The sequence below is a fragment of the Lacerta agilis genome, chromosome 12 (genome assembly GCF_009819535.1).
Source record: "Lacerta agilis isolate rLacAgi1 chromosome 12, rLacAgi1.pri, whole genome shotgun sequence".
In the NCBI taxonomy this organism is placed as follows: domain Eukaryota; kingdom Metazoa; phylum Chordata; class Lepidosauria; order Squamata; family Lacertidae; genus Lacerta; species Lacerta agilis.
Genome location: NC_046323.1, coordinates 37462607 through 37534695, shown reverse-complemented (window position 1 = coordinate 37534695; position 72089 = coordinate 37462607). Strand labels below are relative to the sequence as shown.

General features: G+C 42.5%; 1 protein-coding gene across 1 annotated transcript; it reads right to left on the bottom strand.

Moving 5' to 3' along the window:
* Nucleotides 1–47319: 47319 nt before the first annotated feature.
* RAB18 (RAB18, member RAS oncogene family) lies at nucleotides 47320–59030 on the bottom strand. Its single transcript, XM_033165144.1, has 7 exons — nucleotides 58873–59030; nucleotides 55834–55889; nucleotides 53389–53450; nucleotides 51567–51639; nucleotides 49663–49781; nucleotides 49515–49581; nucleotides 47320–48522 (listed from the first exon to the last, which is right to left on the bottom strand). Exons 1-7 carry the CDS (start codon nucleotides 58938–58940, stop codon nucleotides 48350–48352), a joined length of 618 nt encoding a protein of 205 aa, XP_033021035.1. The 5' UTR covers nucleotides 58941–59030; the 3' UTR covers nucleotides 47320–48349.
* Between the last annotated feature and the right edge of the window lie 13059 nt (nucleotides 59031–72089).

Here is a 72089-nt window from a genome sequence, read left to right as displayed (position 1 = left end):
AGAAGAAAGAGGACTAGAGACTCAGGGTGCTTCTAAAGTGGCCTATATTTGGACCTGATTTTTCTGTGTATGTGTTTGGGACGTTGGTGTTCCTCCATTCCCATCTTTTTTCTCCAGCCTAGGATAGTCATTGCTATTCACATGTCATCCACACCAGTAGGGGGAGCTAGACAGGATTGTTCCTTCCCTCCTTTGCCGGCTCTCCACTGCCTTTTTCTGTTCTAGGCACATGTGCAAGTATTTCTGTGCAACAGGTCCCCTCTTCCTAAAGTGACCTTTGCTTGAGGCAATCAAATGTTTGACTAACTATTGTCGGATTCTGGCAACTGCAGATAGCATCCAAACAGGTGTTCCCAAGGCAGTCTTCATCTTTCTTCTTGAAAATTATTGGTTGTGCAGAGACAGTCAAGTTCTTCAGAGATCAGATCAGTAGTTTATTAAGATTTTTCAGTACCTGTAACAGCAATGAATGAGGAAAATTATACAACTATAATTGATTAAATTAATTGTATATTGCCTTTCTTTTCAAATAATTGCCTCCCCCCCCCCCTTTAAAATCAAACAAAAGCTAGTGGATCTGAAAAACAAATGCCATCCCTTTGGGTGGTACAAAACTACTGGGAAGAAACGAAGCTTAGAATAATTCAATTATGTCCTTGTTGATGCAGCGCTCGGCCTCTATAGAATTATTGGAAATCCAGACTTCTGTTTTGAATCAGATATATAGGAAGATAAAGATAGATAAAAGGAAGGGAAGAGGTGGGAAGGATAATTCTCCAAAGATGACTGAAACTAACTTGCTCTCTTTCTACACCATGTAATATTTTCCTCTCAATATTCAGAGATCATGTAAAAAATAAAATAAAATAAAACCTTTTCACACACTCATTCTGAGATATTGATTAGTATCTTCTCCATCCTTTCCTCATTCAACACCTTTCTCGCCTGTGGTTTTGCAAACTTATGACATCTTGGGGAAACTGAAAAGCTTTGTCACAGCTTTCACAAGCAGGCTTGTTAATTAAGGAGATGAGTACTACAATTTCTCATGGGATAAGTTCCTTGGAGAATTTGATGGAGAAAGCTACCTCCATAGCTGGGAAGCGAGGCACTTTAAGTGAAGGCAAATAAAGGGGAACTTGGTGGAGGCATTACTGAAATCAAGAGTTATTCCCGGGCTGCATATTATCCAGTAATAAAAAGCAGAACTTGGTGCTGCTACAAAGTCCAGCTCTCTGTCTCCATGTCTGAGTACCAAGAGTTCCATTCATTGCCACCCAAATCCAGACCATTACGCTATATCTAAAGGCTAACAGCACACATGCGGTTTGTTAACTTCACTCTTCTTGGATGCAGTTGCGCATGGCGTTGACTTGCCTATAGCTTTAATGGGAATCAATGGCTCTTGGGGCCTTGTTGCAAGCAGACCCATAAAGCCGCTGCTTTTGCTTCTGAAGAAAATGTCTGGTCCAGCTTGACTGGCTCTTCTTCCAAGAAAGCAGGCAAAAATGCTATTTAAAATCTGGTTGAGATTATGCATTTTCTGCTTTAGGGGTTTGCTAAGCTCATTATAGAAGCAGAATGAAATTCCACAGCACATTTAACATTTTTATTGTTATGATTTTCTGTGCTTTGCTGAGCTAATAGAAAGTGACTTAGGCTGCAGATGATCCAAGAGGTGAAGAAGCACAAGAATTCTGCAAGCCTGAATGGCATCACAATACGGTGACTACCAGTTTGGCTACTTGGTTGCTTGGGTTACTCCAAGGAAGGATTAAGAGGATTTCAGAGTCCAAGTTATTTAAAAACACACAGACTGAAGTGAGATCATTTTGCTACATATTTAAGGTGGAATATTTGAAAAGCTGTCAAAGTGGACTGGACAAATCGCCGATTGCGTTTTGTAAGGCGTCTGCCCCTAGATACTTGCTCAAAGAAGCCACTCAACTTTTCTTCTCCTTCAGTCATCCACTTATCACTAATGATCTCCCAAATGTTTTCATTCCCGTCTCTATTCTCCTGAGCTGAAGGTAGCATTGGAATTTCGGATTATAAAACCACCTTGAAATGTGTAAGAAGCTGAGAACCAATTCAAATGAAACAAATTATTGCTTTGCATCCCAAACCCACCAATAACAGATTGGTCCTGCTAACCACAAGATGGGGGGGGGGGAGAGAAAAAGGAGCATGTGGTGCCAGTTATATAGAAGGTTCCATGGATATAGATAGCCCATTCGGTCCACACACCAAATTGGTAAATGATAAATGATGTCAGGTGTGGAGCCTGTAATGATATAACTGAGCTGAAATCAAGGTCTAGTAGAAGAACCACCAAATATCTGAATGGTGATGCCTGCTGCTGTGGTTATTGGAGCTTGCAAAAGTACAGGGCTTTGCAAGCATGGAGAACCAGCTGTTTGTTGGTGCCTATAAAGCACTGGACCTTGGTCTGTGCAATTTGATTGCAAAGCATGCGGGCAAAATAAAATGGGTCACCTGACCTCATTAAGATGTCAGTTGGTTGACAGGTGGGAGGCTGCACCTACTTGCAAAACTTGGCCTGCGGAGGGTGAGGGACAGGGACATGGAAGTATCCAGCTCCAGTTCCCTACAGATCTGCTGCATCCAATTCCCCCCAGATTTAAATATGTCTCTGTTAAAAGGTTTTAACGAGTAACAAAAGTACATTTGGTTTTCAAATCGTGGAGTATTTCATACAGGACGACAACACCATAGCTGTCAACCCTCCCTGCTGTTCCCCACTGCTATAATAAGGGAATTTCCCACAAAAAAGGGGGGAAAGGTTGACAGCTATGCAACATTCAGTTTGAGACATTATTGTTATAGACAACATGGGGTTGCGGGGGAAAGAGAAGTGGGGGGAGAGAGAGAAGAGAAAAAAGGAAGTAAGCGGGCAATTCCCTCAGATTTACACCACCTGCCTGACCCACAGTTTCTTTGGAAAAGCTTCCTACTTTCCTCTAGCTCAGAGATTCATATCAGGTGCAGTTTATACCGGTAGTTGTTGCTTTTAATCCGAAAACCTATGTGCCACTATGTATCTAGGCCTGAATATGTAGAAGCCACTATACTGTATATTGTGGGGGATGTCCTAATTTCAGTTCCAACCTGATTGGCACTCAACCACCTTAGTTCACTGTTGGAGGGAATAATGATTTGGGCATTGTTCTACAGTAATTCTTTGCAGAACTCTCAATAATTTCCATCACGGGGCTTGGTACAACACTGTGTATCCAACTACGTCCAGATTGTTTTAATAAGGTATACAAACTGCCACAGATTTCTTAGATGGCACTATTCAAACTTTGCCCTGGTTGAATATGATGAATGAAGGCCATACTGTCTTCCATTTCATATCATATATACTCATCCCATGTGCAGGATATTAGTCAGGATGGTAATAGGATGGTAGAGGAGTCTGGGCAATTGCTTTACAAAAATCGGAACATGATGTGTGTGTCTCCTGATCGCCATTTTGACATGTAATTTCCACATGGCACAAATCTGTCTTTAAAGTGATTCTGCACTCAGCCAATCTGGTGCTGATTTTGACCTTGTGAAAGTAATTTTTGTCTGTAATGTAATAACTAGGGCTGTATTGTTTAAAGCAAGAGGACCGTATTGCTTAAACTGCTTATTTCAAAGTACGAAACCTGATTATTTCTTTGCACATTCTCCAAGTAGACTATTTGCTATTGTACATAAGCTATCTATTAATACTGGAAAATAGTTTTCTGGCTATGGATAAATTTCACCAAAAAATAAAATAAAAATAGAATGACCATGGAAAAACAAATATAACACTGTGGATAGAAAACTGCATCTACTTTGTAGCTGTTGATTTGTGGGATCCTAATGATTGAGTAAAAGTTAAATATCACCAACTGATAAGGTGCCTTGAGAGCACTCATTGCTGTCAGGAGAAGACCAGAAATAAATCACATAGGGTAAATGAAGTTGACTCTTTATTAGAAGAACCAAGGTCTGCTTAGGAGGGCCAGGCCCAATGAGCAGAGCAACTCTTCTTGGTAGGTCTTGCCTGTTTGAGACAGCTTTGGAGACTAAATGTCCCCTTCCCACAACTGCCTTCCTCCCCTCCCAGGTCATTCTGAAGCAATCTGAGACTACACCAACATGCCTGCCTTTGCTCCTCCCACTTCATACCTCTCCTTCTCCTGGGAGATAAGAGGGAAAGGGAGCTTGTCACAGCAGGAGGGGGAGACAGCCTGGCTTTTTCACCAGCCAGATTCATCTCTGCCTCTTGGCCTCCCTCCTCCCCTGCTTCTAGACTTCTCTCTGCCACAGACTCTCCCTGCTTACTAAACCCCTTATCTCTTTAGCTTCCAACACCACTTCCTCCCAGTCTTCTCCCTCTTCTCTCTCTGACCACCCATTGTCATCCCACCACCACTCCCCAGGCTTCCTTTGTGGGATCCCCAGCTGGTTCCTCCCACCATTCCTCTGTATCCAGCCAATCCATGACACCTACCTGGGGCCAACCCAATTCATATATTTGGTTCATGGCAGCCAATAGAACTGTGCCATGCAAATTTCCTTCAGAGGAGAGTGTAGATTCCAGACTCAAGATCAAAATGAAGTTTGGGGACACCCAAGGCTGTCTTTGCTATGCTGTTTTGATCCTGAGCCCACCCCAGAATCTGTGGATGTATCGGTTGATAGAATTGTTACTTACGCCCAAGATAGTTAAAAGCGCACAGCTTCTCTGCTTGTGGTTAACACCCATGCTGCTGTTTTTGACCAGTGGGGCATCTGGTTAACTTTCCATTTGCAGAAGCTGTGACTTTGCCCACTTCTCACATTGAGGAGGATCTGCCATGTGGTTGTCTGTTCACAAAGAACACCCTCATTGGCTAAGAGCAAGGGGTAGTCACCCCAGGGGCACACATAGAAAAAACTGCAGCATCCACAAAAACAGGGTGGTTGTTTGCACCAGTTTTCAGCATTAAATAACATGCTCAGAAAAAAAATTCCTGGATGTCTTTTGGAATACATAGATGAGTGGCAGCTCATGATTTAGAAAAAAGAGGAGGCTGAGCTGTTGTGGTTGGCAGTGGCTGTGACTTGAGTAATCTGAGGCTAGGTGGGATATAAACATTGCTCCGTGAGCCAGTTACTTCTGATTCGGAGAATATCCATGTTTAGCCTGGCATAAAGGATTGACCTTCTGGCCTTTTAGCCTATCGCCATGTATGGAATTTTGCTCTGATTCCACATCAGCCACTCAATGAAGAAAACGTTTGATAGAGCTATATTCTGTTTATTTGCTTATTTTAATTCCAAGCCTGCCCCACGCAGAAGGCTGAGTGAAGTAACAGTTTAACCATTTTATATAAACTGTCAGTTTAAAACCATATTTAAACTGAGAATATTTAGTTCATATAATCCTAAAAGGATTCTCATGGACATTTTGGTCACTGTGAAAAGGACTCTCTCCCAAAAGGGATATAATTATTCACCTAGGCTGCAAGCACACTATACTTTTAAAACACATTCAAAGCACATTCTTTCCCTCAGAGGATTCTGGGCACTGTAGTTTACTCCTCACAGAGTCACAATTCCCAGCAACCTTTAATGAACTACAATGCCCAGAATTCTTTGAGGGAGAAAATGTGCTTCGAATGTGCTGTAAAAGTGTAGGTTTGTAGGTTTGTGAGGTCGGTCTGCATGATGCTCTGAGTCCCTTTCCAATTCTTGGTGACCTGTACCCAGTTAAGGTAAAAACGGATGGAGGATTCTATTGCTAACTCAGCACTTGTAAGAAAACGGCCTTAGCTTGCCACTTAAGTACCTTCATTAGTATAACCAAAGATGTTGCTCTTAGCTAGAGGGAAAATGTGTGCGCCTTCCCCTCACTCCACAATAACCAGGGCAGTTGCGTGTGAGCTGAGCTGGGAGAAGGCTGCATGCCAAGAAGCTGAGACACAGAGACATAATTCATTTTCTGCTGAATCCAGCCTGTGGCCATGAGAAAAGCCCTCTTGGGGTGTTAATGCTGTGAACTCCTCCATCTTAGGCTCGAGTTGTGGATATGTGTAAATAAACCATGTACCCTAAAGACATTAAAGTCTCTGCTGACCCTCGTTCCAAGGAAATCAAACCGAGGGTAAGTGCTGCAAACCCCAGAATCTCTCACTACTTTGAGATTGGGGTGGCATTCAGCTAGAGTATATACACAGCCCAAGCCAGCATGCCTTGCCTTGAGTAGACTTAATCTGCCCACACTGATGCCATCAGTTTGGCACTTATGTTTAAATGGTTTTTTTTGGGGGGGGGTTATTGGGTTGCTGTTGTTGTTGTCTTTGTTGTTGCTTTTATTTTGAGTATTTATTTTGTGTTTTTATTTTGTGATTTTATCCTGTGAACTGTCCTGAGACCTGCAGGTATAGGGGAGTATACAAACAAAACAAACTAACATACTGACTGACTGACTGGTCCCTGATAGACTGGCAGGACAGTCCTGACTCATGTTGCTGGGTAGTGGGTTAAGATACGTTTTCCCTCCCCTTAGCTCCACTGGAAGCTCCTAATCCTTTAAAAAACAACGCATCTAAGCTAGAGGTCATCTTCTCCCATAAATAGGTGCTGAAAATGATTGACCTGGCTGTTACTGTGCTGGTGATGGGGAATGTGTCACGTTCCAGTACCTTTGGTAGAGTTACTCAAAAGAGCATCAGTCACATTCCTGTGAAATGTTTTCTTAAAGACAGGAATACACTGGGCAACATCATAAGACAAGACACATTGCCAAAATTCCATGTAATATCAGACCTCTAAACATGACCAAAAATGTTAGTGTTCTTTGCAACTAAATCCACTGTCAGCCTATCCAGATCTTCAATCTTTGCACAGTCAAACTGAATCATGACCAAGCTGTAGGAAGCATCCTACCAACTTAGCAATCAGTGGCCAGGTGTAATTTATTAATTGGGAAGCAAAGGCTGTGAAAACTGGCTACTCAGGTGGATCAGAAATCCTTTTCTCTTGGCTATGATCAAGCATAAGGCTTATTTCCATATGTACTAATTGCTTTAAAAAATCTGAGAAAAGTCCAGAGATAATACATTATATATATATATATATATATATATATATATATATATATATATATGGTAGTGGAGCTAGTGGGTAGAAGTTGTTTAAGTATAGGCAAGCAGAGTGAAATGGAAAATTGATAAGGTCAGCTCATTCCCCCCCCCTCTTTGGCTGTTTCAGGATTTGCTTTTTCTTAAGGATCATGGCTGGCATTTGAACAGCTTGCAAATTGAAACTAAATACACTTACATGACGTGTGATTTTATTGTTTCTATTCCACATCTGGAAGTTGTAATGTAGCAACACTGTTGTGTCATGCAAATTGATACGAACTGAGAATTTTACTAGGACAATCCAATTGTCATATGCATATTCTAGACACATACTCACATGTAAATAGATCTACTGTGTCCATAAATCCAAATAAAATATGCCACAATGTAAGCTTTTCAAGCTATTCTTTGGAGTCACTCATATGAAAATAAGCCTTAAACTTGATCTCAGCCAGAAACGAGCAGGCGAGAGAAAGCCTTGTGCGCAGCCAGTTTTCACAGTCTTTCCAAAGCTCTACAAGTAATAACTAACACCTGACAATTAGAACCAAACTGCTATGTTCCAAAAACAAAATTTCAGAACCGAATTAAGCCAGCTAAGTGATAACAATGTGTAGAGCATATGGGGCCACTGCAATGACAAAAGACGCACACTTACCATGTCAACATACAGCGGCAAATCTTTGCATGCAGGTTGCTTGGCCTGTGCAAAGTGCTTGTGCGAATTTCAGTCATATGCTAAGCTATGAGGGGCTAACCTACAGCATGTATATCTCAAGTGGCAGAGAGCATTTGTGGTCTGATGATGGGACAGGGCCTGGGTGTTGCAAAGAGTGAGGTTGTGCTCCAAGACATGGAGACCAATGATGCTGTGCTCTTCTGTTCTATAGAGTGACCCACTCTCATACATGTGACCTTGAAGGGGACAGTTCAAATAGCTAAATATCCCATATTGATTATGAATGCCTTAATTGCTTTCTAAGCTTGTCTATTTGTGTATCATTCACAACATTTGTGCATTAATATATTTTCTGTATTTTCTGTAATATTAAGAGAGACAAAGGAATGTGCCTAATGTTGCTTCTTCAACTATTTCTGGGAAACCAGCCAAAACTAGCCAGCAGCTTCAAGGTTTAGATAACGGTGCACGATCTGGAATTAAACAATGGCCTGTTAATACAGAAATAGCACCTTGGCTGTTACCATAGAAACACCATAACGAGAGAGGGGGACGGAAAGCCCCTTTTAAGGAATGTGCCGTTAATATTAATTGTGGTTAGCCTTTAATGGGCTTAAGAGCTGGTCTTGTTGATTGATCATACTGGAGGCGTCAGGCTTGTTGGAGTTGTGTATCCCTACATGTATTGGTATGTATTGATTTATATTTGTGTATTGTTCCTATGGGTCTTTGGGAGAGGGGCAGCTCTGAGTTGTGTGAGCAAGGGGGGGCTCTCAGCCTTGGACGGGATGTATGCGCTTTCTGAGCAGACAGGAGGAATGCAGCTGGAGTTGGCTCCTGCCAACTGTATTAATATTATGTTCAGTCCATTAAGATGTAAGGTATTTCCTAGTTAGTAGACTCATCCCCCTGCATGGGTATTATTGATTTATGCTTTTGTATTTCCTATCTAATGCAATAAGTATTATTGCCGGTTAACTGAAGTTATGCTTTCTTGCTGATTAGACACACACATGCCTTATGAATAGGTTCAACCTTCAGCATACAATAGGGGACTGTTGTTGCTTATGTTGCTATATTTCTGGGAAGCCTGCCAAGTACATTCAAAGCTCGCCAGGTACACATTCCCAGACTGGGGAGGCTTTGGGAGGTTACCCTCCTAGGGAACATGTGAACCTTGAGCCAATTTTCGGTTTCTATTTTCGGTTTCTGTATTGTCTTTATAAGGAATACGCGCCAGTCTCTCAGTGCTCAGTCCAACTTTTGGATTGTGCCTTTTGCTTTGCATATGCAACTCAAAATAAATCCTGCTGAACCCTGCATGGTGTTTTGCCTCTTCGTGTTCCTGAATCCACCACTCAAGAGCTCAAGAGCCCATTATGGTCTTACATTTTGGCGTCCCTGGGTGGGCCAGGGCTCTTTGAGTGTTGAATGCTGACACGAAGGCAGGTCTGTGCCTTTTCTGGTCTGGCTTGTGGTCGCTGTAAACACTTGAAAGTTTCTGTGCACGCCAGGCTACCTTTGACTGGGAAACTGAAAGCCGTTTCTGTGGCCACTGCCTTGCCGCGAAGGAACAGACACAAGGAACAGGAGAAGGAGCAGCGCTGAAGGGCAACCCGCGGGAAGGGTAAGTAAGGAATCCCCCTGGGAGAGGGGATAAGGAAAGAAGAATTGATCATTCTTCTGGGAGGTGGTATAGGTTTGTACCGAGTGGACCCGATCAGTCCATGAGACAACTGAAAGCCACTCCCTAGGGTAAGGGTGGACGTTTTGGACACCCAGAAGGGAACTAGGACGTCTGAGACGTCCAGAAGGGAACCAGAGATAGGTTGGGAAGGTGGTGTGTGAGGCGCCTGTGTGGTTGTAAAGAGTGTATGAGTGGGGGACCGTAGAGGAAACCCAAAACTGAGTGTGGATCTCTGCCTTGGCAGAGACGGGACTGGCAAGTAGTGAGATTCCTGTGTGCAGGAGACTGCCCAGGCCACGAACCCCGGGTGCGAGTGTGTGTGTGCAAGCACGTTTGAAGGCGCGGGAAATGGGGGGAGGTTCTTCAACCCCACTGACCCCGCTCCAGTGCATTTTGAACAACTGGAAGTTAGCTAACAAAGGCAATGCCTATGGTATCAAGCTAGACAAGGAAAAGATGAGAAGTCTTTGTGAAGTGGATTGGCCAACACTAGACACCGGATGGCCATCTGAAGGATCCTTTGATCCTGTGAAAGTGAACCCACTGTGGGCAGCAGTAATCCAAACACGTTTGGATCAGATTCCATATGTAAATATATGGAAAGGGTGTATAGACCAGAACCCGAAGGAACAATGCAAAAAGAAGATAATGCCATGCTCTGGAGAGAAAGCACAGTTGCAAGTAGCAAGTGATCTCGACAGAACAGACTTAGACATTGTTCAGCAGACAACCCCTTATGTTCCCAGTGCTCCATTCCAACCCCCACCGAGTCAATCGCCGCGAGGCCAGGCTCCAAGGGCAGTAGAGGAACAAGGAGGAGAGACAGAGGCAACAGACCCCAAGGCAGTTCTTCAAACGCCTAAGAGAAGTGTGTATCCCACCCATGAGTTAAACCAACAACCAGAGGATTTGCCATGTACCCCTGACATCCATGCCAGAACCCCAGAGGACACTGCAGTAAATTACCAAAGGGCTAGGCTGATCATGAAGAGGTGGCAGGCTGCTGCAGGTGTGTCTGATGGGCTTTTGAAGCTGGCTCAGATCAAAAGTAAAGACTCTGAGGAGTATTTAAGAGCCTTCCTGAGTACATATGAGCGGGCGTTAAAAAAAGAGGAGCATCAGATGCTAAAAGAAGAAATGGAAAGAGTGAAGGGAATAACGTCTAATTTAATGCCGCTCCGCCAGGCATGGGATGCGCCTGGGCCTGCCCCACGGGAAGGGGAACCCCTGCCCAGAACTAGTACTTTCCAACATATCCCACTTTCTACCACTGACCTGAACACTTACCCCTACTTGGGAAGATTGCCAGCAGAAATTGCAAACAAGCGAAGAAGTGCAGAGAGTACGTACTGAGGCTCGTCGCCTTCTGGCAGACGACAAAGTAGACGAGGGAGAAAGATTGCTTCAATATCCCCTCACAGATCCCAACTGGGATTACAATGAGGCAGATGCCAGGCAGAAGCTCAAATCTTATAGGAGCACTTTGATCCAAGGGCTCATTAGGGATGCGCGAAAGCCCACCAATATGGCAAAAGTTTCTGAAATTATCCAGAAGCCTGATGAAAGTCCTGCCATGTTCCTGGAAAGACTGAAGGAGGCATTTCGAATCTGGACACCCCTAAATCCAGAGGAGGGGAATAATGAGATATTATTAAAGACTACCTTCATAGCCCAATCAACCCCAGATATCCACAAGAAAATACTGAGGAAGGGTGGTTTAGAAGGCCATTCATTGGAGTGGACGATAGCAACTGCTCAGCGTGTATATGATAATAGAGATCAGGAAAAGGAAAGGAAACGAGAGAAGTACAGAAAGAAGAAATTGAATATGTTGGCACTGGCTATAGGGGAGAAGCAACAAGGAGAAGAGGAAATGAGGAAGGGAAGAGGACGTGCAACTGAAGGAAGAGGCAGAGAGCGCGGAACTGGTTTAGGAAGAAACCAGTGTGCGTTGTGCAGGCGAGAAGGCCATTGGAAAAGGGAATGCCCGGACAGGAGAATGGGAGAAGGCCGGAACCAAGGGGAACCGAGCCGAGGAAGAAGAGGAACCAGAGGAAGAAGAGGAACCAGAGGAAGAAGAGGAACCAGTGAAAGTCGCTACTCCTATCATACAGACCGATGGAATAGCGGACAAGGAGGTCCAGTACTCATGGGGCTGGCAAAGTTTTGAGAACCAGCAATAGGGAGGACCAGGTTCACTTTAGGGTTCCCCTGAACTCATGGCCCAGATGTAAATAGGGAACCAAGTGGTCAATTTTATGGAGAATTCAGTAGTTCCAATGGCAACTACAGCTATCAGCATGCAGTCAATCAAAGTTACAGGGGCAACAGGGACCAGTCAAGTAAAACCTTTTCTACAACCCATGGAATGCGTGATTGGGGGCGAACGCTGACCCATCAAGTCTTATATATGTCAGAGTGCCCCATCCCCTTGTTGGGTCGAGATCTCCTTACAAAGCTCCAAGCCCAGATTTCATTCTCCGATAAAAGCAGCTTTGTTCAGAATGGGAGGAGATTAGCGAGATATGAAACAGTTGAAGCAGGTCCTTTGGATCCGGGAACGTCAGCTCAGACAGCTGAATTAGTGGCCTCACCCAAGTATTATGGTTGGCCAATGTACGAACTGTAAACATCTATACAGACTTTGAGTATGCTTTCCTCATACTAACGAGGATGAAGCTATATGGAAAGAATGTTGGTGGCTGGAATCAGATGGGCGCAATGTGAAACGCCGAAACCAGCTAGCAGAACTGTTGGGAGCTGTTTGGACCCCTGAGATGATAGCCGTGAGGCACTACGAAGGGCACCAGAGAGGAAAAGGAACCTGTGACCCGAGGGAATAGGGCGGCCGATGGGGCAGCAAAAGGAAGCTGAGCCTCCCTGTGCCGAAGTTTTTGTGTTTGAGGCACCTATCCGGAGCAAGATAACTGCAGTTCCAGTGCAGAATGCAGCAAATGAAGTCAGTGACCTAGGTATGGCCGAACATGCCGCACTTGGCTTACTACCAGAAAGCACAGAGAATGTTGTAGTTGAAATCAGAAACCAGTATTTCCAAAGGCAAAGGCAAAGGCAAAGGCAAAGGCAAAGGCAAAGGCAAAGGCAAAGGCAAAGGCAAAGGAAAGGCAAAGGCAAAGGCAAAGGCAAAAGAAAGGCAAAGGCAAAGGCAAAGGCAAAGGCAAGGCAATGGTAAATGAAAAACTTGAACCTCTCCGTGCTGAGACGGTAGAAGAAGACTTGCCCACAAGAAAGGTGGAAGTGCAGGTCTACAAGCAGAATGCAGAGACTGAGATCCATGTGTGGAGAATAGAAACGGATGGCCGTGTCAAAGAGGTGGAAATAAAGTTCCTCCCAGAGTAGGTAGAAGCAGAGGCAGCAGACTTAAAGGAGAACTTGGAGCCTTTCACAAAGGCGGAAGAATCAAATGTGTCTGTTTGTGTGGAGGCCATCACGGGGAAGCCAGATGTAAAGGTGAAAGCAGAGGTTCCTGCAGAGAAGGCAGAAACAGTGGCCTCATCAGATCGGCCAGATGAAAGGCTAGATATGGAAACACCTGCAGAGAAGGTGGATATAGAGTTTGCTGTAGAGATTGCCAAGGGAAATGGTGGAGCGAGGTTCTTGCAAAGACGTTGAGGCAGAGGACTCCACAAAGCAAAGAAGATGGCATCCTCTATAGAAACAGCAGAAGGTGATATTATTCTTAAGGAAAGGAAAACAGAAGCCCCCATAGAGAAGGCAGCCCTCAAGGCTGGTGTGAAGGTATTTGCAGAGAAGGAGGGCGCAATGTGGAAGTGAAATTTCCTCCTGAGAAGGTGCATAAGGAGATCTTTTCAGACAGTCAGAAGAATTATGGAAGTGGAAGCCGCAGCCTCCAAGCAGCCAGATCTACAGGAGATCCTGCAGCAAGTGGAGAATGAGGTCGGTTTCAACTCTGAGGTAGAAGATACTTCAGATTCCCTTGCGACATGTGTTGAGGTAAATTCTGATAAAGCCTCTGTAATTGGTGACAGGACTGAAGCTCCTGAGCAGAGAGGAATGCAAGATGTTTATGCAGTTGTTATTGAGGGGCCTTCAACGAATAAAATAGAAGATGACCCTGCCCTAAAAACATCAATAGAGCAAGCTGTAACTGCGAGATCTATGGAGAGGGGAGTAGCTGAAGTCTCAGCACCTGATCAAAAGGTAGTGAATGTCATCCAAATGGATGTAGTTTGGCTCAGGAGGATCCGTCAGACGAACTCGTACTGTGAAGTCCGAGTTGTCTGAAGAGAAAAGGAGGGAATGAAGGGGACAGTTCAAATAGCTAAATATCCCATATTGATTATGAATGCCTTAATTGCTTTCTAAGCTTGTCTATTTGTGTATCATTCACAACATTTGTGCATTAATATATTTTCTGTATTTTCTGTAATATTAAGAGAGACAAAGGAATGTGCCTAATGTTGCTTCTTCAACTATTTCTGGGAAACCAGCCAAAACTAGCCAGCAGCTTCAAGGTTTAGATAACGGTGCACGATCTGGAATTAAACAATGGCCTGTTAATACAGAAATAGCACCTTGGCTGTTACCATAGAAACACCATAACGAGAGAGGGGGACGGAAAGCCCCTTTTAAGGAATGTGCCGTTAATATTAATTGTGGTTAGCCTTTAATGGGCTTAAGAGCTGGTCTTGTTGATTGATCATACTGGAGGCGTCAGGCTTGTTGGAGTTGTGTATCCCTACATGTATTGGTATGTATTGATTTATATTTGTGTATTGTTCCTATGGGTCTTTGGGAGAGGGGCAGCTCTGAGTTGTGTGAGCAAGGGGGGGCTCTCAGCCTTGGACGGGATGTATGCGCTTTCTGAGCAGACAGGAGGAATGCAGCTGGAGTTGGCTCCTGCCAACTGTATTAATATTATGTTCAGTCCATTAAGATGTAAGGTATTTCCTAGTTAGTAGACTCATCCCCCTGCATGGGTATTATTGATTTATGCTTTTGTATTTCCTATCTAATGCAATAAGTATTATTGCCGGTTAACTGAAGTTATGCTTTCTTGCTGATTAGACACACACATGCCTTATGAATAGGTTCAACCTTCAGCATACAATAGGGGACTGTTGTTGCTTATGTTGCTATATTTCTGGGAAGCCTGCCAAGTACATTCAAAGCTCGCCAGGTACACATTCCCAGACTGGGGAGGCTTTGGGAGGTTACCCTCCTAGGGAACATGTGAACCTTGAGCCAATTTTCGGTTTCTATTTTCAGTTTCTGTATTGTCTTTATAAGGAATACGCGCCAGTCTCTCAGTGCTCAGTCCAACTTTTGGATTGTGCCTTTTGCTTTGCATATGCAACTCAAAATAAATCCTGCTGAACCCTGCATGGTGTTTTGCCTCTTCGTGTTCCTGAATCCACCACTCAAGAGCTCAAGAGCCCATTATGGTCTTACAACCTAACTAAGCTCTGAGTTTGTTTATTTCATTTCCCCCTCCAATATGTGCCACTGCTCACTCACTTGGCATGGGTGAGGAATCTGTGGCCCTCTAGATCATGGGAAGGCAAACTAAGGCCCAGGGGCCGGATGCGGCCCAATCGCCTTCTAAATCTGGCCCGCCGATGGTCTGGGAATCAGCATGTTTTCACATGAGTAGAATGTGTGCTTTTATTTAAAATGCATCTCGGGGTTATTTGTGGGGCATAGGAATTCGTTCATCCCCCCCCCCCCGCAAAAAAAAATATAGTCCGGCCCACCACATGGTCTGAGGGACGGTGGACCGGCCCATGGCTGAAAAAGGTTGTCAACCCCTGCTCTAGATGTTACTAGACAGGTGCTGTTCAGGGCAATGAGCAGTTGTCCACCAGCAACGTATGGAGGGTTGCAGGTTCTTCTCGCCTGTGCTAAGGAACCTGGGTTTTGTTTTATTAAACACATTCCTAAACCAGGCGTTAGCAAACGTTTGAAATTCAAGGATGGGTTTACTGATGCTAAAGGATTCGTGATTGATGGAGTTGGGAACCGTGACCAAATGACTGCTTTTTAAAACTCACTAGACCAGATCCATTACCATGAGCAAACTTATATAGTCCTAAACAATCCGTAGTGTGAATTTGCTGGGAAGGACAAAATATTGCAAGCTACCACACCATGGTTGTTGAGACCAACCACCCCAGGAGCTTGAAAATAACTCAAAGCCTAAGATGTACCTGTATTATTATTATTATTATTACTGTTACAGCCAAATTCATATCATAGTTTTCCTTTTGAGAAACCACTCAGTTATTGCAGCATTAGAAGACTGCAGAAGTATAGTTATGGTGCTTCCTCACATTTCCAAGAGTGGAAAGATCAACAAAAAGAGTATTATGGAAACAATTTCTTTTCATGACATTATGTCACAAGAATTAGACAAACATTTTCTCTTCTGTTGCTGAATGTGTGCAGCATCTTAATGAAGAGCTGCATGGAACTGGTATGAGACTCAACCCCAAACCAAGATTCCTTCTTCACAAAAAAACATTCTGTTGAGTTTTGCTGACATGTGCATGTCATCATCTAAGGCCAACGCTGAGAGGGAAATGCCATCATTAGCCATGAAGACGAATGCCATCATGACACCACCATGAAGACGATTGCAAGTGCATATTTCTCCACACAGCACATTTGATAACTATGAAAGAGACGAGAATGTGAAAAGTACACAAATGATAGACAACAACATCACACACACACACACACACACACCTCAACCTGGGGGGAGAATATGATATGCTGTTCTTCAACTAATTAGATCAGAGCAGAACTGAACAGATGGAAATGTGAAATAGTTGTGGAGTGCTTACCTAAACCGTTAAAATGAGCCCAAGCTCAGCCGGGGAGCAACTGCTTCACATGCAGAAAATCACTAGTTAAATCTCTGGCATCTCCAGGGTAGGTATGGGAATGTGTCCTGTCTGAAACTGTGGAGCACTGCTGCCAGTCAGTGTTAGACCACACTAAACTAGATGGATTGATGGCCTGAGTTGGTTAAAGGCAGCTTCTTATGTTTCTATGTATAGCAAGAGAGATGGTGGTTCTGAAAGCATGCAGTTAAAAAAAAATCCATAGTTTAAAAGTACCTCTTTTTCTCCTGAGGTAGTCATTGAATGATCCTCAATAAGAAACATGGGGTTGTATCCAGTGTTTATTCTATGAAGATTTTGTTGTTCAGTCGTTCAGTCGTGTCCGACTCTTCGTGACCCCATGGACCAGAACAAGCCAGGCACCCCTATCCTCCACTGCCTCCCACAGTTTGGCCAAACTCATGCCAGTCACTTCGAGAACACTGTCCAACCATCTCATCCTCTGTCGTCCCCTTCTGCTTGTGCCCTCCATCTTTCCCAGCATCAGGGTCTTTTCCAGGGAGTCTTCTCTTCTCATGAGGTGGCCAAGATTAGACCCCATGAAATTAATGGAGATATCTAACTTAGGTTTGTTGGTTGGCTACAACCCATAGTTTTCCTTCCTGTTATTGAGTAGCTAACTAGAAGCTGTTTAATTTACTTCTTTTTTAAAGGTGTACTCCACTTAAAAAAAAAAAAAAACACTTTAAAACTCGATTATAGACAAAATTTGGAACAAAGTCAACATATCAGCACCATATGACAGAAACACAGTGCAGTGTTTTTTTCATGAGGTGCCTTTTTCACCTATCCCATTTGCCCCATGTGCAGATGAGCTTAATGCTCACTTCTCATGCGAACACCATTTTATTGATTATCAACTACAGGTAAAAAGGTCATTGTAAAAACTGTGCAGCCTTAAAAAAACCAAGGAACTATTTGACAGAGGGCTGGGGGATGCAACCAGAAATATGTGCAGCTATGTGGGAGGAGCCCTTACAATAATTGCCAGCAGAAATCAGAGCAAAAAACTAACAAAATCTTCACCCTTCTTTATTTGTCCCACATTAATAAAATAGTTAGCCCAGTAAGCTGGAAAATTTGCAAAACAAAAGGCTCGTGTTCTCATATGTGGTGGATCCACAAAATAGTCACAATATTTTTGAGTAAGACTCTTACAAAGATATCTGAACTTACTGATCAAAATGTAAATCCTGATACTAGGTTAGCTTTATGCTCCATGTTTAATGTTGCCAACAATGACACCCTCCATGAATTTCAGCTGACCCAAGGACAGTGAAAAGAAGGGAAATGTGTCTGTCAACATGTGGAAAACCCAGAGGAAGAGAATGTATTAGCAAAGCAAATTGTGTGGCAAATCTGTTTGTTTGATTGTTCTTAATGACAAAAGTGGATTAGAGCTATGGTTTTCTGGAACTCCCATAATGTTGTACCAGAAAGTCAGATGTGAATGTTTTGCCAGAAGTCTATTATGTCTAGCCAGTATTCAGTACCTGGAAGTTCTTGTCACTCTCACCACTGATTGCTCCATTCCCCACTAAGATCACTGTTTAGTGCGTAATGAGGTGAGCGGAAAAATGAACTCACTTTATCACACACGGAAAAGCAATCTGCATGAGTGACAAAGTGATCAAACGACCTCTTTGCCACATGTTCAGATGTGACTCACATTCACTTCTCATGAGATCACAGCATGTGACTCATCGTGATCATGTGATTTGGCCTTCATTTCGTGAGCAACTGGCTAAAGCAGATGACCACACTTACTAGATTAATGGAAAGATCTCCTGTTAGTAGTGAGAGCAAAAGGATGGGAATGGCGTTGGTGGGAGGCATATGTTTTGCCTCTGAATTATGTGTAGAAAAACAAACATGACATTCTTTATAGCAAATATTGTTGGTTGGGATAGAAAAATAGGTATAAAAGGAGAATTTCCTGGATAATTAAAATCCAGGTTTGGGACAGATACTCTTCGGTGAGAGAACCCCAGCAGAGATTCAAAATCACAAAACATACAGCAAAGTAAAGCATGGACATACAGGCTGTTAGACCTTTAAAATATGCCCTTCTAAGTTCCTTCCGAAGTTCACTTCTTTCCTCTGCATAGAAAAAGACCACACATCTGGTAAGTTAAAAATAAGTTACTTACAAACTCTTCAAAGGTCATGTTCATGTGCTTTTCCATACAGCAGTCAGAAAACATAGGCAGCAAAACTTATATTAGTTCCAGTGTGATGAAAGTTCCTAAATTATTTGTATAGGAACACAACAATGGCTTTATAAGAAAGCTATGCGGTCTGAGCTGGGAACAACCAGCTCAGACCTCTTTACATGCCTGAGTTCACATGGTAGATGCAGGGGAACGATAAGACTTCCTTCTTCCCAAGGTGAGGGGGAGTGACCTAGCTAAGCCTGGCAGGACAGCTTATTCTATGACATAAACCTGCACGTGCATTAATTAGTCTCAAGCATTTCGGTTATATGAGGGTTATCATCCTACAAATATAATGCTACAATTATCACAACTACATTATGATTGTGGGGTTTTCTGTTAGTGATCCCATCACGACCTGGTTCACACAATACACTTACCTTGTTACCTTTTCTTGTCTTGAGATGTCTCGTGAGAGTCTGATTATTCTAGACATTTCTAGAGCGAGATTCCCCTAACTTTTCTCTGTTCCACTTGGATGGAAAGGTCACAGTCAAGTGCCTTGGTTATGAGCTAATGAAATCTTTCACTTTGCAACAGGCCTTCACCCCAACGAAGGAACCATTTGTCACCTTCGCCCCAGCTCAATGTATGTGTGTTACCACAGACCAGAGGTTGGCTGAACTGAAGGAGAGAGTTCAGTGCAAAACCCTATAAACAGGCCCTCACTCAAGCACAGCCACTAGCCCATTTTAATGGCATGCAGCGATCTGAGGACAGAACTGGGCTAACTCCAGGAAGTCCTGAGCCAGTCATTATTTCCAGGAACATAACCCAGAATTAATACAGTAGGAAAAATACATCTAATAAGTCCAACTCTTTCTTCTTTTGCTAACTAAAATAAACATTTTTCTAACCTGTATTGTTTCTGGCTCCATTTTCTTCTCCGCCTCTTGCTAGAGTTTACTTCAAAGTTCCTCGCTGTGTGTTTGGCAGCTCAGGCTTGATCTATGGTGTGACCTAGCAATACACAGCATCCACAGCGCACACCATATAATGCTCTGTAAAGTTCAGCTTTTATTGGAAGTGAGGTTGCATAAATAAACACTCTTACCTTAATGTGCAGTAAAACAGTCTGAGTTGTGAACGTACTGCAGGGTTTGTGTAGTTCAGCATATACTCGAGAAGCAAAGAGAAAGGGGAAATCATAGACAGGCACCTATTTGGTTGTGAGCCTGCCTGAAGTCTGACTGGTACCCTGTGCTTTCTATACCATTTCTGATGAAGTCTTGTCACCTATCTGTCCTCTTCCAACATGGTTATCCTAGCACTGTATATTTTTACACACCTAATCCTACAGACTGCCTTAACCTGCACAAATGCTGCTCTGTGATTCTGTTCCCAGAGAAAGAAGCAATCAGCTTCTGTGCCGGACATACTACAATGTCATCAACAGCTTTCCCTGTTATTATTTATCTATTTATTACCTGCCCTTTACTCCAAGATCCCAGCTCAGGGTCACAACATTAAAAAACAAAATTATCAACATTCAGGAAAAGCTACACCGGCTAAAAGTTTCTCTGTGAGCCAGCTAAGCATATGCACTGGGGCGGCAAGTGCCTTAAAAATTATTTTAATTGCTTATTTATTTCATAAAACTTTCCTCTGCGTTTAGTGCTTTCAGAACACGTTCATCAATTTTATCAGGTTTCTATGCATTTTTCAGGAATCATTCTTTTCGATGGGAGCTAAAGCCTGACTTCTGCTACCTATAACATTGGCATTTCAAATGTGAGCAGAATAAAATTTGTATGCTTTAAGATGCTCTCTTGGAGCATCATGCATGCCAAATGTTAGGGAGATTGGAGTCCCTATTTGAGACGCAGGTTGTTGTTTTTTGTTTGTTTGTTTGTTTGTTTGTTTGTTTGTTAAGGCTGACATCCAATAGCCTTCACATTTCCCCCCCAGTATAGGGTTCATGGAGAATTCCAGTGAAAACAGGAGTCAAAATTGCCAGTGTGGTGTAGTGGTTTAGAGCTGTAGACTCGTAATCTGGTGAACCGGGTTCGCGTCTCCGCTCCTCCACATGCAGCTGCTGGGTGACCTTGGGCTAGTCACACTTCTTTGAAGTCTCTCAGCCTCACTCACCTCACAGAGTGTTTGATGTGGGGGAGGAAGGGAAAGGAGAATGTTAGCCGCTTTGAGACTCCTTCGGGTAGTGAAAAGCGGGATATCAAATCCAAACTCTTCTTCTTCTTCTTCTTCTTCTTCCTCCTCCTACTACTACTACTACTACTACTACTGGTACATTCATATTGCTTTAACAGACATGGCTTCCCCCAAAGAATCCTGGAAACTTTAGTTTGTTAAGGGTGCTGACCTCACAGAACTACATTTCCCAGCACCCTTTAACCACCCTTCCCAGAATTCCTCATGACTGTTAGAGGTATAACACTGATTAAAATACATGGTGTATAGAATCATAAAATTGTAGAGTTGGAAGGGACCCCAAGAGGCATCTAGTCCAACCCTCTGCAATGCAGGAGAAGGTTGGGTTGACTGTTCTCTTCCTCCCTGTTTTATCCTCACAACTACCCAGTGAGGCTGGTTTGATGGAGAGACTGTCTGGCCCAAAGTCACCCCGTGAGTTTTATGGCAAAGCAGGGATCTGAACCCTGATCTCCCAAGGTCCTAGTCCAACACTCTAACCACTATGCAACACTGCCTAATCTGTGGCCTTCCAGGTGTTGCTCAGCTGCAACTCCCATCACCCCTTACGACTGGGTGTGGCTGAGGGCAAATGGAGTCCGCAGCTTCTGGAGGCCTACAGGTTAGCCAACCCTAATGTGCAGCAATGTTTTGTTTTGAAAGAGCTTTCATCGAAGCTAAAATATGGGTGTTTGACACAAAAATAGAAAAATAGATGTGACTTAGTAGAAATGTACAGGATTGCACTATAAATACAGGCCACATTCTCCTGTATAACCGGCCAGTAGCCACGGAAAACGCTTGCTTTTCTTAGGTCAGCTCTGGCATTGGTACTAATTCCAGTAAGTGGCTCTTTGTAGTCTCTTCCAAACCAGTTAGCATTTCTGCATCAAATATTTGTAGCAGAATGCTTTCATCTGCATGCATCGCCTCATACACAGGAGAGGGCCTTGCACATCTGAGGCACTTTTCTGCTTCCACTGAGACATTGCAATGTCACGGCTGAAATGTTTGAGAGTGAGATGAAGCAGGGGATGCCTAACCTGCCTTCTCTCTGATCATCAAGCAGCATGATGAGCTGCCCCAGAAAATACTATGAAAAACAAAACTAAAGAGCATAATGAAGAACACAGAGTCAAGAAATCACTGAGACAGCAGCCTTTCTCTTTCCATTTTCTACTTCAAGGCTATGCTTACAATAAGGATCCCATTAAGGACATACAGACAATATTCCAAAATTACACATTCAAGATGTTATTGGAAAACCCACACCACAGCTCTGTCTCTTCCTCATAATGAAAACTCAACATTGTTTTAAATTGCTGTTCACAAAACAATAATACCTCTACATTTTTAAGCAAGGGATGTGTGTGTGTGTGTGTGTGAGAGAGAGAGAGAGAGAGAGAGAGAGAGAGATTCTGTGTGTATGTGAAGTGAATAATAGAGGGGGCTGTATCCAATGCTATTCCTCGTCAGAGTAGACACATTTAAATTAACGACCATGATGAACTCAGGTCTATTAATTTTATTGAGGACGTGGGTGGCACTGTGGTCTAAACCACTGAGCCTCTTGGGCTTGCTGATCGGAAGGTTGGTGGTTCAAATCACTGCAATGGAGTGAGCTCTCATTGCTCTGTCCCAGCTCCTGCCAATCTAGCAGTTCGAAAGCAAGCTAGTGCAAATAGATAAATAGATACCACTGTAATGGGAAGGTAAACAATGTTTCCATGCACTGTGGTTTCCGTCACAGTGTCCTGTTGCGCCAGAAGTGGTTTAGTGATGCTGGCCACATGACCCAGAAAGCTGTCTGTGGACAAACACTGGCTCCCTTGGCCTAAAGCGAGATGAGCGCCGCAACCCCATAGTCACCTTTTACTGGACTTAACCATCCAGGGGTCCTTTACCTTTACCTTATTCATTTCATTGGGTCTCCTCTAGTACTGGAGACAACATAATGTCACACAACACTATTTTCTGATCCAAAAAAAGTACTGCAGAGCCTCATTTATCTGAGTGGCCTGGAGCAGAAGTGGATAGACAACTTTTTTCTTTTCTTTTATCCCTTTCAATATTTTCTCTCCTATTTTCAGATGTTCCAAAGTCTCTATCATAAATTTCCATGAGATGCTGTCAAATGCCTTTTCGGCATCGACCAATATCATTGCAATTTTCTTGCTAGGTTTCATTTCAGCATATTCTAATAAATCAATAATTATTCTAGTATTATCCTTTATTTGTCTTTCTGGTAAAAAACCGGCTTGATCTTTCTCAATAATTCTTTTTAAAATAAGAAGTGGCTAGACGTCAAGCTTGTGGGACCTGCTTTGTTTTTTACTAGACTCCCAAGGTCCATCAGCCAGAGCCAGGTGCAAAATTATGGTGAGGGGTGAGGACTTGATCCAAAGTCCTGTTTAAAGGAGTTGGGCCCATGTTCTCCGCTGCAACTTAGGAGTCATAGCCTCTGACGATCACCATATACAAAACTACATCTGAGTTACTTAGGAAAGGGGGAGAAATTTTATTTTGTTTGCCTTTAAAAAAAAATTAAGCCCCACCTTATCACACAATTGAGACTAACACATGAACCAACACACGCATGCCTTTCAAAATTCACAGTTCTCTGAATTTTGTGGTGCGGTTGCCCAATCAAACACTGTGTACAAAATTGTATGCGTCAGGGATAAATTTGCATTAAGATGCATATATTAGTGAATACAGCATATAAAAATGGAGAATTGGGAGAAACTGCTTGCACAAAATGTGCACATTAGTCAAAACAGCATATGAGGAAATGGCAAATCGCTGCAGATGTGTGGAGAGCTGAATTTAAGATTGGAAAAAGGATAAATTGAGAGAAACCAAAACAGGCAGATTAACCCCCCCCCATAAGCTAATAGAATTCAGAGGTTCTGACACTCTAAAACTGGCCATTGGAGTGGTTAGTAGCAGCTACTTTATAGGAGAAAGGAAACCCTGAATGTCCAGTGGTCCTCAGGATTCCTGCAAGGCATCTACTGTGTGTCTACCTGGAATTCGTGGTTGAAGATAGGAGATGGCACACCCATCACATTAAAAAGTCCTATTGATTTTTAGTTGCAATTTTTATTGCTTCTTTTATTTCTTATATTGTATTTTATGGAATTACAACTGCTACAACAGGCAGAAAAATCATGAAGGGGTCTGCTAACACCTTCAGCAATTTTCAATGGTCTTTGGGGTGGGGGAAGGTTAGGAACCACTGGGGTAGGGAACAGCTGGCTAAACAGCTGGGCTGCAACTCAAAAAGTCTCCAGTTAGGGAGTAGGGCAGGGAACGACTGCTACCATTACCATCCATAATGAATGGTGGACATCTAATTTAAGAAATGTATTGATTAGGAAACTGGGAAAGTAGCAGAGAACACTTACACTGAAACAAGCAGAATTGGTGGTTTGGGTGCTTTATTTGCAAATGTATCTTTACAAATATTGCCAAGTTATATATTTGTATTTCCACGTTATCCTCCAATCTGAGCATTTGGTTACTAGAAAACAATGGAAATGTCACATGTTGCAGACAAACACCCAGCCGCACAATAAGTAGCTGATGACACATTAGAACACGCCCTTCTCAACAACATATCAGGCCATGTCAACAGAACTGAATAAGTCAGATGGCTGAGTATTAGTAAGTGCACAAATATTCACATAAATAAAAACAGATTTGAAAAAAGAAGAAGTCTTACTGCTGCTGCTGTTGTTGTTCGGAAACAGACAATAATGCACATTCAATTATGTGAAACGACACTCTAGAAATACAGTGGCTGCTGCCAGTGGGGGATTGTGGGAGCTTTGTAAGGGTGGGGTCACTTGCACAGTGCCAACAAAAGAGGAAACATATTCCCCAAAAGAAGGACAAAAGATGAGACGGATATGCTAATGTACACTGAGGGATGCAAATTTAGAAACAATTACTATAGTTCACCCGCGTTAAACCACAGAGCCTAGGGCTTGCTGATCAGAAGGTCGGCGGTTCAAATCTCCGCGATGGGGTGAGCTCCCATTGCTCAGTCCCAGCTCCTGCCCACCTAGCAGTTCGAAAGCACGTCAAAGTGCAAGTAGATAAATAGGTACCGCTCCGGCGGGAAGGTAAATGGCGTTTCCATGCGCTGCTCTGGTTTGCCAGAAGTGGCTTTGTCATGCTGGCCATATGACCCAGAAGCTGTACACTGGTTCCCTTGGCCAGTAACGTGAGATGAGCACCGCAACCCCAGAGTCGGACATGACTGGACCTAATGGTCAGGGGTCCCTTTACCTTTACTATAGTTCACACAGAAATAGAGTGCCTCCCACCATAGTGGGGAAGGGTGGGGCGTAGGGGGCGCTACGCCCCTGGTTCCAGGGGAGGGGGGTGACACTCCCTAGCCCCTCCCCCGCCGCCCAGCACCCTGTCCGTGCTTCTTTATGGACAGGGCTGCCTGACCCACCACTGGCTCGCCACTCACAGCAGCGCTGGCCGGATGCATCCAGCCAGCGCTGCTGCTCCTGCGGTGAGCCGGTGAGCAATCCAGCTGGATCCACTACACATGCCTGAAAATTCTGGGCATGAGCAGTGCATCCAACACATTGTGGCGTCACGACGCATGCACCATGATGCCCCGCCCCCGGGGGGTGCCTCCGTGCCGCCGCCCCGGGCGGCAAGGAGGCTTCCTCCACCGCTGCCTGTGTGACTCCTCAACTTCTGCTGCTGTCCAGGTGATAAATGGCAATAAACATCTTCAAGGCTTTGTCTTAGTGCTCTGCCTTCTGATGGTTCTTTCTCTTTAGACTTGACAGCCCTTCAGATACAGGGCTGTTCTCTGAAAAATAAGAGCCCCATATTTGTGGATGGCTCACCAAGCTGTTCTAGGGTCATGTAATGTTTCCAGCCCTGAGGTGGGACAACCATCAGGTCAGGTAAGTGCCAAGGTAAGCATTCACCCAGCCCCTTTCTCCCTACCTTGGTGTCTTTGCTTTCAGCAACTCCTTGATGCACAACTCCTCTTTCCCTCCACCATGACTCAAGGAAGTTCCCACATCTCCAGGAGCCCTTGTTCCAGCAGCGAACCAGCAGTCCCTGTATCCTAGAGTTGCACCAATGATACCCACCCAAGCAGCAAACTCAGGCCAAGGGCCTCGGTTTCCTGAGAGTTGTATTTGCCAGAACAACTGTGCACATGGTACAGTAAATACTTTCCAACATTTCTCCGATGAAAACAGGGACATCCTTAGGAAAACTAGGACATTCCATGATTAAATCGGAAACTGGGGCTGCTCCTGTAAATCTGGGACTGTCCCTTGAAAATTTGGACACTTGGAGGGTCTGATGGTACTGTTTAGACCCAAGTACAAAACTCTGCAACATCAGGGCCATCCATACTAAACTGTCTTCTTTCAGCATATCTTAGTTCCCACTTCAATATCTGCATGCATTTCGGGACTGCGTCCCCCAACCATCTATGTGTCTTATTCTGCAAAAAATTCCACAACATATTCACAAAAGATTGGGTCTTGTGTATACCTTTTCATCAACACCCATAACCCATTTATATCCAGCTGACTACGGCTGCCACCACCCTCATTCCCAGATGACCCTGCCAGTTTTTTATTGCTTTTCTCTGGCTAAATCATTGCTATTTAGTTATTAAACCATCTGCAGCTTTCCCCCCCTCCACCCATGGCATCCTGAAGCTATCTGAAAGATCGTCCCTCTGCCTCTTAATATCAACATGGAGTTTCAACCCTGCCCTATTTAAAGCACAAATGAAAACCATCCCATGTCAGGGTGAAACTACATGAGGATTCAGAACAAAGACGAGGATCCACAGGCTGTTCATTCGTATGCAGAGTCTCTGATGACTCTTCCAGCTCCCAGCAATTTCACACAATTGCCAAGGGCTTGAGGTCTGGGAAGTAAACCAAACACTTCAAATATGGTGCTCACTTGCTAACAAGCAAGCAAGTGTGCTGGGATGTTTCGGTGCTCTAAGAGGATTTTACCATCACATGGGATTTTCCTCTGCATTTCCTCTGCAGCCAGGGTCAACCCACCTATATGGTGAATGGGACATTTGTCCCAGGAACTAGCCTTTGTGGCCTCAATCCAGAGAAAGTCAGTCATACTGAGCCATTGAAATTAGAAGGACAAGTTAGATGCAAATATAGTGACAGTTGTGCCTTCCAAGCAGTGGCACTCTGGTTCTGAAACTTCTTGAAATTCAGCGGGCACCTGTTTTCCACATTTAGGCACCAGGTAAAACGTAGCTTTTTATACAGGCTTTTAATGTTTGCCACTAATGTGCAGCCATAGGATGCTTCATATATTGTTGATTTTATTGGAGTGATGTATTATTTTAGGAGGTTATTGCTACTCACTCCTATAGCTTTTGATTAAAGGTGGGATATAAATATTTTAAATGACTGAATGGTTGCCAGTATGCCCATTGGTACATCCTGTGGCACATATGAAACATCTCAGTATATACCGGTATATCCCCTTAAAAAAAAATCACAATCCATGACAGACTGCTTGCTCCACCTGCTCAGTTCCTGCTTGCAGTGGTTTGGCCTCTCCTACGTTGAACATGCTTCCCTGAGATGTGCCCGCATTTTATCAGATGCTGGGATTGGAAATCCACCCAACCTTCTGATCTGAACAGAGGCAAGGTGCAAATAGCTCCTCTCTGTGTGAACAAGTGTGGTGATTACTGATATTTGGGTCTTCCCAGCCCCACACTGATATGTGGGGGTGGGGGCTATTGGGTTGTTGCTTTTATTTTTAATTTGTATTTTGTATTTTTATATCTTGATTTCATTCTGTGATCTGCCCTGAGACCCCTGGGTATAGAGTGGTATATTATTATTATTATTATTATTATTATTATTATTTAATATGAGAGCTTATGATGTGGGGGTTCATGGGTGAATAGGCCTTCACTTTTTGTGGTCCTGTTTCTTTTTCTGTGGCAGCCATTTTTTGTATAGTGAGCCAGCAATAAATCACATGGAATAGGTAAGTGAAATCAATTCTATATTAGAAGAACCAAGGTCTGCTCAGGAGTGCCAGGCCTAATGAGCACAGCAACTCTTCTTGCCCCTATGAGGCAGTTGCAGAGACTGAAGGTCCCCGCTTTCCCACAGCTGCCTAAGTCTCCTCCTCTCCCAGATCTTTCCCAAACAAGCTGAGACTACTCTGCCCCACCTGTCTTTGCTCCTCCCACTTCATACCACTACTGGTCCTGGGAGACCAGGTGGAGGTGAGCTTGTCACAGCAGGAGTGGGAGACACCATGGCTTTTTGCCTCCTGGCCTCCCATCTCTCCTGGGATCCGGCCAGTCCATGACTCCACGCATCAGCCATCTTGTGATGGCACCCACAGTACTACCTCAAAATCCCAAATGTACTCACTGGCCCAGAAAGATTGCTGACTTCTGAAATGATTTGATTCCCTTTATATGTGATGGGTGGGCTTTTCATGGTTCAGTGTGTCCAAGTGTGGGGTGGGGTGCAACATAGATGCTTTCGCTGAGATTCCTGCATTGCAGGGAGGTGAACTAGATAACTGTTTGGTTCCCTTCCAACTTTGCAATGCTGCAATTCTATGCTTTTAGGTAATGCAGGCTGGTACCAGCCAGGACAACATTCTTCAGTGGGGCAGATAAGATGAAGAGGAAACGAACTGAGGAGGAAGAGAGAAGGTCCAGGAAGAGAGAAGAATGGAAGAGGTGCAGAGCCAGTCTCCCGACTCGCATGCGACTAAGGACAAGAAGGCTATGCAGGTCAGACATATAGTAATGCCTTCCAAGCTGCCTTGTAGCTATACCCACTGCTGTCTGGTCAGTAAAAAAAACAAAAACAAAGAAAGGCAGAGAGGAGAATAAAACTGGCAACTGGGTGCCACGTCTGGAAACTTTCACTCTCCACTTCATCTCACAGCTGCCGAAAATGAGCCGCCAAAGCAGTTGTCTTCAATTACAGGTCGAGTTGGAGAGACAAAGAGAGTAACAATCATTAGAGGAAGGCCTGCCAGCTCCTGGAAGATGCCATGTTTATCCACGGGTTCCTGAAACAGCCAATGTTTCCAAGGGGACTCTCGACTTTGTGTACGTCGGAGTAAGCTGCAAGCGCTAAAAGCCTAATCGCTCTACCCAACGTGGGCGCCAGCTGTTGTGGGTGAGCCATGAGGGTGATGTTTATAGTCAATCAGAAAGCTGGAATCCTGCCTTCATCCCAAAGACACTGGATTTTGACGTAATCAAAGCAGTAAGATCTATTTTCCACGACCAACGCTAAGACCAGAAACAGACCGTCTATATTTTTGGAGAGCATAAGGTGTTAAGATACATGCATCACTACCCATGCTCCCATCTCTTCCTATAAGGTTACGGGTATTGTTTATTAATTAATATATTCTTTCCTGCTCTCCACCAGAAGGTCCCAGGTCAGGTTACGAAATACAAAAGCACAATTAAAACAGCAAAAGAAAACAGAAACTCCCTCCCATAACACACACACCCAAACAAACCAATAATGCATATAACACAATACAAGGAGGACACCAAAATCAATTCTTCTGTTTTCAAAGGCCAAGGTAAAGAGTTGCATTGTCAGCAACTGGTGGAAGCTGTAATTATGGTGGCAGATGAACTTCTGGGGGAACAGAGTTCCATGTTCGGGGGGCCATCACCAAGAAAGCCCTTTCACAAGCCATTACACCACAAACCTCTGACAGCAGTTTCTACATCCCCATAATCTTGATCTCTCTTGATTTCCCATTACTTACAGGGAGTTTTGTTGTGAAAAAGAACATCAAGAAGGTGAGACCCATGTACGCCACCTTGAGCTCCTGGGTGGAAAGGTAGGATTTAAATGCAACAACAACAACAACAACAACACCTTTTTAAAAATTAAACAGTGATGTTCTGTTACCTTGAGGTTTAATACTGGAGTATCTAATACGGAATTAGAGTGTTCTTCAAGAATTCTTGCACTCACTTTTATATTAAGGCTGAGATACTGATTTTCTTTGACAACCACATAAATAAAATACTTATCCTGTGATCTTGCAGCTTTCTATTCCCTTGGAAGTACCATCAAAGACACTGGCACTTCTGAATAAGTTCATTCAGCACCACAGTCTAAGTATTTCCTCTCTATTCATAATCACGGGGTCCAGGGAAGGGTTATGTTTCTAGACTGGTGCATTGTCAAAGGATATTTCCATCTATCTATCTATTTATTTTATATAATCCACAACAGCTGACAAGTTTTTAGAAATCTCATGGAACAGCATCACTTAATCGAAATACAAAGTCACGCTCCAAAACCTCAGAGATGTTGGGTACAATCACCATCAACAACTACATTTAAATATGTGGTATGCAGAGAGCCGTAGTGATATCGTTTTCAGCCAAAGCTATAAAGGACCCAAAGAAAAGGATATAGATGACAGGAGTAAATCTCTTTCTCTCCCTTTCTCTGGAAATGTATCCTTTACTTTCTGCTCACACACTCAAAATACTGCTGCATGCACCCCTATCGCCAAGCAGCAAGAGACTTCAGGGGCCCAAGGGTTTGGTTTCCTCGGAAGGAAGGTCGATTTTGGTGTCTTTAGGATATATAGTTTTATTTACACTTATACACAACCTGAGCATAGGATGGAGGAGCTCACAGAACCCAACACACCAACAGTTATTGATTCCCCATTAGGGTTCCAGAGAAACCCCAAACCAGAGCTCTTGAGTAACCCAGAGTAAGATGTTTCTTTCTGTCTCCAGCTTCCAGCATCAACCAGATTTCATCCAGACTGTTCCCCCCTTTAAAAACCTTATAACAATACTCTTCGGTGCTGCTATGGATTCTTCTTCAGTTGGGATTGTCAAATGGTGGTTCATGAGCTACATTAATTGTGCAGTGGGTACATCAGAGAAGGACTTTGGGGCAGAGGGCAGGGCCTCACTCAGCAGAATGAACAGGAGGGCTACCACATCCCGAAATAGCAGGGCTGGCTTACATTTTGAAGCAAACAAAGTAAAATGAATTAGGGTGTGTAGACAGGTGTTATAAGACCATTGTCAAAATAACTGCCCCCACGTTTGCATTGTAATAATAGAATGATGAAGAGAGATGTGCCTAGAAACCTCTTTCCCCCTAAATGAATGTGTTATTATTAAAGTGTGTGAGGAGGAAAGAAGACCCGTTCCATTGCATGAGTGGCTTGGCTTGGCTTCTGCTGTTATTAACAAGCTGATTAATCCCATGCCTCAGGTTTTGAGCAAAACATAGGAAGGAAATGGTTGTATTTTCAGATCAGGCTACTTGGAACTATGTGTATACCAGATTTCAAGCTCTCTGTCTGTTAATGGAGCTGCCTTAACAATTTAGCTACTCGATGAGTCCCAAATTTGTCTTTGCGTCTAAAGTAAAATAAAATTTAAAAAATCACCCTATCTAAACAAAATGTTTCTGCAACTCAGGATAACACCTCTTGCATCTGATGAAGTAGACTGTAGTATGGCTTTTGCCGTAGTAAACGTGGTATGTCTTCAAGGTGCCACATGGTTGCTTTTGCTGCAGCAAACCTACAGAGCTATGCCTCTGGAAAAAGAAATGTTTTCTATAATTTCTTAATGGCAAAGGCTGGTGGAAACAGGCAGCAAAATCCAGATTCCTGGGTCCATCACCATAATATCCGCAGTTCCATCTCATCATTTTCAGGAGACTTGAGCAAGACTCCAACAGGTGATTTCAACAACAAAAGGATCATATGGGGACAGGCATATTCTGCAGGGTGCAGTGCCCAGATGACAAAGGGTGATGCTTTAGAATCCGTGTTTCCCAAACTTGGGTTTCCAGCTGGTTTTGGACTACAACTCCCATCCTCCCTAGCTAGCAAGACCAGTGGTCAGGGATGATAGGAATTGTAGTCCAAAAGCAGCTGGAGATCCAAGATTGGAAAACACTGCTTTAGATGCAGATGCTGCCCCAATAGGTTTTGTGCTGCTAATCCTAAAGAAAAAAAAACTCCTTCAGAAAAAAGTCCCTACCTTAAAACAAAAGGTTCTGTTGACCCTTTTTACCTTCTTTCAAATGTCAAAATTACAAGAGCATAAACCGATGACAATTTTTTTGTTTAAACTCTCCGCGGTAGAGCATCTGCTTTGCATGCAAAAAATCCCAAGTTCAAGCCCCAACATCTCCAGGTATGGCTGGAAAAAGCTCTTTGTCTGAAATCCTAGAGAGCTGCTACCAGTCAGTGTAGACAATACTGAGTTAGATGGATCAATTATCTGACTCACTAGAAGGCAGATTCCTTTGTTTATGCTGCTAGTACATGCAGAACTAGATGGCCTGATTTGGTCTGGCAGCTTCTATGAACAGACTCCATTCTTACCTCTGCACTGTCTGAAGAACAGAATCTATACCTCACGGATATCAAGTGAAGTGGAAGTCCCCTGATATTAAACCTTTCCAGCACTTGTATTTCCTTGCCCCCCACCCAAAGGCTGCAAATAGCATTTCCACTCTTGACAGTTCAATGCTTGATTTTTCTCTTTGTTAAACTTCATTTAGTTGCTTGGAAAAATGCTGGAAACCTTGAATAAATAAATCACCTCAGCATTGTTGGAGAACAAATTCTTTTGGTGCTAATTAGAAACAGTACTTATGTTCCCCTTTTACCTGATACTGTTTATTATCTGATAAATCTATTTCAGAAAGTTAATTTACACTTTTATAGAAATCATATGTGGTCAAATGAAGAATGCAACATGCACACGCGCACACACACGCGCGCACACACAAAATCCTCCTAAATATAATAAACTCTATTTATTTACTTTTAAAAATCTGTCTCGCCCATGCAAAAAACATAAAATGTCATTTAAAAATTCATTTGAAGACTCTGAACTAGAAAAATAAAGGCTTTGAACACTGGCTTACAATACTCTCTAATTATCAGTACAGTTTTCTTTAGTAAGTGTCTGGTTTCTTACTTTAGTTCATAACCCTCTGAATGTTCTCCCTCCAGGACAAAAGGAAAATTTCGATGTGTAAGCATTTTTATAACACAATTTCTTTTTGGTTTTTCTGACTTCAACTGGCATTCTATCAAGTAGCAATATTTATTTATTCATTATCATTCATATACCACTCAATTGTCAGAACCGCTAAGCAATATACATAGAAAGTATTATAAACATTAGAATTATCCATAAGTGTCAGAAGACCTAAACAAAATTTCAAGTATACGCAAAATCAGCAATTAATAATATACATCTATTAATAAAAATAAAAATACCTCTTAAAATATATAGTTATTATATATACTTATATATAATAACTATAGTATTTCTTTCTCTCTCACACACACATCTCCAGGATAGTCTTAAAATCCCATCTTTCTGACTGCATTAGAACCAATTCTGCTAATCCAAGACACATTAATCATAAGGAGATGGCAGAGTTATCTGAATTAAATTGAAATATATTCTCTCTCTAAGGCTCACAGGAATATGTAAGTTTTATCTATGTTAGCTAAATCTTGATCAGATATCAGGAAGGAGAAGCAAAATTCCCAGCAGGGCAATACATCACCCTACTATTTGAATATGTAACATTTTGGAGTAGCTCCACTCTCCAATGAATTTATTAGGTGGCTCAGCAATCTTATCTTATCCATATGTAGCTAAGTGAACTCTGTTGATACCAGTTCTTCCCAAAGAAATACGCTTGAATGCCTCCCTCTGTTCAGATTTACTCTTTCTCTCTTTCCTCCTTGAGAGAGGTTATCGCTAATAAATATGGTTTTAATATTGCAAAAGTGAGCCATCTGTCTTTATTGTGGATTAAAGTATCAGAGAAAGGTACACAATATGCACCCAGCAGTGTTCTTAAAGTCAAGCTAAGCAGTCTGCCAGTCTCTCCAGATGGTTCTCATAACACAGCATTGAGAGAGCTACATTTCACTTCACAATCTGAAGAGACGACATTCAAATAAAAGCTTGCCATAGCCGAGATACTTTTCAAGAGTCCTCGCAGGTATTCTAATTATGTAACATATGTAGTTATTTGGGGTACATAAATTGGATTTTTATTGCCATACGTGGCTTCCTTAAGCAACTCCAATCTTTATATGTGGATAGACAGATATGAGAGAGTGGTTAAAAACGGCAGCAATGCTCCCTCAGTACAGTAGGCAGAGATCATGTATGTTTTCGTTTTGCTTGTTAACCTTGTTCTTCGCACTATACTAAAAAAATATTATCAGAGTTGTATACAACAATGGACATAGTCAATTGGGAATGTCTTTTGTGCAAGACCCACTGAAATGCATGAGAGCTGTGAAAAATATGTGCTGCTTTCAAAACATTTCATCCATTAAATGTAGAGAAAACTCCTAATGGGTTGTGTCCAAAATTTTGTTGTATTGTGCTGCATTAGGCTGCACTATTGTCAAGCTTTCCTGCCAACCTAGCAGTTCGAAAGGACATCAAAGTGCAAGTAGATAAATAGGTACCGCTCCGACGGGAAGGTGAACGGCATTTCCATGCGCTGCTCTGGTTTCGCCAGAAGCGACATAGTCATGCTGGCCACATGACCTGGAAAAACTCTGCAAACATGCGTCAGCTCCCTCGGCCAATAAAGCAAGATGAGCGCCGCAACCCCAGAGTCGTTCGCAACTGGACTTAACTGTCAGAGGCCCTTTACCATTATTGTCAAGTTTGGTGGCTATAACATTGGGTAATATCCAATGTCATAGTCAGAGGAGACCAATTGAAGTTAATGGGTGCATGAGTATGGCTGTGTACAACACTCCTGTTTACTCTGCATCCAGTAAGCTCCCACTGCTGGTTTGGGAAGACATGAACATGTGGCATTCACCACAATCCTCTGCCCTGCAGATCACCCTGTGTTCCCCCAAAATCTGCTCTGGAGGACAGTGGTGGAGGAAGGCTCTCCAGCACCTGGGGTGGGGTGTTGAGGGGCGGGGCAAACCGTCCAACATTGTACGCATGGTTCCGATACCGATGGCGTGCATCCAGGGGTCAGGGCAATCCTCCGCTCACTGCCACAGCGGTGGGGTGATCCTCCACACATGGCTGCAGCAGTGCGATCCTCTGCGCGGCAGTGGCGGGGCGAGCCACCCGCGGGGTGCCTTTTTGTCACCCCTCTCGGAGATGGCACCCAGCCTCCTACTCCCCCTTCCTATGCCCCGCTGGAGGGCTGGGGGATTATCCAGAAGAGATGGAGGGCTGAAGGGGGAAGAAAAGGAAGAATAAATCCTAATGTACCAGTTGAAGTCTGCTCATATAATGCTGAATTTCACCCTCAGGCTGCAATCCTATAAACATTTCTTTGGGGCAAAGCCCCATCGGAGGCTTACTTCTGAGTAGACATGAACAGGATTGCACTGCAAAATTGCAAACACGTAGGAGGATGTTAGATCAATCAAAGGACAATAATCTACAAAAGCTCTCTCAAATAAATCAGTCTTTGCTGCTCACTGGCTGGCTGGCTGATGTGGAGGAAGGTGATTCCTAAGATGTTCTTGCTCCAAATTGTATATGGCTTTAAAGGTTAAAATCAGCACCTTGATTGGAGTCCATAAGGAAACTGGCAATCAGCAAATCTGGTATAATATGATATACATCTCATCTAGCTCTAATCGGAATTCTGGCAGCTGCATTATGATCTAATTTTATTTAATTATCCCTGATCATGCAGCTGGATGAACTATTTTTAGACTCAGAGATAAAGCATAATTATTAATTTCTTTAGGAACAGAAATCAGTTCAATGAATCAGATCAAATGTCTCATAGTGGTGGGGGAATCCTAGATTCACCATCTTTGGTAATAATAATAATAATAATAATAATAATAATAATAATAATAATAATTTATTATGGTCAAAGACCAGTTCAAAACACCATCTTTGGTATACATCTACAAAGCAGTAAAAGGGAGAAAGTTTCCTGCTGTAAGAATTTACTATCAAAATTTAGACTGGGAGGAGGGGTCATCAAAGGGTGGGGGAAGAAAGGCAAGGCTACCAAGAGACAAATGCGAGCAAATGCATTTATACAGATTCAGGTCCTAAGCACACATAACTGTGGGCCAACCCCACTGAACAAAGAGGGACTTAGTTCTGAGTAAGCATGCATAACATGGCACAGTACTGTATTCACTTGGGAAGGCCCAAATACACAGTGACACTAAACTCTCTCGTCCTCCTCCTCCTTTATTTCTCCAAATCTCAACCAAAAAAACAAGAAGAGCAATGCCCTTGTGCCTTGCATACTTGGTGCAAATAACCCACCAAAGAAATTTGGCATTGTGCTGACATCCCTTCCACATCTGCTGTTTTTTTTTAAATGAAATGAATACGTCAATTAAGCCCTTACTGCAGTTTAAAAGATATGTATACACATACATGCGCGCGCACACACACACACACACAGAGAGAGAGAGAGAGAGAGAGAGAGAGCTCGTGTGTTGTAGTAAGGAAGTAATACGAATTTCCCCTATAAAAAGGGTTTGCAGGAGACAGTGGAGGACTGCTGTGGCATCATATAATGAGGCTCTATATTTATGATCACATTAAATTACAAATTATTTCCATGGTCTGTTTCTTTTTCTTCTTATTTTTAAGCTGTGTGTACGCATTCTTTCAGAATGACATTCAAGCTTTCAATTCCATTCACCGCGTTGGACTAAGCATAAAATTCACCAAAGAACATACGTATTCACTGAATGCAGTTTTGTCTCCCAAGACTTGTCATCAAGAGTAAATCATAGGACCTTATCAAAACCTCAAATTGCCAGGCTCCCCTTTTGTGGCTTAACCTCAGAATCAAATTTGTAAGTAACATGTGGTAATGTACAACAGCAGTTTGCTTAAGGTCCTTTATTCTGCCGGAGTGACTTAAGAGAACAAAATTATTGCCGTCAACTACGCAAGAAGCAGAGTTTTATTGAAGTGCCTTGTTTGGGAAGGAGATGAGGAGCCATTTAATCCTTCTCTCATCCCCCCCCCCCTTATATCAGCCTGTAAATGGACTGACAAATCAAGTGTCAGACACCACCTTATCACAGCAGTGCCTGAACATGTGAATCCGTTGAAAAGCATTGCCATTAAAATGGATTCGGATCTGTGAAGGCATTTTTCACACATCCACTCCTGCCTTCAAGTCACACATCTTTGGATTCTCCCCATGACTGTCTACATAAGGGACAGGGGGATAGGGTCTCCAGATGTTGTTCAACATTGACTCCTATCAGTCCCAGCCAGAATATTCAAAGGTCAGGAATGGGGGCTATGTCTATTAATACAAGAACCCTGAAGCTGGTCCAGTGGTCTGAGCTGGTTACATGCTGTCTGCATTCTGCCCCCATCATGTGAGCTTCTCAAGGGGACCTGGTTGGCCACCGATAGGCCTTTGGCCTGACCCAGCAAGGTTCCTATTCTGTTCTTAACATTTCAATCAAGCTCTTTGGATAGCTAAATTCCTCTTCCTGGCGCTCAAGTGTCGGAAGCGCAAAATCGAATGCCTTGATGCGGGTTATCTGTATGAGGTTTACTAGTGCTGTCCTATTTTTAATTGTGTATCCCTCTGATGTTTTTTTAGTTCTATAATTTTGTATTGAGAAATGTTTTTCTTTCTGACTATCGGTCGAATAAAGGATTTGTATGTATGTAAAATCAAAAATTGCCTGTTTCGTATTCTTCAAAACATGAGAGACAATTACTGGGACAGCTAAACACAGCGTTGTCTTTATGTAGTGATTCGGTGGAACTACTGTTAGAAGATGGCATGCAGTTAGAGAAAGTGTTATACAGTCCACAGCGTGCCACAGAATTAGATACTATTTGATACTTTGGCTGGTTATCCACAAGGAGTAATCAGTCTGCAGGAATTTGAAATAAATGTGCTACTTATCCTAATAAAGCTAACCAGACCGTGAACTGAAGAAAAATATTAGGAAAGCATCATTGTTATTTTGGTAACTTAACATTGTTAGGAAAATCCCTTAAAAACTGGAAATTCAGATCTCAAAGAAAATGCCATTGGTAAACCACTAAATAACAGCCTGTAGCCCCCATCAGATATTAAACGTGACAAGAGCCCTCTTAACCCTCACTTGTCTCATTCATGCTTTTCATTCTCATTAACTTTACATTGATCGTGGATGGCTGGAGTGTGACCATTTTTAATGTTAATGTTTTTATCAGCTCCTAAATATGCTTTAGATATCTGTGCATTTGCTTTAAAATTCCATACAGCGTTATGTATTTTAAGGGAAAGAAAGAGGGGGCGTTAAAACATGCAAAAATTCCCCTTAAAAGCTTACAAAAGACATAAAGCCACAATCACAAGTATGTTCAAAGAAAGATTGTATCTAGTCTGTCAAACTATATACCTGCATTTCAAAAAATGTTTAAAACTCTTTATCCAAATCATATTTCTGCATTCATTTGTTTTTTTTATCTTTTCCATGTTATTTCATGGTTTGTTTTAAAGCTGTTGATATAAAGGCATCTTATAATATCCATTTGCATCACCACTATATTCATGATTTGTAATCTAACTTTGCTTTTCAAGTCTCTGGGTGAGTACAGGAATAGCATATATATAAATTTTCTAAATATACTGCAAGTCTTACCCACAAATAGCTTTTCCTTCCCTGTTGTGTTCATTCCCTTTTGACTATTTTTTGTTTCTTAGATTGCACGCCTACAAGCAGGGCCTTGTAATCTAAGATACATAAACTATTATTTCCAAATCAATCCACTGTACAATACAATGCATCTGTTTGAAAGCGATTGAAAAAATATTATTATTCTATGGTAATCCAATTACATAACTACCGGCATTAAACATATCATCCTTCCAATACGCTGAACCACAACTAGGCTGCATATATATACAATGTCATTTTGATGCCATTGACATAAAATCTTGAAATGGTTTTCCTTCAGATTTATGCTTATAACGTGGACTGGATCCTTTCCCAAAATAAATGGCAAAGCTTCATCTGTAATACACATTGTAAGTGTCTCTTTCCATTCCCAACTTTTCCCTTTCGTAATTAACTTCTAAATTTGATTCCTGTACATTTGCTAGGTTGGTTTACTGTAAACCAGAAGAGGCAATTAAAAACCAGCTAGTAAATTAAAGGGGGGGACCCCAGAAACATTCAAAACATTTGAAATGCTGGCTCTTATCCATCCCATCCTTAAGGCTAAGGCTGCAATCACCCACATTGCAGTGGGACTTATCCTTAAAAAAATGGTGGCTGTTTTTGTTTAAATTCATGCCTCTCTTTTCCTCTGCCATATGATGACCTCCTCACAAAGCACTTCATAAATTTAAAAAAGAGCACAATCTAATCTTAGATCAATATCCATTCTTCCAGCTGTTTTATGGAAGCTATATAACTCATTAAATAATAAAATGTACCAAATTGAAAGAAATGAACAAACTCAAATTAACTAAAGGCAATGAATCCACGTATAAATAAATGTTGAACTAGCCTGTGTGGGTGGGGAGAGTTAGACAGGGAAATTAAAAGGAAATATTAAAAACAAATATTTAAATGCTCTGTGGCTGAAAAACAAGGTTTCCCTTTTTTTTTTTAGCTCACCCCAAAAAATATTTAACTCTAAACATGACTTTTAATTGGTGAAACATTAATTTTATCATCAGATTTCACCCTGGTATATGTTAGTGTATTTTTATACCGCTGTTATATATAGAGCATCAGTATTTATTTCAAAAGAAACTCTTCCTCGATACAATCAAATATTTTGAATCATTCTGCTCTGTCACTTTCTCCCAAAGCTGATAAACCAACTTCAACAACAGCTGATAAAAAATAGTATGGTAAAAACACCTGACTCTTTTATCTACACAAAGAGATGAAAATGGAAAGAGATGAAATAAATAAGTCAGATACCTGACTGATTGATGGCAGGAAAGTCAGAAAGCAAATGAAAGTAAAGCCCGTGAAAATGAAACGCCTCTTTTGGGTTTCAGCAATTCTCCTCCCTATGACATCTTCCTAGGCCTCCTGTCTCTTGAATTCACCTAAAGAATTGCTGCCATCTTATGGAAGTGCCTTTGAAAAACACTCTTCTTTAAAACAGCTGTGCTCTGCCTTGTTGGGATAATTATCCCTCTAGGATAATTCTGATATTGCTCTAAGATAACAATGAAAAATAACATTGTCATGATTATCATCTTATTTATGGCAAGGGTGGGGGCGGTTGGTGGATCTTAGAGAAAGGAAATTCCATGCTTATTTCACTTTTCAAGCTTTGTAAATGCTTCGTACACTGTCTTTGGCACATTGAAAATATTGTTAATGCATATTAAAAGGAAAAGAAAGGGCTACAAAAGTCCAAACAGGATAGGGACCCCTGTGCATTCTTCTCCCACTCATTCAACTCATTCCCTTCTGTGTGGTTTCATCTGAGCATTAGGGCACCCCAAGAACCAAACTCTGGCCATTCGGCGTTTTAAAACGCTGGTACATATGTCACTCGTATCTCCCCATCTGGATTCTCATTAATTCCCTTCCACAAATTCCAAGGCAGCTGCTATTTCCTAAACTGAAGAAGTAGCACTCTGGAATCTTTATGATTAAATCTAATCTGTAGAAATTAAATTAGACAGTTATATCTCAAACCATACCCACGGAATATCGCACTAGCAAAGCAACAAATTAATTGTCTTTGCATATTGGAGCAGTCCAGTTAGACGACTTTGTGCACTATTATCTGGTCTCACGTTTTATATAATTCAGGGATAGATTTCCCTTTGTATTTCAGAATAGACTAGGTTAAGCAGATGATTTCAAAATTAGATGGTTGCTGGCTGGTGTTATCTACAGGATAGCTGTACAGCCACTAGCAGTGAGAAAATTACAGGATACTTTTTCTTTTTCATTTATGACCCCCAACAGTGCCAGCTGCAAAGAGGATTTTTAAAAAATCGAAAAGATTTGGGGAACTTTACAGTTTTAAGTTTTGATCATTTGCAGCTCTGAAGAGGTATCTCTTGCATTGTCTTGCTTGGCTATTGTGTGTGTGACTTACATTGTAGTAGCCACTGGCTTCAAACACTGGAAATTTGACTAACAGGGGAGTGTTATTTTCTCATCAGTAATCCAGATGCACTTTACAGCATATTCATGTGTGTCAGTATTTTAAATAGCGTTTAATTTAGATTTTTAAAAGAAAAGAAAAGGCCCAGTATTAAAAGGCTGTATAATATTTCAGTAAGGAAATCAATTTCAGTTCCAAGCTCCACCTAGGCTTTGTAATCTGGGGCGTTAAAAACTGAGTGGGTTTTGTGTTGTTGTTGTTTTTTTAAGATATGAAAAACAGGTTTGAGTTTGTCCTTTTTAACTTTACTACTAGCAGACTCCTCTGAACAACAACTTCCATTTTGAAATGGGCTGCACAGTGCCCAGTGTTTTCTTTGGCAGAAAAGAAAAGGGGGTTTTTGGGAGCAGAAATAAATTGCTCAAGAGCACCAAAATGGGATTAAGAGATTTGACAGGAGTTCATAAAAAAAATCAGTGCTATACAGCCACAGAGGTATGTTTTCGTTTGTTCCCTTTAAAAGATAAAAGCATGAAAAGAGGCAACGACTGCTGGCAAGGTTAAATGGCCAAAGCTAAGCCTGCATGAAAGGTTCCAGAGGCTTGGGGCTAGAAAAAAAACAAAGAATACACAAACACACACCTCCCAGAGCTACTTTAAACACTACAACATGAGTAGGTTTGTCTATAATGTGCAAATGCCCATGAATAATAGTGGGGGGCTACAAAATACCAGCCCTGCTCAGCTCTCCACAATGTCCAGGCTAGCTTTCAGCCAATGCAGAGTTGAAGCTAGAACATGAAGCTAAAGACAGACCAAGTCAGGGCACTTCCAGACTATCGCTGTTTTCAGGTGAGAGTCCCACCACATGCCTGCAAATTCAGGTTGTGCACTTACTTATAGGTGGTATTGAGAGCTCTTGAACAAGAAAACCTGCCTCCTCAAATGATCAGACTCCTCGCGATGAGGAAAATGACAGGACAAGGCACTGGCAAGTGTGGGATAACATTTGCTTTGTGCACAGCATCATCTAACCTCCTCACCAACAGGACATCTGGAAGAGCCTTCCACGCATATGGATCTGCCCCTTGTTGTCTTTTAGGGCATTTTAACAACAGAAGGGTCTTTTAAATTCTGTCACATTCTATTCAGGACTGGAATACAATTTCAAATGTGCATAAATCTAGTTTGATTCCCTCCCCCCCCAAAAAAGTGTTCCTTGATTCAGGTCTACTTTGTCAGATGAAGTAAAAGCTCAGCTGGCAGGTATATAAAGGAGAACATTGTATGGTAGGAAATGACCAGCAAAAATTACAGTCATGATCGGTAGAGCTTAAATGGATGTTAAATAGGCACACCTCTTTGTAGCAGACTGGAGATTATTTACTTAGCGTTACCTGTAGTAGGGCGGGGAAGCATTAGCAAGAAACAGTCACAGATAGCAGGGATAGCCTGATGTCAGTCAGCTAATTAACTCAGGTAAAAGGTAAAGGTAGAGGTCCCCCTGACCATTAGGTTCAGTCGCGGACGACTCTGGGGTTGTGGCGCTCATCTTGCTCTATAGGCTGAGGGAGCCGGCGTTTGTCCACAGACAGCTTTCCGGGTCATGTGGCCAGCATGACTAAGCCGCTTCTGGCCAACCAGAGCAATGCACGGAAATGCCATTTACCTTCCCGCCAGAGCAGTACCTAGTTATCTACTTGCACTTTGATGTGCTTTCGAACTGCTAGATGGGCAGGAGCTGGGACTGAACAACGGGAGCTCACCCTGTTGCAGGGATTCGAACCGCCGACCTTCCAATTGGCAAACCCAAGAGGTTCAGTGGTTTAGACCACAGCACCACCCACGTCCAGGTAGTGTGGTCAAAATCCTGTGTCTCATGAAGTGCTATGTGAGAAGATGGACACTCCCCATGTCAGCCTATGAACAGGCTTACTGTACCTGAAAAACCTTGCTGGGCTTCCAATCACCTCTCTGGTTTTTGTTGCGCAGCAAATGGGGAAAGAGCACCAGCGGAAAAATGGCTTGGGAGTCTCTGCAGATAATGATCTAGAAGGCATATTATTGTTTTTAGTATGGTTGATTACATTTGCATTTTGTGGATTTCAAGTTTCAGACTGCACAGAGGACACAGTTGACTGTGCAGCATAGAAATGCCTAGATAAATAGCAGGACTCCAGGTCATCTTTCTGCATGTCGCTGCATGAAATGAGTAACTTCTCAAGTGGCGGTGGGTGATGTGCAAGCGGCTCATTTGTGCAAAGTTCTGCATGTGGAACCAGCATGCGCGGGAGGCCTCAGCTTAGGGCACCGCAGATGGATATTAGTACAAACAGGCTGAAAAGGGCAATTGCCACACACTTAGTGGATCGTAAAAATAAACCCTGACAATGGGTCAGTTCATTTCTGGCATAGTTGCGCAATGAGTTCTGCAGTTGCAATTCTGTCTTTGCCCTCGCTGCTTCCTAGAGATGAGCCATAGTTCAATGAAGGACCATACTCCTACCACGGAAAAGGTCCCAGGTTCAGTGGTGTTGTGGGGGGGGGGCAGAGGGGCAGCCGCCCCAGGCAGAGTTTTGGGGGCTGCATTTTGCTCCTCACAGAGCCCTGGCAACCCCACAGTGCATTGAGAGGCTGGGATCAGACAGTCCTATCACAGCCTCTCAAAGCCTCGTGAAGCTACCCGGGCAACTTGAGAGCAAGTGTGAGATCTTTTTTTACCCCTATGCATTTCAATAGAACACACAGGGGTTTAATTGGGGGGGGGGGGTGGAGAGAGAAAATGGACAGTAACCCCCCAAATGGTTGGTAAAGGGGGGAAAGCACACCCCTGCCAAGGACATTGGGGAAGGGCAAAAGGCTCCTTGGAAAGTTTTCCCTCACCAGCTTTACGGGCTGCCGTCTATCATTATCCCTATACATTCCTAGGGAGACTAGGTCTTGTTGGAATGCATTGGAGGGGAAAAATAAGGGCAGGTAAAGCTGCAACCCCAAATAGACTGGTGGGTTGAAGAAGCCGCTACTACCATCTTGGGGAAACAGGGCTCTTGATGGGGTGTAGGAATTGCCCACCAAACAGCTCTTCCCAAAAACAGATATGCAAAAAACAAACCCAACCTTTTCATGCTGTACTAAATGCTAGTTAAATTTTTTAAGGAGGGAAATTGCAAAATAACTGTAAATCAAAAGAGAAAAACCCAGTGCTCGTTACTTGTAAATATTATGCAATAGATTTGCATGATGCACCCATGCACCTTTGCCAAGATTGTGAGCGCCACGGTTAACAGCACTGTAGCTGGAGCCTCTGGTGGCTGGAGAGAGCTGGGCAGCTGAGCAGTTCCTGCTCTCATAACTTTTTCCTACTATTTCAACTTAGGCATGGAACCTTTCACCAACCATGCTAAACATTGCACTAATGCTAATTACTTACATGTGGCTGATAATGTATTTTTAGCAACCATTCTAATGTGGTTTCAACTATATAGTGTTGAAAAGACTATAATCTTGAGGGGAAGGGAAGTTGTTCAAATTAGGGGGGCAGGTTTTCCTGTCAGATGAAAGATAAAAATGGCACAAAATAAGTGGAAGTCCTCTTCAAATTAGAATTTAAAATAAATGTTTGTGTGTTTTTTTAAAAATCTAGTAATTCAACTCCACATCTGCCAGAGAAATTAGAGTTGCCTGTTTTCCTCTAAATGCATTTCCGTGTGGTGCCAAGTTATGTTTTCCCCTAATGTATTTTCATATCGATTGGTAGTTTCTGCTCCAACGGAACAGAGCAAGCTACAATAACTGTTGATGAATTATGAACTTTTGAACTCTGGCAACAAAACTAAAACTCAAAAAGCTTGAACATATTTATGTGACTGACTTGTAGGTCTCCATAGGCTCTCTCTCGGGAGAGCACAATGCTATATATCTCAGCATTTCCAATTTGTCTGCCTTAAAATGAGTCCTTTTTACACAGCACTTCAGGCCGCTGAGTTCCTACACAAAAAGAAAAAGGATTGTGGGATACTTTCTAGAGAACTCTCTGTATGGCAAGGCAACAACCAGCTGCTTGACAGCTTCTCATAAACTGAGCACACATCCTAGAAGATGCCTACAGAAAATGACTGTCCACCCAAAAAAGATTGCCCAGGTAACTATTGACTGGTCAGCTTGACATAAATACCAGGAAAGGCCCTAGAACAAATAAACGGTCAATCTGTGAGCACTGTGAGCATGCTATGATTACTTAGACTCAACATGGGTTTCTCAAAAATAAGCCATGTCAGATGAATCTTTTTTCTTTTCTTGTTGCAAGTAGGTAGCCATGTTGGTCTGCCATAGTCAAAAAAAATAAAAATAAAAAATCCTTAAGCACCTTAAGAGACCAACCAAGTTTGTTCTTGGTATGAGCTTTAGTGTATCTGAAGAAGTGTGCATGCACACAAAAGCTCATACTAAGAACAAACTTAGTTGATCTCTAAGGTGCTACTGGAAGGAATTTTTTATTTTGTTTTGACTATGGCAGACCAACACGGCTACCTACCTGTTTTCGACAAAGTCCCCTATGGTATTCTTGCAGAGAAGCTGGTAAAATGTGGCCTGGATGAGTTAACGGTTAGGTGGATTTGTAGCTGGTTGACTGACCAAACCCGAAGTGCTCACTAATGGTTCCTCATCATCCTGGAAAAAAGGGGGGCAAGTGGGGTGTCCCAGGGTTCTGTCTTGGGGCTGTTGTAGTTTAATGTCTTTATAAATGACTTGGATGGAGTTGAGGCAATGTCCATTAAATTTGCAAGTAACACCAAACTGGGAGGGGTAGCTAATACCACAAGACAGAATCTGACTTCAAGATGACCTTAACAGATTGGAGTACTAGGCCCAAACTAACATGAATTTCAATAGGGACACAAGTAAGATTCTGCACTTAAGACAGGAAGAACCAGCTGCGCAAATGGGGAACACCTGGCTTACCAATAGTACATGTGAAAAAGACTGAGGGATCTCAGTAAACCACAAGCTTAACATGAGTCAACAGCGTGGTGCTGCAGCAAAAAATAAAAACAAATAAATGCTATTATAGGCTACATCAAAAGTAGTGTCCCAATCAAGGGAAGCAATAGTACCACTCTATTCTGCCTTAGCAACACCTGGAGTACTGTGTCTGGTTCTGGGCACAATTTAGAAATATATTGAAAGGCTGGAATGTGTGAGAGGTGACAATATGATCTAGAGTCTGAAAACTAAGCCTTATGAGGAATGGTTGAGAGAACTGGATAAGTGCCAAAAGTGAACAACTTATGCAGCTGCTACTTGATCCAGTTTCATCAGCTGTAAAAGCCATTGCAGTAAGAGCAATACCAAAACATATCCACAAAGGGATAAGCTGTGTGAAACAAGCTGAAAATCTGTGACCAACTATTACTTGCCTAGCACTTGCTTCGATATGGAAAAGTCAACTTGTTTCTGCTCCATGCTGCCTTGGTAAAATGTGGAGATCAAAAAAAGTTTAACCCAAACAGAAAGCAAGTGGCTAGAGATTATCAAAGAAGAATTCTAAGTCCACATTAGGGCAATGCCCTAATTATTAAGCCAAGGAAAATGTCAAAATAAAATGGTATGCTCATATTGGTCAAGCCATTCATGACTGCATAAGGTAAATTTTAAGGTGGACTTTGGGAAAAGCTAGAAGAAATTCAAAATGAGGCACTTTTGGGTGCTTGCAAATTTCATGTTACAGCATGGCCTGCAAAGAAGATGTGCACTGACCACTCCTCTTATCTTTGCAAATACAGCAACCGGTTTAGTTAATCAGTAATCCATCCCAAGTGAAATGCAAAGGTTCCTTTGGTTATTGAAGAACAGGAATACCGAGAACAAGACACCACACAAAACGTAAGCACATATCCTATGATAAAAAGATGGCAGATGCTTCACAATCTTTATTCTGTAGTTAGGAACACACCTCTCTGCAATAATATTTTATTCTCTCCCATCTATTCAAGAGGCATTTTGCCATCTTTACACTGGGAAATAAGCAGTTCAGCAAATGTGCCATAAATTAAAATGGTGGCATACATCTGAAAACTGTTCATTTAGCCTAAGGAGTGTGAACCTTTACTTACAATGTTTGGCTATAGAACTTCAGAACTTTGATAAGTTTCCCAACGAGTGTAAAAAGTGTAAATTAAAGGTTTAAGTAAAATGTATTTAAAGTGACAACAGCTCATATACTTGGTGAAAGGCCAGGTGGTATGCAGCCCTTAAGAGGACAAAAAAGCAACATTATAAAGGTAATTCAGTTTACTGTATATATTTACATGAAATTGCACAGTAGCTCATACTGTGAAATATATCAGTACCCCACAGTATTTTAAGTCATTAGTGTTGTCTATTACAGGATCAATAGTCCAAGAGATCTTCAATTGTGTCTTACAAAATTCACCTGTACATGAGGAAGATGTTACAAAAAAGTGAATACAGTGAAAAAAATTTATTAGTCTATACAAGTTCTCTGAAATGAGCAATTCATTGGCTGTTTGTTACAGCAAATTCCAATGAAATAGCACATGCCTTACACATACACACCCAGAAGACAGAGCTTTTAAACATTATTTAAGCTTCGGAACCAACAGCCACAAGTTGAGCAGTCCTCTGGTTCAGACCATTCAAATTACATATGAGCAACAGTTTTGAGTTACTGAAATTAAGTTACATTGCTAACATTTAGAAACAAGCATTCAAAGCTTGGCAAAGTGATTCACAATGAGACTCCATTAAGCCTGTAACCTAAATAAAAAATTCTCCTGCAGGTCCATAGCACACTACATCATAAATGCCATGGTGCAAGAGTGCCACACACACACACATTCAGGATTTAGAAAAAAAATCCAATTAGACAATCATAGTATTCACTGAAGTGACAAAATTTAAAATCTCTTCTCACCCCCCCCCCCCCGCCAAAAGTAATTTGCACCTCTTTCAAGATCACAGATTTTAGCTGAGATTAGTTACAAGCTAGAAAAAGTGTTGCTTAAAGCTAAAAAGGGATTGAATATCCATGCTGTTAAACTGGTAAGAAAAGGCCTTTGCCAATAAAATTGTGCAAATTTTACATGTATCGACGTGTACCATTTGAGATTTGTGTGCCTCAAACAGTGCCATAGTTGAGTTAAAGACCCGAGTTAAACAGAATGAAGCCAACATGTGTTTGAAATATTTCCCCTAAGTAATTCCATGATAATTATGAAATTTGAGTGTCTTTGTTCCTGCAACAAGTTCTTACGCTACATATAAAAAGAACCTATAAGTTTCATATTAGGCATGCTAACCATAACACTTCTCAACTGGAAAAGCTGCAGAGCACATTTTCCTAGAAAAATGTTCACTGCCGTGATACACAAATATGTGCAAACCGCAAGGTCCCTAAAATAGCAGATGTAAGTTTATGTACAGAGGACACCACTATCCATTTAAATACACCAAATAACAAGTCTTCCGGAGTTTATAACACAGAACAGTAGCCACCACAGCCACCTCGAGAGCCCTCTTCATTGTTTGACAACTTTACACCTCTGTTTTGGCTCTCACTTTCCCACAGTCCTGGAGTCTGTATGATTTTCTCAACAAGCTCCTCAAAGGCACACTGTACACCATCACATGTTTTTGCACTTGCCTCTGCAGGGGGGGAAGAAGAGATGAAATGTCAGACATGTGTCACTGTATGTTGTCCCAACTTCCTCTTCCATGGGTGTACCATTATCAGACAGCACCATGGCTCTGCCATTTGCACACCAATATAGGTGCAAAATTCTTGAAGACTTAGCTTAGTGAAACTGATAGTTTGGCAAAGGCTTTTGCATCACAACAAGTAAAGAATATTCTTTGAGTCTCACATCCCCGAGATTTGTGTTTCGTGAAGATTTCATCAAACGGTGCACACGAGAACACTGTGTCAAGCTGCAAGTGAACAAACATGGTCTCAGGCCTTCTCAGGGAGAAACAAATTGCTCACTGATGTCATGTCAGAAGAAAGGAGGGTGTCAGTGTCTGAAGGAGACGGCAATAGCAGCAATACCTGTTCTGCTGAAAAGCACACTGAAACCCCCCAAAGGAGCTACTGGCAGCACCTGGCACCTTCCTCTTTGAAACTGCATCCTCAGGGAAGAGGGATGCAGAGAGAGAAGCAGATTTATGTTTACCTCTCTTAGGAAAAAAAAAAGGGGGCTGGGCATGAAAAGGAAGACTCTTGAAATCAAGCTAGAAGGTAATGTAACAGTATTTCAATCAAGGCAACCGCGACAGTTTCACTAACTTTGCCCATTAATGGAACCCACGAGAGATTCCTCTGCGCTGTTCATGGGGGGGGGGGGAGGACGGCAACAGAGCCTGATGAATGGTACTCATGCATTCCAAATAAGAACCAATGTGACAACAGCTGTACAGCTGTTATATTTCATGGTCTACATAAAGTAACAATGCAGTGGCATATACTTATCAAATTTAGTTCCACAGCTTTACTTAGTTTACATTAATCCTGCTTTTGTAAAATATGGCTTTATCCTCCAAAACATGCACCACCACAACCCCAGCCATTATATCTTGTTGTACAACAGCTGCAGCTAAACAGAACATTCCACCACACTTTGCATTCCATTTTAAGGACTTACCTATGAACAACATGGAATGTTTTCGGGCAAACTTGAGACCCTCATTTCTGTCAACTTCTCTGTTTTCCTACAACAAGCAGAACTGTCAGACACTTATAAAAATAAGCTTATGACTCACAGGGAAAAAATGTATTTCAGGGCTACTCACCTTATCGATTTTGTTTCCTACTAACATTTTAACTATATCATTTCTCGTGCAGTATGTTTCTAATTCAGTTAGCCAGTTGTCTAGTTTAGCAAAAGTGTCTCTTCTTGTGACATCATAAACTGAAATCAAGAATTAATAGCAGTCAGTGATGCCTGTATTTCAAGGTTAAGAACAGAACAAACATTTCACCTTCAAATTTATAACCCCTTCTCTTGCCAAATTAGTTGCAGCACTGCAAGACTCACTCACCTACCCACCCCACCATAGCACTGAGAAAGGGCTCTGGAGAATGCCTGATCTGCTAGTAGGACGAATCCTCCACCCATCCCATGTCACTTAAGGGATGGGGCTTGCCTAATGAGATGGCCAGCCTTGAATTTAGTTATGACAACAAAGTTTAGAAACTAGACAGAGCCATGATACCAGTAAATGACTTACTGAACTGTGGCTCTTCCCTTATTACCTCTGAGTCTTCTTCTGCAATCAGCCACTGTAATCCTTCCTACTGACTTTCAGCTGTCACTTGAATACCTTTTTATGCCAACAGGCTTATGCAGTTATTCAAACTTTTTTTTATTGCCCAGTCTTCTCAATGATTATTTTCTATTGTTTTATAGTATTTTATTGTATATGTTGTTGTACAACAGCTTGGCATTTTATATGAATTTGTTGTATATAAATATTTTTATGAACAACAATAAACAATAGAACCAGAAGTTCATTTTGCAAGGTTGAGACTCCTTTGAATTGCCAGCTGTTGACTGATCAAAGCTAAGTAGCTGCTGACAACTACACATCTGCTTAATCTCTTATAAGGGAGTCAGCCCAGGTAATGTCTTTAGACAAGGAAGTCTGACTGAATGGCTCAGGCCTCCAATCCAGGTAGTTCTCACTGAGAACCTAACTACATTATTCCTCATTGAAACGCCAACACAATTGCAATATTGTTTACAAAAGGTTTCAGTAGCTGTAAGTTCATGAAGTTTTGGTAGACTAGGGACGCACAGAAGATCTCTCTCTGTGATTTGAGGTTTATTGGCAAAAAAAACACCCCCAAAAAACCCAAATTCCTCCTCCTCTAAATTATGTTGATTGAGGGGAGTGGATTTTGTGTGGACGGGCTGCAAGCTCCATTGAGTTCTGGTACTCAACACAATTTCATGGGCTCAGAATTGTTTAATTATAGACATGTCGTCTTCTGAATCTGGCTCCAGTTGGTGGATCTCAGGGTACTATTAAAACACAATGCTTGAAGTCTGCTCACCCCTGGGGTAGATAATAAAGCGAAGATGGAGGAACCTATTAAAATGTACTACTACAGCAAGTTGGAGATGGTTCCCAAGCAAGCACCTCAAGGATTACCTGGAGGAATGTTCCTTCATTTTCCATGAAAGAGCTAACTCTGGCCAGAAATGCACTGTAGCTTCCCTTTCTCCCCTCTCTTATTAAGTGAAGGAGATGCCTGTGTCATCAGATTGAGCAGATAGCAGTTAGAGGATGTGTAACCGGTAGCCTGTCAGTCATGTGCCTGCTCAAAATTCCTTCCACACTTGCTTTACATGAGAGCACACACAGGGAGCAATTCAAGAACCTGTATCTTGTCACTTGGGAGAAAAGCAGCTGGGGAGGGGAACTGGAGCACAGTGGCTGGGGGAAAACACCCTGCACTCAATCTGGGAGGGAAAACACCTGCAGCTTCTTCATAAAGCCTGCAGACAGGGAAGGAAGAGAAACAGAAAGATCTACCTATAGAACTCCACCCTCCAGCAATTCCCACAGTTCTTATTTCTAACTTGCCACCCATTTGACTGTGTAATGGTAAAATTAGAGCCAGCCCAAGAGTTTCAGTATCATGCCCTATACCAGAAAATGAACAGATAAGCAGTAACCAGCTGCAGGCTTACCTAATATAACACCCTGTGCTCCTCTGTAATAGCTGGGTGTTAACGTTCTGAACCGTTCCTGACCTGCAGTGTCCTAAAAAATTCAGACAATTTTCAGAACTGATTTGACATAGTTAAACAGATTTTTCCTGCAACTCCCACAAAAGGCAGCATGCATCCTAATATTTTGTATTTTCACCTAGAAAGAACTTTCTGATTTGCATCTTCAATACTGCAAACCTTTTCATGCCAAAGCTTAACAGGATACACTTCCTGGATTCTACAAAGGTATCATGTGCAGAGTACATCAGGTCTTTAATATGTATGGCAATAGACATACAATTCTATTTGCCCATTACAAACAAATATGCACAAAGTTCCTCCTTCCATGTGCTATAGACCTTCTCTAGCCATTTCTTCTTCTAAAGCACGGTTTCCCAAGGTGGTCAACAGTGATCCTCCTGAGGGCAGTAGAACTGTGCAGAGGGCAAATAAAGACTAAAGAATTGAAAGGGGGTAAAAAAGGGCCTGGGGTGGAAAAGAATTTTATGAGGCATAGTACATTTTTTTTTTTAATATGAGCCTCAGGAACAAAGGGCAGGAGCATGTACACTGTGCACTTCCCTTGCCAATAAGGAACCTCTGTTGCTGGTATTTCCAACATCATGCATGGCTGAAGCTGGGTTCAGCCATGTTTGTGCTCTTCTGAACAAATAAACAGGCTGAATGTCAAACAATGCTGTGACTTAAGGCTCAAATCCACAAACTTACAGCCCAATATTCAAAAGCCCAATCATCTCATTAGAGAAAATAAAAAGAATGGTATTGTTTCACTACTTTTAACTTCCTTATTTTACTTCTAAGAGTCACAATGATTGAAATAATGATTAATAAATAATTGATTAATACATGTTGATTATATACTAATATTTAATTTATTTCATATACATTTCTTAGAATTTGAGTTGGGTTTAGATGTACCTTGGTCCTGCAGCTGGTAAGTAGGTTTGAACTCCCCATGATTCAGCTGATTGATGGGGAGTTCAAAGCTGCTTGATTTGGGCATGTGAGCTAGTTCCCCCCATGGCAGGGCTAATCAATGTCTCTTTTCAACATTGTGATATATCACCAGCTAAACATTGTGATATCCCGATACACCACGATGTCTGAAATAAGGATGTAACTATTTGGAGGCGATGTGGCAATTGTCTGGGCAACTGCTACTACTTAGGCTTCTAAAACTGATACATTTTCACTTAAAAGGTAAAGGTACCCCTGACAGTTAGGTCCAGTCGTGGACGACTCTGGGGTTGCAGCACTCATCTCGCTTTACTGGCCAAGGGAGCCGGCGTACAGCTTCTGGGTCATGTGGCCAGCATGACTAAGCTGCTTCTGGCAAACCAGAGCAGCACACGGAAACACCGTTTACCTTCCCGCCAGAGCAGTACCTATTTGTCTACTTGCACTTTGACGTGCTTTTGAACTGCTAGGTTGGCAGGAGCAGGGACCGAACAACAGGAGTTCACCCCGTCGTGAGGATTTGAACCGCCAACCTTCTGATCAGCAAGCCCACAACAATTTTTTTAATTGAACTGTAGCCTACTGACCAGTTGCTCAGCACAAAAGGTACACTGTTTCTTGCCAGGACTGGCTTTGATAACACTGGAAAAAGTCTTCAGGTATCAATATTGTTTTGCTGTAAGCCACTTTGGCAACAGCCCATTGTGGAAAAGCAACATATGAGTAACATCAATTAATCAGTCAATCAATCAATCAATCAATCAATCCATCAATCCATACATCATTCAATAATGCAAGGTTTACATGCGTTATTAGGACTTACCCAGATTGCTAGTTTAGCCTTGTTTCCATCAACAGATATTGTTTTCACTTTGAAGTCAACACCTACAAGAGAAGAATACTTAATGGTCTCTCCAGAAAAGGACAGAAGTTAAAACAGAAAACATTTCAGATATTTTGGGCTACCACTCTCATCAGCCCCAGCTAATATTCAGGGATGATAGGAATCATACTAATTCTGGCTCTTTCTGAATCACTATTCTATCTGCACCTAATATTCTAGCACAATAATTTGGAGATAAATATTCTGTGTGTTTATGACTTGTTATGCTTTCAGATGAACTGCAAGACTGCAACATGTGGCAAGTTATAGGTGAAAAAAGAAGCAAGTTTTAATTAGCTGTAAGTTTTGCTATTAAATGTAACTCAAAAGCTAACCAACACAAAGAACATTAGATGTTGAAGGCAAATTACTGCAGAGAACCAAGCGACCCATTTTACACAAGGTCAAAACTTCTATATAAACATCAATTTCACATAGGAAAACTGAATCTCGCGTATAATTTGTCACATGCAACACAGTCAAGAAAGCAGGTGTACATTTTCATGAACCCTACATCATATAAAACTGGTTCCAATACCGAAGTAACCTTTGTGTAACAAATGCTGTAATTAGCTGCCCAAAAAAATGTATCTATGGTGACTTCCATAATAAACTACCCATCTCTGCACTGCTTGGCTAGCAGAAGTCATTCACAGAACAGAGGCAGCAGAAGAATGATAGATATACCTCTGTTCATTTTGCTATTTGTTTTGATAAAAATGTAGGAGGGCCCATAATGTCAACACACAACTCAAGGAAGGGACAATCAGCTTCAGCAGCATCTAATAATGATAATGGTGGTGGTAATAATTTTATTATTTGTACTCTGCCCATCTGACTAGTTTGCCCCAGCCACTCTGGAAGGCTTCCAGTAGATAAAACCACAAACATTAAAACTTCCCTGTACAGGGCTGCCTTCAAAAAGTTGTATATTTTTTCTCCCTGATATCTGATGGGAGGGTGCTCTACAGGGCAAGTGCCACTACTAAGAAGGACCTCTGCTGGTTCCCTCTAACCTCACTTCTCACAATGAGGGAACTGCCAGAAGGCTGGATCTAAGTGTCTGGGCTGAACAATGGGGATGGAGATACTCTTTCAGGTATATAGGGCCAATGCCATTTAGGGCTTTAAAGGTCAGCACCAACACTTTTAATTGTGCTCTGGGAGCCAATGTAGATCCTTTAGGATCAGTGTTCTATGGTTATATTGTCTTGTAGTCAAGACAAACATCCAGAATGAATGAGGAAGGTTTGTGCCTGCTCTGCAACCAAATGCATGTACTCAATAGCTCTTTTTCACAAAGAGGTTCACTTCTGGAGTAAACAAAAGTCCCCTGTAGACAAATGTAAGCTCTCTACTTGTTTACATGTGATTTTCATTAAATCTGAATCTGCTATTTCTCATCAAAATCTTATGTGGCAGCTGTGGCAACTCTTGCTGATCATGACAAATTCCACCAGCGTCATATTTCTCCCTTACAGAATCCTCTCCAACAGCCCCGCCTTGTAAACTTTAAATACTATAGTTCCATGCTTTATCCTTTGATCTATTTGACCTCATCACTGCTGAACTATGCAGGCCGCACAATTCAAAGCTATTAACATCTTCTCCCAAACAAACCAAAATGCTAAATATAGCCATGATCTTTGTACAGTCTTACCAACATATGCAGAATACATGAACATAAAAAACAGACCATTACATTGATTGTGTAGAAACACCCACTTTAAAATGCTAAATGCTTGAAGGACAGTATCAATTCTGACAAGGAGAAGGATTAAGAAGTTCAACTCCTCCTGAAAAGTTTTTAAAACAAGTTGCAGATAGCAAAGCATGTGCTTTTACTATTTGTGGGCTTCCAAACCAAGTAGTGTCTCCACTTGACATACTTCAAAATCAGACTTAACTATGAAGTGTTTCAGCTTTTCCTTATTAGGGATCAACTTTCTCCATTGCAGTGTCTCCACTTTTAGCAGCATTACCATCAAATACTGTATATACTCTAGTATAAGCCAACTTTTTCAGCACATTTTTATGCTGAAAAGCCCCCCCCCCCAGCTTATACTCGAGTGAGGGTCCCACTTAGCTGTTTGTTGCTGCTGCTGCTGCTGCCAAGCGCGGCTCCTGTGCCTGCCCTTGCGAGCAGCAGAAGCTGTTGTCGGCAGCGGAGGAGGAATGAGCAGCCCGAAAGCAGCCCTTGAAATTTTGAAATTTACCAATAGCTGCTGCATTTCCCAACCTAGGCTTATACTCAAGTCATTAAGTTTTCACAGTGTTTTTTTGTTTGTTAAATTAGGTGCCTTGGCTTATATTCGGGTCAGCTTATACTCGAGTATATACGGTAGGCTAAATTTGATCTAAATAACAGAGGCATCACAAACTTACCAATTGTTGCTGCAAGTTCTGGATCAAATGTATCATCAGTAAACCGTAACAGAAGGCTGCACAAAGGAGAAGGGCATTCGATGGAGAAAAGAGAGGAGAAAATGAGCATTGCCATAATTATATTTCAGAGATATAACTATTCAACCAGAGACATTTGTAACAGATCTTAGATTTGCGTTGCCAAGTAACATGATTGTAACAGAAGATTCACCCTCTCCCCTACCAGATTTCATTTAAGACAGTCAACTCTCCCTCCTCCAGAAAATAAGCTTATCCTCTTTCAACATCGCCCAATTGCCTTCTCAATCCGGCCCACGGGCGGTCCAGAAATCAGCGTGTTTTTATATGAGTAGAATGTGTCCCTTTAGTTAAAATGCATCTCTGGGTTATTTGTGGGGCATAGGAATTCGTTCATTTCCCCCCAGAAAATATAGTCTGGCCCACCACATGGTCTGAGGGACGGTGGACCAGCCCGCGGCTGAAAAAGGTTGTTGACCCCTGGTCTAGTTCTTCCCCTGCCCACCCCCCTAATATTCTTAAGAGGGTCTCTTCTGCAGTCTTTAGAAAGTAGCTGGAAGTGGGGAGGCAGAAAAGGGTCCTCCTTTCCTTCCACTTTGCAGTTTTAATCTAAAATCTTGGGCGCAGTACTATACCCAGAGCTCGGAAACAGCTTGAACCAATGAAATCCACTGTCACAAGAGGCACCTAGATGCACCTAGAACAACAGGAGTTTTGAACACTGGTGACAAGGTTACACCTACAAGCCTACTGAAATTCTACTTAAACATGAAACTATTTTACACTGCTGATGGAAAATGCCCAGGGTCCAACAGCAGCAGAATTCAGGTCTCTGGAAGGTATCACTCTTTCTAAATAACTAGAGTATCAAGTTCTCTCACCAAGAACAGTTCACTCAAGAGCATGTATCTGACACTGGACTGTGTGCATAAAAATGCACCACTCTTCCCTCTCCTCCTCCCCTGCCAGTCCTTCATCTGCAGTCCTACTGGAAACCAAAGGTCTGAGAAAGCATCTCAACTGTATAGCTAACACAGCATCAAACTACCGGTACTTTCCAAAGTGCAAGAATTCCAGAGGCTTAATTGTTAGTTTGGAACCAAAAAAACAAGTTGATAGCTTTCCTTACAGTGGATTACAGGTAAGAAGCCTGCTGTAATAATGTGAAGCTTTCTAAGGTCACATACTTGGAGATGACCTAATCCAGAAGAAATCTAAAGTCTTGGCTGCCAGCACTGAGTCCTTGCAACATCTTACAGAGTCATGTACAAGGGGGTGGGGCACTGACTCTGCACTTTATACACACATCCTCCACAAATTTGTTAGCCTCTTCAATTTTGTAAATTCAAAATAGCAGACTTGGTTACTTAAGATATTGGTGTAACATATACAAGAACACTTGCTTCAAATAACGTGAAGCATTATTGATGGTGCTGCCATGGAGTCAAACACCACACTGATGGGTAGAAACAAATGTCTGTCATTTATATAGACAAGATATATGTGAAATAAAGTTATGAAAGTGGTTTTAAGGTCATGAATTAGTCTTTCAATATAGGCTGTTTCTTCTGCATACTTTCCTTTGTATCCTAAAGGATGTCCAAATAGTGTACGAGTTCACATGATGAATAAATTGATGATCAATTTATGACACAGACACAGCACAACAGGCTGTACTTCACAACCCAGCAATAATAGGAAAGGGATTATGTGGAATCTAGCTAGTAATTGTGAGAGAGACATTGTAGACAAGGCAAAGGTTATTGTGATTGAGAAATGAGGAGCCCAGATATGCACAGAAGCTCAGCAAGACACAGATAGACAAAGGAGGCCCTTTAGAACAAGGGGTTAGAATATTTATTTATTTATGACAGCAAACACCACTAGGGAGGGAATGCAGATCCTTAAACGACTTCATATCTAGGTACTTGGAGTATCTCTCTAAAAGTGGGACTCACGAGGAGAGCCTGCTTGACAGACTTTAGTCTGTTCTCCACAAACATCTGCTGTCCCAATTTCAGTTGCTGTGCATTATGTGGAAACATGGGAAGGGCCTTATACTCCATGGTAAAACGCCCTTTCACCTGCCTGCCACCAACTCTAAACTGATTCCAGAAGCAGGTCAAGTCCTAGTTATATTCCCTCAGGCATTTATTGCCTAACACTGCAGTTTGTTTATTTTAAGGGTAGCATCTACTTATCGTTTTGTGCCAATTTGAGTTATTGTTTTATAAAGGAGCTACATTTCACACCAAGGCCAAACAGCACCGGGTAGGGCTATAAACATTTTAAGGAGAGAGGAAAAAGACCATTTGAATGCTGATTTCTCCAATGTAAGCCCAGGTTACCAACTCTTACTTCGAGGTGTGATCCTACACGTTGGCTCCTCACCTAGCAAGCCTGACAGTGCCCTACTCTCCCCAGAGACGTTGCAAAGGCAAAGTTCAGAGAAGGGGCGAAGAAACCTTCGCGTGGTTGCCCGAGAACCAGATGCAATGTCTGCGAGGTAAGGGGCTGAGCCCCGGGATTATGTTTCCAGAACCAAACGGCTTCGATAATCAAGCAACAGTCCGGCATATGGAGGAAATTGAGCCTCTGTGCATATGCAGAAGGCGTCGCCCTGATCTGCGGAGACAACAAGCCAGAGGGAGAGCTTTGGCCGCAGCCAAGGGAAGGGGCGCCCACAGGGACGAATGTCCCAAGTCAGGGGGTGTGGCGTCCAGTCCAGCTTGAGCCCCGACACCTGCCCCTCCCTCTTCCTCAGGAGTTAAGGCCTAAATCCGGCCAAGGCTTCCTCGGGAGTAAACCTCATCCAAGTCCATAGGCAACAGCCCCTAATAAGCATGGGGGGGGGCAGTTGCAGTAGGAGGGGTGGTCTTGGCCGGTGACGAGAGGAGCGGAAACGCCCTCAGTCCTGAGGGGGGCTACGGGGGGGGGCGTCTGCCAGGCAAGGCCTACTCGGGGTGGGGCGAGGGAGGAAAGGCGAGGCCACAGCCGAGGCCCGGCCGGCAGCAGCCTCACCTAGACTTGCCGACGCCGCTCTCTCCGATGATAAGGATCTTCAGCGTGGTCAAAATATCCTCGTCCATCCCGACAACCGGAGGCCTCTGGCCCGACCGACCCAGCTCCTCGGTCCCTGCTACGCAGACTGCCACGTCTTCTGCGCATGCGCTCACCCCACCCCCTCCGACTCGCCCTTATCCGCCTTCCCGAGGCGCCGCCTTTGTGCGCTTGCGCGCGGAAAGGGGCCTTCCGCATCCCAGCTCTTAGCTCCGCCCCTCCGCAGGTGGTGGTGCGCCGCGCGAGCCGGTCGGCTCCTGGGGCGCATGCGCAACGCCCGCGCTGTTTGCTCGCTGGTGTGATAAGCTAAGGAAGAAACCTTCAAAGCGCAGCGGCAGGTGGAAGGCGGCGTCCCTAGGGGAGCTCGCTGGGAGCATGGGAAGGAAGCTGCATGGCGCCGAGCCTGAGTTGGCCGAGGCTGACTTGGCAGAGGCTCCCCAGAGTTTCAAAGAACAAGAGCCTTTCTTCCCTGGCAGCACCTGAAGGCGAAAAGGCTTGCAAAGCGCCAGGTCCGCTTAAAACGCATTTAAGAGGCTGTGTTGCTTGTTGTCATGATGCGTCCCAGAGCCACCGAGGCAGTAACAGTATACAAGTACAGTACAGTACAGTATATGGTTGACATCAGTTATTCAGAAATGCTTGTTTTTTTAATGCATTTTCTTAGGTTGGCCTTGCCCGTCTTCTGGGGTTCACTTTCACTTTTTTGAATGCTTAGAGCAGGTGGGTACACATTTTCAAATCATTTGGCATCCAAATTGTCCTGGTGGCCTTAAAGGTAGGGCAGGAGATTCTTTGGCTCTTGGTATGTTGTTGGACTGGCAACACCCATCAGCCTTGGCCAATTGTTGGCGATTATGGGAATTATAGTCCAGCGGCATCTTAAGTGTCGCAGATTAATCACTCCTGCATTAAGGAAAATAACTGCAGTAATTGAAGCTTTTGTGTTGTGATGAGCATTTGGGAGTCCAAAACAGGGCAGTCGGAGCAGTCTGGTGTCAAGGCTGCAGTGCGACTGGTTGCTAGTTGAAGGAGACAAAGGGAACTGGGATGCAGATGCAGCCCGGGTATATTTCCATAGGCAGCAATCGAAGAGGCCAGAGACAAGTACTGTGGTCCGTGGTCCGAGACAAGGAAAAGGTCAGATTCTTACTGTAAGTCCAAGGCAAGCAGGCATGCAATGAAAGGACAGCAATTGCTCTGTCCAATAAGTTGCTCAAAGTGGGGGACCAAACACTCATACAGTGGTACCTCTGGTTATGTACTTAATTGGTCTGTTCTTAACCTGAAATAGTTCTTAACCTGAAGCACCACTTTAGCTAATGGGGCCTCCTGCTGCCGCCCGATTTCTGTTCTCATCCTGAAGCAAAGTTCTTAACCCAAGGTACTATTCCTAGGTTAGCGGAGTCTGTAACCTGAAGCGTCTGTAACCCGAGGTACCACTGTACAAGCATAACTGCGGCTCTCTTGGCTGCCCAGATCACCTGGCCTGTGTATTAACAAGACTTTTCTCTCTGGTTGTCTGTATTAATTAAGCAACCTTGCTGACAAGAAGCCATCATTCTGACAAGAATGCCACCATTTTAGCGTTGGACCCTGTAGCCATGATCTCGCAATGCAGGTTTTGACCTTAAATTATTAAAGTAGAATATATGTCTTACAGGAGCGGTTGCATCCAAACTTTTGTTTCTGGTTTTTTTTTTCAAATGATAATCAAAATATAATATTCCTGTGAATATGGATGGAAGAAGCTGTTGTTTGGGGAAAAAATTGTGGAGCTGATTCTGTAGCAAAACGTACCAAAACTTTAAAAGACCATGCATTATGTAATGCCATTTCCTGTTGGCATTATCTGTGTGGAGTGTCAGTTCTTCATAATGGGCAGTATCTGGCCAAATGAATGACATCATCTTCCTGTTGATGTAGTAAAGGAAGAAAATCACGTTTAACATGTTTTGTAGCAACGTCTAAGACTATGTAAGCTAGAAACCAGGATTCTTCAATGTAACAAAAATATTATTTAAATAAGTTTTAGTATTTCCTTTATACTTGTTATTGAGTTTATTTGTTGTAAACCAACCTGAACAATTTTGGAGACATAATTTACATTTATTAGATAAATGGATTAACAATTGTGACGTTGTGTTTGCATTTTAAGAGGCCAGTGTCCAGGAGAGTTCTGTGGCAACCCTAGCTCAGATAAAAAATATGTTTCCTTATGCAGAAAAAAATGTATTTTCACCTTCCCTAGGTTTACCACTAGGTTCACCGTGACACTAGGTTTTTGTTTTTTTTAAAAAAGGAGAAACACCACCAGTTTAGCAAATACGTTATATTCTGCCTCCAAAATTGTTCAAATGAGATTTAATCCTGTAGGGAACTGAGGGTATTAATGTAGTGAAATCATGTGTTGAAATACCCCAACTTCCCTACATGTTTAACGCCCACTCTGCATCTGAAAACCAAGTCCTTGCAAATGGGCCTGCCCCATATATACCAGGCATATATAGGGCTCTGTCATATTCATGCTAGAGTCTCTGGGTCACTTAACAGTCTTTCATCCCTGCACTCTCTCACTGCAACATGTGTTGAAAATCTGAGGTTGTGAGTTGTTCGTTTGTTGACAGATCTAATGAATGACATCTGGTATGTATGCCAAAAGTTGTACAAGGGTGAGAAAGGGGAGAATGATAATTCATTTCATGTGACTGTAGCTTTTGCCCACAGAATGAATCGTCTTAGGGAAATATACCTATCTTACTTGGAAACCTTCTATGGATCAGTAGGAAAAACACAGTGACCTCCTCTGTGATCAGCTACATGTGTTGACTCATAACACTTCCTCAAGCTTGTTTTCTCCCACAATAAAGTTCAGCCTTGTTCCCATCGAGAAAGGTTAATTAACAATGGCCACATGGCATAAGCACAGCAAGAATAATTATATTAAACAATGATGGCACATACCTTGCTTAAACTTGCACCAATAGCAAAGCATGCATGACTCAAGGTAAATGCTGTAGTGATAAATTTCATAACAGTTTTAATGCCATAATAGTAAATTGGATCATAATAGCAACTAGGAGCTGTGGCTGAATATTTTCTCACATGTGAAGTAGCACCAAAGGCATTAAATGCAAATGAAGGCTGATTTATTCATTTGTTAAAAATTATTGACCACCTTTCTCAAATTGCATCATGTATTAAGATGTAAACACAATAACTGAAATATAAATAGTACAGTAAACTGCACCATGTGTTGAAGTGTTTTTAAGATAGCCAATTTTTTTAGCTTAATTGATAGTCAAACTCATTTCACTGTAATCTACAAATTTGAGGTAAAATTCAGACATGGATGCATAAAGTATACATTCCAAACTTATGCTAAAACATAGGGCTATTAATCCAGAGAACTCTGTGATAATGTGATATATAGTAGCCCCTGCTCCATAAAGGTAAAGGTACCCCTGACCTTTAGGTCCAGTCGCGAACGACTCTGGGGTTGCGGCGCTAATCTCGCTCTATAGATTGAGGGAGCCGACATTTGTCCGCAGACAGCTTCCGGGTCATGTGGCTGGCACGACTAAGCCGCTTCTGGCGAACCAGAGCAGCGCACGGAAATGACGTTTACCTTCCCGCTGGAGCGGTTCCTATTTATCCACTTGCACTTTGACGTGCTTTCGAACTGCTAGGTTGGCAGGAGCTGGGACCAAGCAACGGGAGCTCACCCCGTTGCGGGGATTCGAACCGCTGACCTTCTGATCAGCAAGCCCTAGGCTCTGTGGTTTAGACCACAGCGCTACCCGCGTCCCGGACCACCCTGCTCCATACCACATAACAAATCGTTTAAAAACAAAACAGAGACTATCAAGAGACAATATTAGCAGTCACATCAGTATTCTGCCTATCCCACTAATTCTTGAACAGCTGAATCCCCCTTCAGATGCTATCTTGTCTACCATTGACCCATGCCACCCCATGCATTTCCCTGCTGATGCCTAATAAAGGAGCTGAATGACATAATGTCATAACACACAATATTTCTCCACTCTTAATTCAGGGGTTGCCAGCATGGCACCTGTGGATCAGATTATGCTCTTGGGGTCTCCCTCTAGTTCTCATAAGACCTTGGAGTCCTTTCCCCGTGTCTTTGTCATGACATGAGATGGTGAGAGTGGTTATCTTCTCTTCTGGAAAGAACAAAGAGTGGAAGAAGGAAGTTGGAAGAGTGACCCTCTTTCCCATTTATTCTTTCATCTCTGCATTTCAATGCTCAGATTCGTTCTACTAGATCCAACTTTTACCCAGATGGCTTTGAAAAGCAAAGTATGTATGGGTGTTTTCCCCTTCTGTGTCTTTGATGGGGCGGCCGATCTAAGATGGAAGTGAAGTGGCCAGAGGGTAGCACTTGTTCAAAAATCCAAATGTATTGACAGGCCTAATTCTTGCCTCCCATTTGCAAGGAGTGAGGAAATGCTGAATAGAATGGTTGCTCATGCATTTCTTGCTAGACACTACAGGAAAGAAATATGTGGCAGACAAGAATCAGCAGCAGCTACACAATGCCTGTAATGTCTAGTTGGGGCATGAGTATCTTAAGTTCTCAGCTGTCTCAGTTCCTGCTCCAAGAAAAGAGGGGGAGAAATCTGGCATCAATGGGATGCTGGTTAAACTACTTCAGCAAAGAGCCTTTCCCCATCTTCCCATAATGATATTAAGCCTGAACTACTTGCAAAGGAAAAAATGTCTTCTGGGACAGGCACTTGAACAGAGTTATTAAGTAGTCCTTGAAAGCAAGAGCATTACAGAATTGTAGATTCCTGCGCTGCTTGGTGATTAGTGCAGAAGTCCCACTGGATTTCCTGAATCCACAGCCAATTCTGCTTCCCTTTGGTTCTTTGATTTCAGCATTTCAATCTATCTTTCTTGTCTAATGTTTATAGCATCTGGTGACTAGAACAGTTACCGGTGCCGGGGTGTGAGATTTCGCACTGAATATTCTTCCTTGTGTTCCGCAAGAGTTTCACAAAGCAACTCAAATCTGTGGAAAGAGTACCTCATGATTTGGTTCAAATTGGGGAGAGTCAGGAGGTGGTGCTTGTGGATTTCATTAAGGGACTCCTGCCTCCCCCCCCCCCAGCCCCACAACACTTGGAGCACTGAATGTGATGTTTAGTTATGTTTTAAGATGCAAGTGGTTTCTGCAAATGTTAAGCTTCTGCCATTCAAGCCAACCACCTACATTGTCTTACAAAACAGTGAACTGCACCATCTGATCTTAGCAGATAGGTTTCATTGGATTTCACTGGATTTCTAGAGCTATCTAATGTCTGTAGCATTAGCAGTTGTTTTCCAGAGACATTTTACGTTTAAATCACCCCTTCATTATAATCTGCACTTCATTTGCCGATGGGAGTGATTCTGGGTTCCACAGTGCTGCATTATGAATCATTTCCTGCCTCCTCTAACCTTTTAACAATCTTCTCTCCTTTCTCATCCAAATGTTCTCCTTATATATATATTTCTAGGTAATATAATACAGCTTGACTAATATTCACAAATGTGTAAATACATATTCCTAGTCTATCATAATAAGTGTGTTCCCAGAATTTTCCATTGGCAATCTACTATTTCAGGTTTATGTGTTTTTGATTAGTTTCAGCTAATTTTCCTTAATTTTTTTGCTGGCACACTGCTACTTTAATGGCATTTTTGAATTTTTATTAATGCTTGCCACAAGTCGTACTATTTCCAGATGTCCAGATGCCATTGGAGTAAAAGAAACAAGAAGGCCAGCAATGCTGCGTTTAGAGCAGCAAAAGAACGCATGTCTGATGCTGTGATGACCAAAACTTTCATTTCCTTTACAATGACCCATTGTTCTTCCTTCTGCTTCTTACGTATGTCCATGTTTCAGGTTTGCTGCAATACTGCAAAGTATGCAGAGCAGCTAAATACTTCTGTAGGAAAAATAGGCAGTGCATTTAAATATGTACTGTTAAACACCTACAGGAGCATGGGTACATTTCTGAGCACAGTTCAAAGTGTTGGTGCTCATCTTTAAAGCCCTAAATGGACTCGGTCCAGTATACCTGAAGGAGCGTCTCCAACCCCACTGTTCAGCCCAGACGCTGAGGGCCTTATGGCGATTCTCACTGCGGGAAGTGAAGTTACAGGGAACCAGGCAGAGGGCCTTCTCGGTGGTGGTGCCTGCTCTGTGGAACACCCTCCCATCGGGTGTCAAGGAAATAAACAACTGTTGTTGTTCAGTCGTTCAGTCGTGTCCGACTCTTCGTGACCCCATGGACCAGAGCACGCCAGGCACGCCTATCCTTCACTGCCTCCCGCAGTTTGGCCAAACTCATGTTAGTAGCTTCGAGAATACTGTCCAACCATCTCATCCTTTGACGTCCCCTTCTCCTTGTGCCCTCCATCTTTCCCAACATCAGGGTCTTTTCCAGGGAGTCTTCTCTTCTCATGAGGTGGCCAAAGTACTGGAGCCTCAACTTCAGGATCTGTCCTTCTAGTGTGAGCACTCAGGGCCAATTTCCTTGAGAATGGATAGGTTTGATCTTCTTGCAGTCCATGGGACTCTCAAGAGTCTCCTCCAGCACCATAATTCAAAAGCATCGATTCTTCGGCGATCAGCCTTCTTGATGGTCCAGCTCTCACTTCCGTACATTACTACTTGGAAAACCATAGCTTTAACTATACGGACCTTTGTTGGCAAGGTGATGTCTTTGCTTTTTAAGATGCTGTCTAGGTTTGTCATTGCTTTCTCCCAAGAAGCAGGCGTCTTCTAATTTCGTGACTGCTGTCACCATCTGCAGTGATCATGGAACCCAAGAAAGTGAAATCTCTCACTGCCTCCATTTCTTCCCCTTCTATTTGCCAGGAGGTGATGGGACCAGTGGCCATGATCTTAGTTTTTTTGATGTTGAGCTTCAGACCATATTTTGCGCTTTCCTCTTTCACCCTCATTAAAAGGTTCTTCAATTCCTCCTCACTTTCTGCCATCAAGGTTGTATCATCAGCATATCTGAGGTTGTTGATATTTTTTCCGGCAATCTTAATTCCGGTTTGGGATTCATCCAGCCCAGCCTTTCGCATGATGAATTCTGCATATAAGTTAAATAAGCAGGGAGACAATATACAGCCTTGTCGTACTCCTTTCCCAATTTTGAACCAATCAGTTATTCCATATCCAGTTCTAACTGTAGCTTCTTGTCCCAAATAGAGATTTCTCAGGAGACAGATGAGGTGATCCGGCACTCCCATTTCTTTAAGAACTTTCCATAGTTTGCTGTGGTCGACACAGTCAAATGCTTTTGCGTAGTCAATGAAGCAGAAGTAGATGTTTTTTCTGGAACTCTCTAGCTTTCTCCATAATCCAGCGCATGTTTGCAATTTGGTCTCTGGTTCCTCTGCCCCTTCGAAATCCAGCTTGCACTTCTGGGAGTTCTCGGTCCACGTACTGCTTAAGCCTGCCTTGTAGAATTTTAAGCATAACCTTGCTAGTGTGTGAAATGAGTGCAATTGTGCGGTAGTTAGAGCATTCTTTGGCACTGCCCTTCTTTGGGATTGGGATGTAAACTGATCTTCTCCAATCCTCTGGCCACTGCTGAGTTTTCCAAACTTGTTGGCATATTGAGTGTAGCACCTTAACAGCATCATCTTTTAGGATTTTAAATAGTTCAGCTGGAATATCATCACTTCCACTGGCCTTGTTGTTAGCAAGGCTTTCTAAGGCCCATTTGACTTCACTCTCCAGGATGTCTGGCTCAAGGTCAGCAACCACACTACCTGGGGTGGATGAGACCTCTATATCTTTCTGGTATAGTTCCTCTGTGTATTCTTGCCACCTCTTCTTGATGTCTTCTGCTTCTGTTAGGTCCTTTCCACTTTTGTCCTTAATTGTGGTAATCTTTGTACGAAATGTTCCTTTCATGTCTCCAATTTTCTTGAACAGATCTCTGGTTTTCCCCATTCTGTTATTTTCCTCTATTTCTTTGCATTGCTCGTTTAGAAAGGCCCTCTTGTCTCTCCTTGCTCTTCTTTGGAAATTTTCCTGTATCTTTCACTAAATAAACAACTACTGTATCTGATTTTTAGAAGACACCTGAAGGCAGCCCTGTTTAGGGAAGTTTTTAATGTTTGATGTTTTATTCTGTCTTTAATATTTGGTTGGAAACCGCCCAGAGTGGCTGGGGAAACCCAGCCAGATGGGTGGGGTATAAATAATAAATTGGTGGTGGTGGTGTTAAGTCTCATTGATTTCAATGAAATTAGTCTCAATGTCACACACTATGTTTTGGAATGATAACAAGCTGATCTGACTCATTAACAAAACCCATGATGCACATTTTCTCCAAATGGACTTTTGAATTTTACAAGTGTGAATATGAGGAAGAGCCACATGTTACCAATTCGCACATATAGCTTCGGAGGCTTAATGGTTCCCCAATGCTGCAGAAATGCAATCCAGCCCTTAGGTTGATTTCATAAGCTTATAAAACATTTGAATGTGATTTAAAAATAAATGAATGAATACAACTTTAAACAGCATGCAGCACGGAATGGAGTTATTATCACCACCCCATATTCTATTCCTGAAAACATGAAGGATGAAATTTAGAACTTTTTGGCCCCACAACAAGTAGACATGCACAGTTTCTCCCCTCCCCCCTTAACTTTCTGTCCTATAGCCAATCCAAGTATCTGATCCTCCAAAATGTGTGGGTGTGTAATAAAATCTCTGTACACTGCAACATTAATGTTTAAACATTAATGTGATGCAGGCACATTGCACACTATGTTAAGATTGTGGCTGAAGTAAATGCCATCTTTTAACAAACTAAATAAAACAGATAAACTACACGCAGTCGTTTTGTTTGTTGACATCAAACACTGAAATCACCTTCTAACCCAAATGACATTACTTTAATTCAATACAGAAGAAAAGAGCATAAGGAGCTTTGGTTTTAATCCTGTTAAATGCTAACTTTACCATTTTTCTTGCCAACAAACACCCTGTCTGATTGATGACCCTGATAACTTTCCCAGTGACCAAGTTTTCGAGAATAATAGGTACAATTCTGTCACATGCTCCTGCTGAAGTTTCAGCCAGGGGTAGGTGCAAAATTGAGACACCAGTAAGTTGGCAGGAGATGAGTGGTTTTCAGAGGAAAAATTTGGGAGTGAAGAAGAGGGACAGGCCAATGAACAGATTGCACCTGGAGCAGGCAACAAGCAGTATCAGTCATGGATGAATTAAAGAGGGTTGTTTTGAGTATTCTCACCGAAGCCACCCTAACTCGGGAGAGGTCAGTGTGTGAGAAAACTGTTAGCCATTTGGAGAAAGTAGGTCAAAATGAATCTTATCTAGCCAACGTAAACTACAGTATTGTAATGTAGCTAGGACTGTCTTAGTTCAGTCTAAAGGCCCGAACGTTAGTCTCCAGCTGTTACATCTGGATCCCAAAACTACTATTTCTATTTTAACAGAGACCTTGTGCTGCAGATATATGGTTTTTAATAAACAGCTCCTAAAGCTATTGGTCTAGGCTTCAGGCTTCTGAATGAAAAACTCACTTCAGTGCTGAAATGTACTCTGGGTTATGGATTTTACTTCTAACTCAAACCCTGGGACTTGCCCTTTGTAAACAAGGTACTCTCTGCTTAAATAATTTCCCCGTTTACTTTTTATTTTTTTGCAAGTCTACTGGCCTTCTGTTTAGTGCATTGCCTTTCAGCACAGCAAGAGGTCTGTTTGTGTGGGTGAAATAAGAGATTTGTCCGGACAGCCAGAGTTCACTTTCTGCTGAAGATGGGAACATTATAGGTTCATAAATTGTTTCCTACATATTGAATTGGTCTAGCCATAGGCTGCCTTTCTAGATGGTTTTTCAATTTTTGTCAATAATTCTTTTCCTTTTGCTTCCACCCCAGACCCATTGTGAGACCAGACCACAGCCTGCCTCCATCAAGCTGAGGGAGCGACGGGACAATTTCTTTGTCATGCTCATAAACAGGAGCCTGCATTTCAGATGGGGGACATTGCTGACTAGCAACCTAGAGCCATTTCCTGACAGACTTTGTGTCTGTGAGAAAGCAACGTGGCTTTATTTGTTTAAAATATGTTAAATGTGATATCTGGGCAGAATGCAATAATAGAATTTAAAACTACAGCAGTACAATAATAAATACAAAGAGATTAAAAACACAGCCCAACAATCACAGCACAAGCATTCAAAACATGTAATAAAGGTCTCTTCCAGATGACCTATTTATTGACCATTCTGCACAAAGCATATACAGAGGTTAGGTTGTATTTGGTCTTTATTGAGCATTTATTCTGAATTGTTTGTGGGGAGGTTATATGGCAATGAATGTTTGCCATGATTTGCTTGTAGAGTGTTTATAAAGGTAAAGGTACCCCTGACTATTAGGTCCAGTCGCGGACGACTCTGGGGTTGCGCGCTCATCTCGCTCTATAGGCCGAGGGAGCCGGTGTTTGTCTGCAGACAGCTTCCTGGTCATGTGGCCAGCATGACTAAGCCACTTATGGCGAACCAGAGCAGCACACGGAAACGCCATTTACCTTCCCGCTGGAGCGGTACCTATTTATCTACTTGCACTTTGACGTGCTTTTGAACTGCTAGGTTGGCAGGAGCAGGGACCAAGCAACGGGAGCTCACCCCATCGTGGGGATTCGAACCAATGACCTTCCGATCGGCAAGCCCTAGGTTCTGTGGTTTAGACCACAGCGCCACCCGCATCCCAGTAGTGTGTTTATAGGTCTTCCCATTAGTCATTCATTCTACGCTATTCGGTGCTTCAGGCACCAAGCCCGTTCGCAGCCCAACTCTGCATTACAAAGATGTCTGCAAATGTGACATGAAGGCTGACAGCTTCAACCCTGCCATGTGCGAATCCCTTGCAGACAACCTCAGTGCCTGGAGACAAGACAGGTTGTGTATCCACAGCAGTGACCAGAGGAGGAATGACCGCTAGGAGGAGCCGGACACCTTCATCTGCCCCAGCTGCACCAAAGCGTGTCTCTCCTGTGTTGCAATCTTCCAACAGTTTGACTTCACTCCCAAAAGCACACTCCTCCATTGTTTCCCGACACAGATGGATGCCAACCATTTCCTAACCAGAAAAAATGTGGGATTTTTGTTTGTTTTTTTAAAAAGCGAATTTATAGCAGTAGGGTGACAGAATACTTTAATCCACTTTAATTGTGCAAACCTAAATTTCCCACTATGTCCTTGAATCCCTCCTGCAAAAAAGGATAAGAAAGGCAGCTTGACGGCTCCCTAAATCCCAGTAAAAGTCTGCTGGAAAGGGGAAGCTTTCAAATGGCATTGAAGAACAAAATTGGTGCTGGTCAAATATCCAAAGGAAGGCAAAATTGGGGTGCCACTGTAAAATAGGTCCTATACCCAGGGTATAGATCTTAATGCAAAGGCAGGTATGGGAGACCGTTTCCTCTTCTTTTTTGCATATATTTTATTAAATTTTCTGTTTTATAATTTAGAATACTCATTTTACATCCTTAAGATACCATGGTTCACTTTACATATCATAAATCCCTGCATATTTTACAAAGAAAACCTATACCATTCAGTATTCCATTATTGCATCCATCAAAACTTGATTTTATCTTAATGCTGCCAGCGTTTTCAGCTGTACACAATTATTTCCCATATATCCAATAAACGTTTTCCAATCTTTAAACCTATGTTCTTCTCTTATTCTATATGTTAAGTCTGCAAGTTGTGCATATTTTGTCAACTTAAGCTGCCATTCTTCTTTAGTTGGTACCTCGCTCCATTTTTGGGCTAACAAGGCACGGGCCGCAGTGGTAGCATACATACTGTTCGGCAGTGGAATTTGCTACCAAGGAGTGTGGTGGAGTCTCCTTCTTTGGAGGTCTTTAAGCAGAGGCTTGACAGCCATCTGTCAGGAATGCTTTGATGGTGTTTCCTGCTTGGCAGGGGGTAGGACTGGATGGCCCTTGTGGTCTCTTCCAATTCTATGATAAATAACCTTTTTTTTGACACCTGGGAATTTCAGTCTGAATTATCCTTTTATAAGTCCACCACATATGAATGAAAGTTCCCTCCACCTCTTTGTGGGAGACACAGTTTCAGATATCTCCGTCCAAAGTTGTTCAGGTGCAGGTCCAGGAGGATCCAATGACCAGCCAGGGTGAGTGGAGTCAGTCCAGGGCCTAAACTGCAAAAGCTGAAATATGCAGGTCAGTGGTTCACCACACAAGGGTAGCTTGTACACAAACCCCACAACTCCTCAGTTCAAACTCCAGCAGCTCCTGACCATTGTAAAGTATGCAGAGTAGAATCTTTATCAGTGATGAATGGTGGTGGGCCTTGGTGATGTCACAAACACGCCCTTTACTACTGTATTTTAATTGGTGGAATGTTGCAGAGTATGTGACAGGTGACATGGGCATAGCCAAGGTGGGGCAGGGGGGCAGCTGACCCTCCTAGATCAAGTAAAACAAAAGAAATACAGTGGTACCTCTGTTTACAAAGTTAATCCGTTCCGGAAGTCCGTTCTTAAACCGAAACCGTTCTTAAACCGAGGCGTGCTTTCCCTAATGAGGCCTCCTGCCTCTGGTGCCCTTCCACCATTAGGCTTCTGTTCTTAGACCGAGGTAAAGTTCTCAAACCAAAACACTATTCCCGGTTTTGTGGAGTTTGTAAACCAAATCGTTCTTAAACCGGACTCTTCTTAAACCGAGGTACCACTGTACTTAACTAACTGACCAATCACATCAGTTCTGGCCCCCCTAACAAAGTCCTGCCCCTCTCCAACAAAAACCTTGGCTCTGCCCATGATAGGTGACCAGCTGAAGAAGCCTGGGGGGGAGGGAGGAAGAGAGAGAGAGAGAGAGGCCATTCATACTCAAGGAAAGGGCAACCATGTGGAAGATGGACCCAATCCAAGCCACTCATTCACTTTTTTGAAGGGAACACCAACTAGAAATAGAAATTTCTTTACCAAGCATGTCAAAATGAAGGGGGGGGGGAGTCTATCAAAGCACCCAGGATATTAACGTCTGTGGATTAACAACGTAGCTCTGTGAAAGCCAAATGCCAAAATCATGGAGTTATATTTTTGTCTGACCTTGATTTTAGCGTTTTCTTACTCAGCACGGT

Bases quoted from the DNA above. Each gene is read 5' to 3' on its own strand.
- RAB18 (XM_033165144.1), bottom strand. From the start codon at position 58,940: ATGGACGAGGATATTTTGACCACGCTGAAGATCCTTATCATCGGAGAG. The intron at 49,782-51,566 runs GTAAGCCTGCAG...TCTTGATTTCAG, and splicing joins AGCACAGGGTGTTATATTAG to TTTATGATGTCACAAGAAGA. The intron at 48,523-49,514 runs GTAAGTCCTTAA...CCCCCCCTGCAG, and splicing joins ACATTCCATGTTGTTCATAG to AGGCAAGTGCAAAAACATGT.